General features: G+C 41.1%; 2 pseudogenes; one reads left to right on the top strand and one right to left on the bottom strand.

Moving 5' to 3' along the window:
- Nucleotides 1–17,392: 17,392 nt before the first annotated feature.
- On the bottom strand, nt 17,393–19,544 carry LOC127183609 (TATA-binding protein-associated factor 2N-like; annotated as a pseudogene).
- Nucleotides 19,545–34,614: 15,070 nt separating this feature from the next.
- Nucleotides 34,615–35,473, top strand: LOC127183610 (histone-lysine N-methyltransferase SETMAR-like; annotated as a pseudogene).
- The last annotated feature ends 36,616 nt before the right edge of the window (nt 35,474–72,089 follow it).

The raw sequence follows: 72,089 nt of genomic DNA on the forward strand, positions 1-72,089 counted from the left end.
GTGTGGAGTCAGAGCAAAGGGGGAGGGACACCTGCTGTTTACTTGACAGATTTATAAAGTCATTTCAGATGGGATATAACATTTTTCAAGGCCCCAAAGAATTTTATCTCATTTCTATTCCACAGCAAATAATGAAATAGCATGTGGCTATTCACCTGCATGTGTCAGTAACCTTGAGGGGTTTTTAAATTTTGCAGAAATTAAAAAAAAAAAAAAAAAAAAAGAATGAAATTGCCCTTTACACGAAGTTCTTTGAGGGGCACATTTCACCTTTCTTGCTGCCTTTATCAGCCTTCTTTATGGACCATAGATACCCTAAAAGAAGTTCAGAAGGACTGTGAGCTGAGTTCTGAGGAAAACCAATACCAAATATCCCACCCACTTAAAAATGTAGCCTCGGGGGCTGGAGAGATGGCTCAGCAGTTCAGAGCGCTGTCTGCTCTTCCAGAGGTCCTGAGTTCAATTCTCAGCAACCACATGGTGGCTCAGAGCCATCTATGTCCTCTAATGGCCTCTTCTGGCATGCAAGTGTACATGCAGATAGAGCACTCATAATAAAATAAATAAGTACAAATCTAAAAAAAGATGTCCTTGATTGCCTTGGTACATAAGTGCTTTCAAATGTAGTCATAAATTAGTACTCACTTGCATCTTGCTGTTGATGCCACCATTGTATCTTGTATGTCACATACTGACCATAGCAATCTTTCATGTGAGTCTCTTGGCATTGCATGGATCACACTAAACTCAGAGAGCGACTGAACAGCAGGCATTTGAGATTCTTGCTTCCTTGCCATTTTGCATTGAAAAATTGGGCATTAGTAAGATATTAAAACCTATTGACTTTTCACCAAAGACTTTTGAGGAGAATGTCAGGGAATGAACTAGAGAGACCCAGTGGGGTAAAAAGAAGGGGGCTTTGAGTTCTCTCATTTTCCTTGAATAGCACATACTATCTTGAATTTGTTCTTGAGTTCTGCTTCAGCAAATGAGCTTGCCAAATTCATACATGGCATCTCAAGTTTGCCATAAGGAGGCCAGTCATTTCCAACTTTTTCAAAAAAACAATAAGCTATAAATAACACCAACAATGACAGGATTGTATTGGTTTCGCTTGATGTACTCTGGCTAAGGGCTTTGCTCATAATCCTTAGGTGGAAAGCAGGAATTCTGTCTGAGTGATCCATGGCCTTTCCCAGGATTAGCTGAAAAGGCAGCTTGCAGGAAGCAGACGTCCTAGGCAGGCACTCCTTGCGGGGTTCTGAATTATTTACTGTGTAAAATGGCTCCTGGCTTTAAGCACAGGGAATGTAGTTTCCCAGGCCACAAGGCTTAAAAATAGATGCTAAGTTTTTTGTTTTTTGTTTTTTTTTTAATTCCCTTCACAGTATTTGTGTACAACCAATTTATCCTTCCCTTTTTCCCTTTCCTCTAGTGGCAAGGCATGGTACTGCTTAGTTTCTGATTAGTAGGAGTTGCTCTTAAGATGCCTCACTTCCCCCAGGGGAAGGCTTGTGCAATGCACAGTTCAGAGTCACATTCACAAACTCCCTGTGACTCATCCCAGTAGCGTTTCAAATGGTACCTCTCCTCCCCCTCCCCTGAAATTATTATTGCATTCAAGCAGAGCCACATAACTGGAAGACTGCATCTGAATAGGTGGCATGGCTCGTAGTATTTTCCATGCTCCCAAAGTATGCCATAATGATACATTAATTACTAGCTTTCATCTGAACCCACTGGCCCATCTTTAATTGCTAACACTGTACCCAGTCAAGTTAAGGATTCCTTGGGTATGATATGTTGTAGAAATCCTCACTGCCTGCACTTCCTTGATTCTGCTCAACCTGTATATTATCTGGATGTTGGTTTCTAGCACTTAGCATAAGTCATGGAAGGAAAAAACCATTATAGAACAGAAGCATTGGGAATTGCGTCGACCGCGTTTGCCTTGCACACGGCATGCTCGTGGCAAGCACTTTGATCTTTGCAGGAGCATTAAAAGGTAAAATGGTGTGAAAGGGTAGTTTCTCCCCTCCCCCTCAACACTTGTTTTAGAAAGGAAAAACTCATTTGCCAATAACTGAGGCAAAGGCCTATATCTTTGCATAACTGCAGTCTGGTCTGTTCAGGTAAATGTTCTCACGTACTTATGAAGCATCTATCACATGCCTTGCTGTGCACTGTGTTATAGGCTAGCAAGCAAAAGATGCCTTGAGAATCCCAAGGTCCTAATGTAGCTGGTCATAAATATAGACACTGCAAATATGCCATGTGTATTTCTAGGTGTGCCCCTAGAACTGCTGAAGTCATTGTCTGATCTTGTCCCCGAATAGGAACTTGTCAAGCAAAAACGAGTTTTTGCTACATGAGCTATTTGCTTTACTTCCACCACTCCTTAAGAGTAAAAGTTGAGTTAAATTTTTCACTATTCCATTGAATGTTTTCTTTGGGCACGGAGATCTGAAAGACAAAGTTCTTTAAAGGAAAGTATGTTTTCCTGACAGTTACAAGGTAGGTTCAGCATTAACTAAGAGCAGTGGCTCTCAACCTCCCCAGTGCTACAACCTTTTAATACAGTTCCTCATGTTGTGGTGACCCCCATCCGTAGAATGATTTGTGTTGCACCTTCATAACTACAACTTCATTACTCTTATGAATCATAATGTAAATAGTGTTTGCCAATGGTCTTAGATGACCCCTCGAAAGGGTTGTTCAATCCTCCAAAGAGATCTCAACCCACAGATTGAGGAACAGTGACAAAGAGGACGCGTTGTCTCCTGGGTGCCAGCAAGACTCTATCTAGCATACTGTCTTGGTACTCAAAGGTCAGCAACACTCTGCATCTGACTCTGATAAATTATTTAAGTTTCGAAGGCTGCATGGGCTCTGTGCTAATGACATAACTCGGCAGTGCTGGTTTAAAGCAACCAACTGCAGACACAATGTCAGTGTTCGTGGCTCTTATCTAGCAACATTTTATTAAAAAAAATAATAGGAAGAGAGCTGGATTTGGAGGTCAGGCCACACAGTTTGCTCATGTGACAGCAGCCAAGGGGCGGAGCTGATATTGCACATGGCTAAATGCAGTTTACATTTGTAATTGTCAGAACTTCAGAAGTTGAGCGGGGCTCCGACTCTTCTGATTGCACGTGTACTTTACATGAAAAGAGTGTGCAAAGGAGAGGGGAAGAACAGTGCTCTGGCTCATGCTTCACAAAGCCTACAGGGCACGTTCACATAGGGAGCAGAACAGGCTCCCAAGAGTGACTTGGCTTGCTTAGAAAGCAGTGAAGCCGAATGAACAGCTTTACATGTTTATGCCATTTTCTGAGCAGTGTCATTCCAAGGCTCACACTAATAGAGGACAGTTGCCCATCTTTCCTTGTTGCCTTCACCTAATACACACCGTACAACTGGCGTTTGTACAACAACGCATCTGGCATCTTTGAAAATAATTTGTCTTCATTACGTAAAATAATCTCACTTCTTTATTGGTCTTTCCTGCTTCCCATAATACTCACAGATAGGAAGACAAGGATTCTTTGCAGATAGAACTGCAGGAGTTGCTGGGAAAGCTCTTTTGTGATATTTGCACTCAAATTCAAATAATAAACGTACTAGCCCTGCCCAATCCAACAATCATTTGTAAATCTCACTCTTGTTGTCATCTCTTCAACATCTGATGGTGCTGCTAATCATTCTGGGGAAATTCTTTTGGGTAACTAAACTTAAGAGTTTTCTTCTGAATTGCAACAGGCCCAGTACTCCTACATTCCAGGCCCCTGGCTGTCTCTTTTAGCCCTTGCTTGTTCTTAGGACCTTAATATTTGATCCTCATTGAAGAAAGGGAGAAGGAAACAAACCGTCACCCTCCACTTAAAGTATGTTGCTAGCGATCTGGAGACAGAAAACACACATACTCTCCTCAAAGAATTCACAGTTCACTTGAGAGTGTGAAAGAAAAAGGAGAGGATAGAAGAAAAATAGTGAAAGAGAAGAAAAGGGAAGAGGGAGGAAGAGAGTAAACCCACACACCTATGGACACTTGACTATTTGACAAAGAAGCCAAAACCATACAATGGAAGAAAGATAGCATCTTCAACAAATGGTGCTGGTCTAACTGGATGTCTATATGTAGAAAAATGCAAACAAATCCATATTTATCACCATGCACAAAACTAAAGTCCAAATGGATTAATGTCCTCAACATCAAACCAGACACACTAAATCTGTTAGAAGGAAAGGTGGGGGAAGAGCCTAGAGCTCATTAGCACAGGAGACAACTTCCTGAACAGAATACCAACAGCCCAGGCTCTAAGGTCAACAATTAATAAATGGGAGGAAAATTGGAGACAACAGTGCTACTGTTCATAGATCAGTGGTTCCCAACCTGTGGGTCAAAGTATCTTGGGGGAGAGGGGTTGTCTGACAGCCTTTTCATAGGGTCTACTTATCAGATACCCTACATATCAGATATTTGCATTATGACTCGTGAAAGTAGCTAAATGGCATTGTGAAGTAGTAATGAAGTAATTTTATGGTTGGGGGGTCATCATAACATGAGGAACTGTAACAAAGGGTTGCAGCAGTAGGAAGGTGACTGCCTGATGCCCAAAGAGCGATAACTGTACAACATGTGGAGGCCTCAGTATGAATTGTCAAGATAAAGAAGGTAGATTTGAACTCTGACCCTCAGGACTATATCAGCTGATTCTCCACAGTTAGAGATCTGGTTACTCAAACTGGCTTATTGTTGTGCATTTCTCTGTTGTTACCCCGCCCCCAGAGCAGAAGGTTCTGGAAAGTGTCATTATTGACGACGCTGTTTCTGACACATGAGCAGTAATAGGGGTTTGGTAGTGCTTACTGAGGACAGACAGTTATCTACACATGACAACTGTGAAAACGAAGTCCAAAGATTGGAAACAAGTTTACTCCTGGGCAAATACATAATACTTGGAGATGAGGATTCTGAATCCTGGGTCTTGATAGATCCTTTGCTTGCTCAAGTTTATCTAGCAAAGTATCTCATGTTTTTATCAGCATGCCTGAGCCTCAGTCCCACATCTCCAGTGTCTCTTTACACACACTCCCTAACTGTGCTATGATAGGTTCAGCATGGTCGAGGATAGAATTATTCCTAAGTCAAGATGATTTCTCCATAATAACAATATTCAATTTCTCCTTGCACTCCAAGACTCCTGAATGCAGGGGATGATTGCATAAGAACATAGAAGGCAAAAATCAGCTATGTGGGTTATAGAGTTTTAGACAACTTTGCCATGCAGCATGACAATTAGGCCTTGTATTCAAATAAGCTTTATACATTAGTGTCACTCAATATGTATAAAATGTACAATGTAAATATAAGACACATCTCTGACTTTACGTACTAAGGAAGACATTTTAAGCAAGAAAAATGGTAAAGTTAATTTTAATTTTACATCAAACTTTATTTAATTTAATGTTCTTAGCATAATGTTTTAAAGCAATCATTCAAAATATACTTTTGAAACTCTGCATATTTTAGACTTTATGGCCTCTCTCTCCCTCCCTCCCTCCCTCCCTCTCCCTCCCTCCCTCCCTCTCTCTCTGTGCATCTGTGTATGGGGGTGTGTCTATCCCTTTGCATATATATGTGGAAGCCAGAAAAGGATGCTAGATCCCTGTCTCTATGGCTTCTCTGCCTTTTCACTTTGAGGCAGAGTCTCTCATTCAGTTTCTTGGCTGGTAAGTCCCAGTGAGCCGCCTATCTTCTCCTGTCCCCTAGTGTCAGGGTTACAGATGTTCAAAGCTGTGCCCAGCATTATACATGGATGCTGGGGATCTGAGCTCAGACTGGCATGCATGCATATAAGTGCTCTTAACCACTTCAGCCCCTCATACCAATGTCTTCTTTTTTTCCGTTTTGTTTTTCTGAGACAGGCCCTCTCTTTGTAGCTTTGGCTGTCCTACACTCACTTTGTAGACCAGGCTGGCCTCAAATGCACAGTGATCTACCTGCCTCTGCCTCCCGAGTGCTGGGATTAAAGGTGTGCACCAACACGCCCGGCCATATCAATGTCTTAATTGCAATTAGCCATATTCCCACTACCCGAGAGTGCCACAGGTCACAGAACTAGTATTTTGGAAAGTGCATCCAGAATGTCTCTTTAGCAATGGCTCTGTGTAAGGTATATAATAACACTGTGTTCTCAGGTCTCCTTTCACTGCTGGTTCTCTGTTCCCAGTTGGTTTTTAAGACTCACATGCAGGTGACTGGAAGGCACATGAAGGTTGGAGGGAGTGTCTGAAGAAAAGCTAAAGAGGAAAGCTTATCAGGAAAAAGTTCAGTGCCGAAACTCTAGCCCTTTGTTTACATACATTTTCCAAATTTATATTGATAGACATATTTACACAGGTGATCTATTTATAGACATGTTGTATTTACAGACCATAACACTGCATCTGACAGCAAGATCTGGAGAATATAGCATAGACCCTTCTATCTCAGGAGGGAATGGAAGTCAAGGTAAAGTATCTGGCCACTCAAACTCATTTTGCTAGAGGTGTTTTCTGTAGGTGGACTGAAGTGATGCCCAGAGTTGAACATTTCCTGCTTACTTGCATTTATTTCTTTCCCCACACAATGCTGCATGGCTGTTAATGAGATTGTTCATTAACAACCTGCTCATCCTTGCCGAGGTATTTCTGGTCTCCTACACAAGGAACCAGGATGCTTTTGATACCTTCTTCTCCTTGCTAACTGACCACCAAGTCCTGAATAGTCTTTATAGTCTTTACCCATAGAAGTGTTTGCAATCTCTAACTCTCTCTCTCTTATCTATCTATCTATCTATCTATCTATCTATCTATCTATCTATCTATCTATCTATCATCTATGTATCTATCTATCTTCTATTTATCTATTAACTGTCTCTATATCATCTCTATCTCTCTCTATCTCTACCTTTGTCTCTCTTTCTAACAACAACAGGTCTTACTATGTAGCTCAAGCTGGGTTGAATTTAAACTCTTATATCAGCTTCCCTGGTTCTGGGATTGTATGTGGATTATCAACATGCCCAGATTTTGTTTTATTCTTTTTTTTTTTTTATGAATATTTTTTTTATTAATTTATTCTTGTACAATCTCAATGTGTATCCCATCCCTTGTATCCTCCCATTCCCCCTCCCCATTTTCCCATTATTTCCCCTCCCCTAGTGACTGTTCCCTGAGGGGATTACGTCCCCCTATATAGTCTCATAGGGTAATCAAGTCTCTTCTTGGCTACTTGCTGGTCCTTCCTCTGAGTGCTACCAGGTCTCCCCCTCCAGGGGACATGTCAGTTTGACCAGTACAATGGTATCCCTGATGATCTCCCTCATTTTGAGATTCTTCAAGCTTTCCATCCACTTTTGCCATCATCTTTCCAAGGCATCACATTTTTACAGATCACCTTCACCTCCGATCCCCCTCACCTTATAAATAACAGCACTCACACTGGACAATAGTGAGAGCCACACTCTTTAAAAACTGGAGGCAGTGAGCTTAAACTGACACATCTTTGATTCATCGATGCTTTCTACTGTATACTCTGTCAGTAGAATAATGTCCAAACTTAAAAAAAAAAAAAAAACTTCTTTCTAGGCTCTGTCCTGTTTAAATTCCATCTGTCAGGTTAGCATTTGACTCTCATACTCAAACCTGACAACACACAGTCCCTTAAGGAGACATTCATCCAGTCATTGTGTAAACCGCAACGTATCCGTGTAGAACATTCTGTAAAGTTGCTGACTCTGACAGGCTGTGGGGGAATGGCTGGAGACTAGAGTGCCAAGAGGTGCTGAAACTCAGACTAAGAGTCTGAGACATCATAGCCTGATGTAGAGAAGAAGGAGGACAGGCAGATTTTGAGTAAGGGTGTCATGGCAAATGCAGCATAATGTGTAGAGCACATAAAACCATGTGGGGAGTGGATGCGATGGCTCAGAGCCAAGTTCAGGCCTCGGTATCTATTTGACACCCTCTCCTGGCCTCTGTGTGCCTTGTACTTACTACATTTGGATACGCAGCTGAGTGGAAGATGCAGTTTTAACTCAGAAACTCCTGAATTTTGTTGTTGTTGTTGTTGATTTGGTTTTTGAGACAGGGCTTCCCTGGGTAGCTCTGGCTGTCCTGGAACTCACTCTGTAGATTAGCCTGGCCTCAAACTCAAGAGATCCATCTGCCTCTCCCTCCAAGGTGCTAGCCTTAAAGATTTGAGCCACCACTGCCCAGCTGAGGTGTATATCTGATTCATTTTGTGCATTACCTCTAGAGCAATGCATCCTGAGACAACCCGGTGTTCAGCCCCAGCAATCTTATCAGTTGCCTTATTTCTCCCCTTTTTGGTCATCTGTGACTTAGCTGTGACTGTCACCTTAAATTTTCTTAAGGATTTTAATTCTTCAATTCATTGTATTGCTTAAATAAGCCTTAGAACCTTGCATACTAAAAAGCAAAACAAAACAAACAAACAAACAAACAAACAAAAAAACCCTTAGAAAATTCCTAAAACATGCTGTGTATTTTGGGTTACATACAAAGTAGCATTATGGACTTAATTAGGGATACCACTGAATCTATAATAGAACTTAGAAAGTGTCATGTATCCTTCCATCCATCTATCCATCCAACCACCCACTCACCCATCAGTCCCCCTCCCCATCCACCCATCTGTCCATGCAATCAGTTGGCCCATCTATCAATTTATACATTTATCCATTCAGCCCTTCCATCTACTCATTCACTCACTCATGCAATAGGCACAGGGCACATATCATTTCACATTAGGCTCTGGAATAGATGGGGACTTATGGGTATACAATGTGGATAAACATGCTTTTTGTTTTATGGATTTCCCACTGACAGAAGATAGACAAATGGTTGGCGTTAAATGCACCATCAGTTAATTTTAATGGTAAGTATTAAAAAAGAAAACAAGAAAAGATATGAAAAGATAAGAAGATTGTCTTGAAGCCAGGAGGTGAGATTTTTTTTTTTTTTTTTTTTTTTTTTTTTTTTATAAACACAATGGTCAGATCAGAGGTCTAGAAAACAGGACGTCGGGCTGATTAGAAGGAGCAATCAGATCCCAGGTGATAGCAGGCAACACAAGAGCCAGACAGCTGAGAGGAGAGGTAACTTCAGGCCTTCTTTCAGCTTCTATCAAGGAAAGGATTTCTCCAGGACCCTGGCCAACAGGCCACCGAGACCACCTCAGCCTGTGGAAAGACAACAGATCTGTAGGAAGGATTTTTCTCTCCAAATAACACAGAATTTGCCACATATTTGGCAGCTTCTCGTAATTTACTTAATTTCAAAGAAAGTCGTGGATCAAGGATCAGTTCTGATTATTGCACAAAAGCAAAAACAAATTCTTCCTCAGGGAAAGTCACAGCAGCGAAGCCCCTGACAAGTTCTTCCCTGAGTTACAGTCCTCAGCACAATGCTTAGGCATACGATTCAACTACAGCAACAAATTAGGGGTAATTAAATGTTTTCTACTCTCCTGCACACCTGAAACCAAAGCTGTGAAAAAAGGGCGTAGCTCAGGCAGTTAATTGGCAAGAAATATTTAATAATCTCGCCTCTGCTACATTAAACATGAGGCATGAGGCCTTCATTCCAACTTAATCATGAAGCTCCCTGAAGCCATGGGCAAGTTCCAGCAGCACACTAAAGGAAAAACCCCAAACTCAGAGCTTATTTAATTTGTAACTCTTGCCACTTCACCTCACATCTGAATTCTTTATCCTTTGGGCACACATAACATAACCGTGATGAACTGTAGTAACATCTACTCTATAGATGGAACTTTCATCTACCCACAGTTTCCTCTCCTTTGGAAAACCATTTGGCTGACTGTCTCGGAATGACAGCAACCCGTCTTCTCTCTTTGTAGCCTCTTTTAGTCAAGGACCATGCCAAATGCAGGAAAGATGTTATTTTATGCCATCATTTTGCTTTAATAACAGAGCAGAAACTCTCTTTAGTGTTAATATTCTCTAACAAAGGACATTGTTTTAAAGGTATGGATGATAGTTAACAGCGTGGACTTGCGTCCTAATGAACTCATCCTAGGTTGGAAATAGATGTATGCATTTCATACATTGGGCATTGCTTAACTTAGCTTATTATTGTTTTCCCTTTGCTGATACTGGGGTTGAACCTAGGGCTTCACAAATGCTAAGCACGGTCTCTATCACTGAGCTGTATCCCCAGCCCAAGAATTCTTTACTTTCCGTGTCCTCAGAACACTTACACTAGCTTATAGATGGGCAAAGGCATTCAACACAAAGTCCATCTTATAATAAAGTCTTGACTGTCTCATACAACGTATTGAATACGTTCAAAGTGGTAGTAGGGGATGTGGGGTTGCTTTTTATAGCATCATATACTTGAAGAAGCATTATCACAAGTAAGGCCACCGTAATGAGTCCTGTGTTACCTGGCAACTTGTACAATATGTACATATTTTACCAGTTTTCTCTCCTGGTCCCATTCTCTCTATAGAGCATACTTGCAATAGGCAGGATTGAGATAAAGTACATATTCTAATAAATATCTAAAAATGTAACAGTAAGGATGGAGGATAAATATCTAAAACCATGGCAGGATAGAAGGTAACCATCTATTGCCAAAGTTTGCAAAGGTAGATCTCATTGACTTTGAATTTTACACACTGGATGATGATGTAAAGGAGCCTGGTGTTTGCATCTAAGGAAGTGTTTACCACAGCATTGGGTTGGGCTATTGGTTCTGCTGGTCAAGCTTTTGACACAAAGGAGGCTGATGTAGACTTCTAAGGTTGGGGAAAATGTTAAAGATTGGCTATGGCTGTTCTGCCTAACAGCAGACTATTTCAGACTGGGGAGTAAGCATACGGTGTCCAGGGCAAAAGATGGTCATTATTTAAAAGTTCAATGAAGCCTACACGGAAAGAGACATGTGGAGAGCTACTTCTGCTTGCCATTGAGATTTGAGCTATTTTTGAACTCATGGCTTCTCCAAAGAATCTCCATGCATAGGGGCAGAGGGGCAGACTCCCTGGAGACGCTAATGGTTCTCAGTGCTTACAGTGTGAAATCTGCAGTCTTGCATTATTAAGCTCAGCAACAATCATGCTGGGTTTAATTCTACCTTGAGCTGGCTCCTTTGAGGTTACTAACCCCAAAATGCTGAGTGCTTCATTAATTGCCTGGGGATTTCTTCAAAAGCAAAGGATCCTTGCTCTGCTTCCAGAAATTTCAATGGATGTGGGAGGTTTGGAATATGGCACTCAAATTAATATTTACAGACAGACAGACAGACAAACAAACAAAAAACAACCCCAAAACAAAATGGAAACCACCAGGTGACTGTAATTCTTTGTACTGCCAGGTTGCTGAAGCTGTCACTCTTGTTTCACTAACCAGCTTACTTTGGAGGTGCACCCTGACCTCATTAGTACCACACATTGGATACTGCCGCTAACTGGTTCCGTTTGGGAATATATGACCTTGCCTCTGATCTTGCTAGAGGGCACCGATGTAAGAAAATAGCCACTAACACTATTGGGAGCACAGCTTGATGTGCGATTTTAATATAGTCTTTTAGTTCCCCCTATACAATTTCAAAAAGTACTCTAATCTTCAAGAGAATATCTACATTTGAGTAAAGAACAAAGGAAAACCTTGTGTGGGTCTCTCTGTGTGTGCATTCAGTCCTCTGACCATCTCCCTAAATCTTCCTTCCAGTAAGAATGGTTTCACACCTTTTAATGACCCTTTTAAAATATGAATTTAAATCATCTGTCCAAGCAGGAACCTTTTAATGAATTAGCATAACTGCTAAAAAAAGAAGCGTAACTTTTAATTTTTAATTTCCCCCAGCTTAGTATGAAGGCTAATGGCTTCTAAACAAAGGCTCTCTCTCTCTCTCTCTCTCTCTCTCTCTCTCTCTCTCTCTCTCTCTCTCTCTCTCTCTCTCTCTCTCTCTCTCTCTCTCTCTCTCTCTCTCTCTGTGTGTGTGTGTGTGTGTGTGTTTGTGTGTATGTGTGAAAATGAAGTTATTAAACACTCTTCCCCTGCCCTCTGCACAAGGCAGGTTTCACAGAATGGAGAGACATCTCACTGTTTTTACAATAATGTTTATTCTGTGCATCAGGCTTGCTTTAATATCTCTTATGAGTACTTGAAATGGAGGAGAAAAAAGACAAATAGCAAAAATGAGTTTGTATCAACATAATGCTGGAGAAAGAGTATAAGGATCAAGAAAAAAAAAAAAAAGCAAAACCTAAAACCCTGTTTCTTTTTCTTTTTTTAAAAAAATATTTTATTAATTTATTCATATTACATCTCAATTGTTATCCCATCCCTTGTATCTTCCCATTCCTCCCTCCCTCCCATTTCCCCCTTATTCCCCTCCCCTAAGACTGGGACTGAGGGGGACCTCCTCCCCCTGTATATGCTCATAAGGTATCAAGTCTCTTCTTGGTAGCCTACTATCCTTCCTCTGAGTGCCACCAGGCCTCCCCATCCAGGGGACGTGATCAAATATGGGGCACCAGAGTTCGTGTGAAAGTCAGACCCCACTCTCCACCTAACTGTGAATAGCGTCCTATCCATTGGCTAGATCTGGGTAGGGGTTTGAAGTTTAGTGCACGTATTGTCCTTGGCTGGTGCCGTAGTTTGCGCCGGACACCTGGGCCCAGATCTGCCCATCTTAATGTTCTTCTTATAGGCTCCTAGAACCCTCTGGATCCTTCTCTTTCCCCGTTCTCCCATGCTTCTCAGCTATAAAAAACAAGGAATTCCCGAAATTTGTGGACAAATGGATTGAACTAGAAATGATCATAATGAGTGAGTTAACACAGAAGCAGAAAGACTCAAATGGTATATACTCACTTATATCTGGACACTAGCCCAAGGGGCATGTCCCATGAAGTATTCACTCACCAGGAAAGTGGGTCAGAGAAGAGGATATCCTATTTGGTCTCTAGGTGAGAACCCTGTTTCTTAAAGAGGCAATTTTAAGAGCTAGTTGAGTTACTTCAGTAGGCTAGGACACCATAACCAAATGCTGTGCTGAGTAAACTCTCCAGGAGGACTGAGGTGGGTGGGAGTGGGGATAGTGAAAAGAATGTGGGAGCTCAGGAAAGCTTTCTGTTTGGTGACACTGAGAACAGCCCTGAGCTGCAGATGGAAGCAATGCAAGCTGATTAGAGTTGGCTCTGAAGAGGTATGCAAATGCTCTTAGGTTTGTGCCACAGTCTGGGCCACCAGTTCACAAGTGATGATGTACACAGGACACCCATAATAATATTACAACGCATGTCCCTAGACACCATCTACAAGATCCCAGTTCATCGGACCTGAAAACAAAGGAGAGGAAGTAAGGATTTTTATTAGCCAATCTTGTGACTTAGATCACATCTTGAACTATTCTAGATAATTCACTTGGTTTGTTTTTTGAGATGGGGTTTCTCTGTGTATTCCTTGCCTGTCCTGGGCTCTCTTTGTAGGCCAGGCTGGCCTCAAACTCGCAGAGATATGCCTGCCTCTGCCACCTGAGTGCTGGAATTACAGCCATACGCCACCATGCCTGGCTCAATGGTTTCTTTCTTACCATAATGAAATTTCTTTCCAAAATTATTGTAAGTCAATTTTTATTTGGAAAATTCCCATCTTATCACACCTTCTCCACACCTATACTGTTTTTATTTTATTGCAATTTTTATAACCAAGAATTATGTCCTTATTTTTCTTTGCTTAGTATTTGAACTGAACATAGCCTTTCTTTCTAGTGGCTTTTTTAGAGTTATTATATCGGCCATAAAGTACTACTGGTTATATCTTGAATCAAATCAAGATTAAAAATAAGTGGCACATACTATGGAAAGCATGTATACTTAGGAGTCATAAGAATAAAGCTGTTTGGTTTTCTCTAATGCTAGTTCTCAGCTGTTGCTCAAACTACAATTGCTTAATCTGACTTTGCCTCGATATAAAATCAATAAATTAGGAGTATGTATGTCACAAAGTCAAGATGAGCTAATCAATTCCAACATGTTTGATAGAATGGAAATGACATAAAAATATAGGTTTTGCCTCATTACAAACAATTTGACTATAAGAAATACCATATACCGATTTTACATATCATTTGATCACCATATTAATTTTACCAGCAACTATATTTATTGATACTATGTGCTAGTGACATGGAGGTTATGAAAGTTAAAAAGTTAGGTCAGGAGCCCAGAACTTGAAAATATCTGTGTCTAAGAGGGAAAAGATACACAAATGTAAAAGTAAGTGACATAGATATACTTCAAAGTACATGTGTTCACACACTAGTAAATGGAATGTGTGTTGTCATAAGAATCTATTTTAAAGATTGATTGATTGAGTGAGTGATTGATTGTATGAGTGTCCTATGTGCATGTACACCTGCATGCCAGAAGGGGGCAACAGATCCCTTTAGAGATGGTCATGAGCCACCATGTGGTTTCTGGGAATTGAACTCACAACCTCTGGAAGAACAGAGAATGCTCTTAACCACTGAGCCATCTCTCTAACTCCAGTGTTGGCATAAGAATTTGTGAAAATGCAGGCGAAGGAAGAGCAGGTGGGAAGGGTTGCTACAAGTTGGATATTTATGCTGAAGTGTGACGAGACAGGAAGGGGTGGGAATTACAACAGGGAACTGAGATGTGTTCCACACGAATAATGACAGGCTAGAGAGACTGGAGGAGGTAGGACTTCTATGAAAGGGCAGAGGTGAAGAAGGCATAGATATCACTACAAACGTTTTTGTACACCCTTTGTCAGAATTCTATCTAACCACAGTCAAAAATCTGTCTTAATGATTAATACTTCAAATAGTCATTACTTACAGGCAGATGTTGACCAAGACATAGGTACTCCTTTTACAATGTAATTAGTATGATTTGGCTTTTTTTCTTTTCAAGTTAGAGAATCAAGAAGAAAGTACTTTTAGTCACGGTCTCTGCTTAAGATGGGAAGCAATTACTGATGATCATTGGCTCAAGTGTCCTTTCAACATGCACATATCAGTCATTGCAGACAGAGTGAGACGCCTATGGCTTCTTAGTGATTACATCCTAGAGCAAGAGTTAATGGGTAGAGAAGGAAACAGGCCAATATGAACAGACTTGTAAAACAACAGTAAGTTTCATGGAAGAAATAGAAATAAGTGGCTTTCGTTCACATGGATTTTTAATGCCTGTGTACTTCTGGCAATTTATTTATACACAAAACAGCTAAGGTCCATGGGCTCTAGGTCAGGTCAAGTTGACAGTTAAAGCTAACCAGGACAAAAGAAGACAAGGATGCTTCCCACTACCACTTTAGATTTGGAATGCATCTAGGTAGCCTTGTGGGGAATCACAAATAATGAGAAGGCTACAGTTGGTACTCACCAGAGACTTTGCATCTGGAAGAGTAAACCTGGGGGGGCGGTCCTCAGCTTTTCTGCCTAATTTAAGCTTTGGGGAGTTGCTAGTCCAGAATAGTTTTGGTCAATAGGGAAGAGATGGTGAATGGAGAAATGAGGAGAGCACAGAGAAAATCCCAGAGTTATTCAAACACTTAATTAGAACTGAAGTCAACAAACTGTAAAGAACATGTAGAGACACAAGATGGGAACCATGGGTGTCACATAAACTATGATGTGTGAGAGTGTATGTGCTCTTGCCTTAGAGGCTGAATATATTTTATTACATGTTTATCAGTGTAGTTCATGGAAGACCTGACTCCAACACTCCCCACTTATAGGTTGGCACAGGATAAACCAGCCTACCTCTATCTCAGGCTTAAGATCCATCTTATAGTAAAGGCAAAGTAGATTAACTCCTGCTTATGATTAAACCTGTTTCTCATGGATTGGCCTATGCCCCACCTGTAACCTTAACTACAGATGATTCTTTTGCCTGTTCCATGAAATAGCAGCCATATCTTTGTTTCAAAAAAATAATAACCGTCTTGCATCCCTATCTTTGTTTCAAAAGGTTGTTATGACTACCTGTTGTTATGATTACCTTATGACTACATTGCAGTCATGTCTTTGTTTCAGGAGGTCCTGCTGACGAATGCGCAGTGTTTATGTTCTGCTCCTGTAATCCTGGCTAATTTTTTTCCACTGATTTCTCCATTTGCAAACCTCTTAACCATTAACTATAAAAACCCCGTCTTCCTCACATTCAAGGCTGACCTCTTGAACCGCACCTAAAGGGGAGGCAACCTTTGTACATGAATTTTAAAAACAGCTTGATTTAATTAACTGTTTGCTTTAATTAATTCGGACATGATGATTTGAGTCAATGGCCTTTCTCCTCCCATCTTTGGGATTGATGCATTCCAGACTTATTTCTATATGTTTTGCTAAAACACATAAAAAAGAGGCATGAGTTTCTTACTATGATGGTTGATGTGGATCTAAATCCTCCAATCTCCTTCTTAGTATGGAAAACATGCCTTTCTAACTGATAAATAGATTTCTGATAGGATTGTTCATCCTCTAAAGCGTGCGGTGCCATAAGCAAATATCATTTTTCAAACTTCCTAGATAAGAGCTAATACATTCCTTTTATGCTTGCACAACCTAATTTGAGTGTGTTCCTATGGCTTGCAACCAGAGAGACGTCACAGCCATAGATGCCTAGGGAGTTCAAGAAGGGTGGAGTGGCCAGTTGTTCCAAAAATCCTTTGAGAAGTTAGGGAAGAAAAGAGTTGTCCATTGGCATCAGTCCTTGATGCTCGGTGAAAGAGGAGTCAACACAGTAGAGAGACAGACACTGAGTTGGAGGTGGTTGGGTGGAGACACTGAAGGTAGTGGCTGAGGAAGATTTTCTTTGTATAAAACTACAGAAAGGGAAGGAACTGGAAGACCAAAAGGAAATCAGAAGACTATTTGATATCAGTCCCAGCTCTTCATCTTCCAGAAGTGTATTAAATGATAAATAACTAGCTTAAGCTATCTGAACCCCTAGAACAATCGAAAATAAATCTACAGTCCTAACCAAGCATAGTGGTAATAAGCTTTTCTTTTTTCTTTCTTTTTTTTTTCCATAAAATACAAGCAGCTTTTATTGCAGTATTATAAAAACACTTTCTATTTGGCAATATTTTACAATGCACTTAGCTTTAAGGGTTGGGGAGGAGAAGGTGGGAAACTAAAAGGGAAAATTTCAATGGACCTTTCTAAAAGGAAAGTTGTCCCCAGCCCTCCCATCCAAATAAAAACCCCAATGTCAATTTCACTACTCAGAGGCCATGAGGAAAGCAGCAGGCAAACTCTGACAGCTCCACTACAGACCGTGTGAGAGACAGAGTTTTCAAAACAGTCATTAGTACGATAGGTTATGCTAATGATCATCTCTGTAGTCGTTTCTTCCTCTTTTTTTGCCTCCATAACTCCCACTTTGGTCTCCTCCCTAGCCTCCACTCAGTCTCCACCATAGCTTCCACTTCCGCCACCTCCACCATAGTCTCCTCAGTCCCGCTTTCCCCACCCCTGCTTTGATCTCCTCAGTATCCTCCTCTATCGCCTCTGAGGCCTCCTTTATCACTTCCATAGCTGCCTCGATCTCCTCCATAGCTACCCCCACAATCTCCACCATAACTGCCTCCATCTCCACCATAGCTGCCTCCTCCTCTGTGTCCACCACAACCACCCCCACTTCTATCTCTGTCGGGTCTCTTACCCGGCAGGGAGGGCTGGTAAGGGAGAGGAGCTGTTTCCTCTTCCTGAAGGCTGAGCAAGATAGTGAGCATCAATGACCCAGCCTCCTCATAATGATGGAGGGAGGAAAAATACAGAGTCTGGAGACTCGTTGGAGTGAGGTCTCAGCTTTATTGTGGGGGGTTTCTCTTATATAGAGTATAGGGAGTGGGTAGGGCATAAGGCGTCAGGAGATATGACGTCTCCCAGGACGTAAACTGGCCTGATATTGTGGAACCAATTGGTTTGTGTTACATGGCTGTTGGCAGGCAGGGCACACACCAGGATGGACCATGCTGAGTCATTCCTATGTGGAAGTATTTACCAGAGACTGTTGTTGAAACTCGAGACAGGCTCTGTTCTTTCCTCAAGGCCTCAGAGGGCTGACAGATTCAGCCATAGGGCCCAACATATCTCCACCATAGCCAACCCCACTTTTGTCTCCATTGTAGCTACCTCGGTCTCCACCTCTGCCCCCACGACCTCTGTAGCCCCTTTTTCCACCATAGCCTTTCCCCCAGAAATCACTCCCTGAGTGACAAGAGTCTTCTTGTCTAGGCTCATTGCACTGATTGCAGGAATTCCTTCAAGCAAAGTTCATATTTCCCCAAGATGAATTAGGGCAAACCGAATCCCCATCCTTGGGGTCTCCACCTTGACCCTGAAAACTTCCACAGCCTCTATATCCTCCATGGCCTTGTCGTCCACCTCCCCCTCCCCCACCTCTCATGAACTTAGGCTTTCTCATGGCAAACGACACTTTAATGATGTTTCCATGGAAATCTTTTCCATCAAACCAACTAATGGCCACCTTAGCTGAGGGAGGGTCATCAAATGACAATGTTGCTTCCCCTTTTGGATTCCCAGTGTCTTTGTCTGTGTAAAGACTTACCATTGGTTTTCCAGTCCTTTTGTTAGTCTTGATAATTTCTATTTGCTTAAAGAACTCTCCCACTTGATCTGTAGACATACCCTCCCCAAGTCCTTGCACGAAGATTGTGTTGTCATCTGAATTATCAGACTCTGAATCAACCTCTGGTCTGGGTCCATAATCCCTGTGACCACCAAAATTTTTGAACCCACCACGGTCACTACCACTACTCATAGCACGATGGTCATCCTGCGTGTGGTGGCTGTAGTTTTCCCTTTGTGAGTGGTAAGACTGCTGGTTTTGATTATAGGAACCATGTTGCTGATAATTTGACTGCTCATCATAGTGGAGGCTTGATGCTGACCATAGACTGACTACTGGTCATGAGAATCTCGCTGACCGTAGTCTGACTGGCCATATGAAGGTGCTCTTTTACCTTGGCCTCCTGATGATTCTGTGTCTTGTTGTCCCTGGTTATTGTATGATTGCTGGCCATATGAGCTCTGCCTTTAGTTCTCATAACTACCATAGGGCTGCGAATAACCTGATTGATTCTATCTGTAACTGGAGTAGCCACCATAGTTTTGTCCATATGAAGAAACAATCAGTCGTTTGCCCATAGCAAGAATAGCTTTGGGATATTTGTCCACAGCCTTGACTGCCTTGATTTCCATAGGAAGAATAACTATGCTGCTCACCCCCAAAACTGATTGTAACTTCCAGAATCCGATATGACTAACAGCCCCCATGGCTTGCGGAGAACAAGGAAAAGAAAAGAAGGCAGGCAGAGCGGCTGCTGGAGCTGTTCTGAGGGCAGAGTAGAGGCCGATAAAAAAACTTCTAAATGAAATGGAACAACATGTTCCTGTGGAAGGGAAAATGTAATCAAAATATCATCACCACTCTCTGACTCGGTTCGTATCATACTTCCGTACACACTGAGATAGGTCTTCCTTTCAAAAAAAGAGCAATTCCTGAAGAACAATTTCGAGACACTTGCATCATCTTTAATCATTGGTTTTCTCTGGTAACAAATGGTGACAGAGTTACAATGTATCAATAAAAGAACAGTAGCAAAAAACCCGATGTTTGTCATATACCAGATACTTAGCAAGATGGAAGCTGCAAGGCCATATATAAAAAAACTACAACTTTCTTCTCCAAGAAACCAAATCTAGAGTTGGGATAGATCTAAAGACAACATGGAGGACAGCATGGGCTAACACATATGCACACACAATACACACAGTGTATACATACACCATACATATTCACACTTGCACACACATATTGCATACATACACACTGCACACGTACACACACTCACACACCCCACATCACATACACACAAAACCATATACTACATACATACTGTTATATACATACAGATACCACAAGCATACACATCACATGCAAAATACACGCCACACACATACCACATGTACACACACGCACCATACATGTATACCACACATTACATACATACACACAACACACACATAGATCACATAATTCACCCATACACACACATCACACAGAAACCATATAAACATATCATACATAACACACACAACCATACAGATACTTTACACATACCACACACATTTCTTTCAGGAAAGAGAAGAATATAACAAAACCAATCAATCTCATAAGTTTGTTATGTGCTACTTTTTTTTTTTTCATTTGTAAAAGTCTCACTTTCTTTTTTAAAATGTAAAAAAATTTAGTCTTCTCTAATACAGTACCTTTGGACCGTAGCCTTCCCTCCTCCCTCCACTCCTCCAGCAGCCCTTCCTATCTGGCTTCTCCTCAGACCCACTGCTTCTTCAGTGGCTTCCTTCGGAAAAGGACAGGAAAGGCCTCACTGTCTTTTTTTTTAGATTTTTTTATTAATTTATTCATATTACATCTCGATTGTTAGTCCTTCCCCTGTTTCCTCCCATTCTTCCCTCCCTCCCATTTCTCCCCTTCTCCCCTCCCCTATGTCCGTGACCTAGGGAGACCTCCTCCCCCTATATATGCTCTCAGAATATCAAGTCTCTTCTTGGTAACTAGCTATCCTTCCTCTGAGTGCCACCAGGTCTCCCCATCTGGGGGACATGGTCAGAAAAGGGGCACCAGAGTTCCTGTGAGAGTCAGATCTCACTCTCCACTCAATGGTGGAGAGTATCATGTTCATCGGCTAGGTCTTGGTAGGGGTTTGAAGCTTACTGCCTATATTCTCCTTGGCTGGTGCCTTAGTTTGAGGAGGACCCCAGGATCCAGATCTGCCTGTCATAAAGTTCTTCTTGTAGGTTTCCAGACACTGTCTTAACGCTGGCTTACTTGAGTAAGTCATGCCGCTTAGGCCTTCTGAATCGCTGATTCATTCCTTCAGTGGGTTCACTGCCATCAAAAGCTATGTAAACGACCGTGGCTTCCATAAAATTGGAAATTTCATGTCAATTTACAAACCAACTGTGTTTGAGAACAATGTCCTTCAATTACAGACACAGATGTGTCCGGGGAAACTTTGTGCCAATGTTCGAATTCTGAATCAAAACAAATTGGGCTGGTAGCTAATGAAAGTAATTTACATTGTCTTAGAATCTGATATATAATCATATATATATGTGTGTGTATATTTTTCACATTTGTGCATTCTACTTTTAAAGCCATTTAAAAAATAGGTTATACAACAAATGAGTTTTAGAGCTTGATGTCATTACGTATATTATAATTACGTAGTGGCTGGATAGTCTCTGCTTTGTTTACATGCTCACCATGGAAATCTCTCATTCATATATAATGAAACCTTATGGTTTTTTTTACATTGATTGACTGAATATGTGTACGTCAATCATCTTCTTCTATCCCATGCATGCTGAAATTGATCTCAGGTCGTCAGATTTTGTGACAAGCGCCCTTACCTGCTTAGCCATCTCACTGGCTCTTAATTTTCTAACTTTACACATAAAACATTTGAAAAATACTGATCATGCATCATATTTGGCATTTGAGAAACAACGATGAATTCTCCTTCCCAACGCAGAGACTTGACAAACTGGTAGTATGAGGTGGAGAGGTGTGAAAAAATAATTATAATATGTAAGATAAGTGCAAAGGCAGAAATGACAGGTCAGTATGAGGGAAAAAGAAAATGTCCTTCAGAGCCACAGGGAACACATGCTCCATTCTTCACAATTATGAGGTGTGTAAAACCAGACTCTTCACAAAAGCCCTTTGGAACCGAGATGGCTTGTCAGTAACGCCGAGATTACTGCACCTGCGTTATTGGGTTGCGTGTGTATAGGGAATAGGGATAGTGTGCATAAAGCTATCATTACAGTTTCAGAGCAAAATAAATGCTCAGCAGAGGGGGTGTGGCTTATCACATGATAATTATTGGGAGAATTATGGCAACCCCAAATATACCTTAATGTAGCGTAATGTGATACACCTTGGCAAACTTGTTTCCAAAGAAGTGATGATTGAAGGGGAGATATACACAGTTAAAGCCAAGGCCAGGATGAGCACGTGAGAGAGTAGTTGGGCATGCAGTGTGCAGCGGTGGGGAGAACATGGCTAGAAGTGTGTGTGAGCAGGGGACTGAGAAGGGTCTCCTGCTACGGCGCTGTGCTGGGATGCTTTCAAACATGAACTTCCATAAATACAACAGTGCACCTGCCTTTCATACCCTTCTCCCAGGCTGCCGCCCATCATATGCGAGCACAGTCTTTTACCCTATTCCTCAAGAGAATGATTGCTATTGTTATTCCTGTCCTCGCCCCTGCATCCCTGCTCCTCTCTCCCTGTTCCTGACTCTTTCCTAACATCCATCCCCTGCTCCCCTCGCTCTGAAAGCCTCTGGCCTCTCATCGCCTGCCCATTTGAGACATGTGTCCTGACTTCTCTACTTTGGCCTGAGGTTTCTATTTCCTGAACACTCTTTTTATGGATTTATCATTAAGCAATTGTTTTTATTTTGGACATATCGCTTCTCCCTTGAAAGTGTTTTATATAATACCTTACGGCTTTCTCTTTTAAATTCTTCAGGGTTCCTTCCCTATGTGGTCATTCCTTCAGCATATCCAGTTAGAGAACTCATCTTTTCTTCAGCAAAACTTTACATTCCTTTGATTCCTTAGCATGGGCAGTTGGGATTTGAACTTGCTCTTCATGGACTGTTTTCTTGCTTTGAATTCTGAACATATGTAAAAATTCATCGAATTGTAAAACAATTAAGTAGCTTTCCGCTTTTGTCCCTCTTCCTCCCCTAGCAGCTGACAGAAGGGACTCTTAGTCTTTTCCTGCTGTTTCATGAACCACAGGTACTGTCCACATCAGGGTGTCTGTCTTGCCTCTCTGATTTCTATATAGTCAGCAAGGAGGAGGAGGTCAGCCACAGAGTGAGAGTGGTACTAGCCAGGTCCTCCCATTGATTTTCTCTATTGTTATTTTAATTTCTTTCCCATCTATTTAACTTTAGTTGCAAAGGCAATTATAACAATTATTGTTCTTGGTTACTGGAATTGGGGATTAAAACCAAGGTCTTGTTCACTGTTGGCCACGTCCAGCTTTCTCCGTGGCTTTGGGGTTCTGAATTTATACTCTCATGCTTGAAAAAGGGCCAAGCGTCTTACCTAGTAAGCCAGTGACATCTCTGTGTTCTCTTACACTTGCCTTGGCTTAAATGTGCTTTTCTTGCCCTAGATTCTCAAAGGACCGACAGAGATAGTTTAATTTTACTCACACACACAAATTTAGTTTTACATATTGTACCATGAGTTTTATTTAAACTTCATAAAGGTGTAATATGTTTTCTCTCACCACTTCTCATTTTCTTTCTTTCCTCCTCCCTCCCTTTCTCCCTCCCTCCCTCCCTCCCTACCTTCCTTTCTTTATTCCCTCCCTCCCTCCTTCCCTCCCTCCCTCTATCCCTTATTTTTCTTCTTCTTTCTTTTCTCCCAGACAGGCTTTTACGATGTAGCCCAGGCTGAGCTCAAATTTCTGATCCTGCTGCCTCTTCCTTACAGGTGCTATGATTATAGGCATAAGCCACCATTCCTTTTTATTTTTTGTTTTTAATGTTTTGATTTGTCCCACGCTTTCTTCTTTGACACAAATATGTACATGTTTATAAATATTTTCTACAATATTTGCATAAATCTAGGCAATTTATAGATTTTCTTGGGTTTGACTCTTCATCTCATGTTATTATGGGAATAGAAGAGACTAAATTATTTCAATGTTTTAGATGCATGGTCTACGTGTACTGAAAAACATGTGTTATGGCTAGTGTAGGCTGGAGTAGCCTATAGTTTCAATTGGGTCAGTCTTGTAAAAAACATCATTGAGGACTTTGACAACTTGATGTTTCCTTCTGTGAGCTGCTGAAGGAATGGTGTTGAACTCACCAGCACTGATTGCTACTGTGTCCACTCCTCCTTTATCTTTGCTTTATTTATTCTGAAGCTTTGTTAGCAAATGGGTACAGTCTTACAGCTCTTGTAACCGCTGGGTCCGGAGAGTTCAATGGCTCCATAAGATAACCTCTTACCTGTACGCTCTTACCTGTCGCTGTAAAGAAACTGCCAAAATCGTCACTTCATTATTGGGGCATGGGAGTTATTGTTAGTAAGAGAGAGAAAATATCAAGAGGCATCTGGAAGAACCCGGAGCAGAGAGAGAGAGAGAGAGAGAGAGAGAGAGAGAGAGAGAGAGAGAGAGAGAGAGAGAGAGACACTAGGAGTGCAGGGAGTATAAAGAAGGCAGGATCTGAGGTGAGAAGAGACAGTATGGGGGGTTTTCAAAGCATCACATGTACTTGTGAATAGGGACTGGGGGAGCCTGGGAGCTAGTGGGTATGGACCTTGATTTGCATTTAGCTGATACAGGTACATGCCAATGAAGAGTCATAAACCAGAGGCAAGGAAAATGATTCCCTTTTGGGGTGGGGAACCTGTTTCCCATGTCCCTAAGGAATGCTGGCTTTTAGCTAACCACTGAAAATCCTATATTCCAGCCCAAACTAAGACAAGCCTGCCATTTCTGGACATATGGACTGTTTTGAGACCTATTATCACCTCTTCTAGAATTACTTGTTATACTCTGAATTATATCCACAGCTATGTCATTTTGCTTCTTATTAGTATTTGAATGGCACGACCATTAAAATGTATTTTTATAAATACATCTTTTTACGATATTAATTTCTTTTTCTCAGTTACATTTGAGAAAATGCCTCTATAAGATAAGGCTGTGAGGCATTTTCTTAATTACTGATTGTTGAGGGAGGGCCCAGCCCACTGTGCTGGCAGTCCTGGGTTCTATAAAAAATTGCGCTGAACAAGCTATGAGGAGCAAGCCAGTAAGCAACACCATGTCATGACCTGTGCATCATCAACTCCTGCCACTAGGTTCCTGCCCTGCTTGAATTCCTGTCCTGACTTCTTTCAGTGATGAACAGCAATGTGGAATTATAAGCCAAATAACCCTTTTTCTCCCCAACTTGTCTTTTGGTCATGGTTTTGTCACATCAACAGTAACCCTAAAACAAAATCCTTCTGAATTAAACTTCTTTTTATGTGATGGTGCTGGAAGGGTTGCCCTTTAGGGGGCTAGCTAATCCCTAGAGACAGTAAACACTACTGGAAGAGTGCCTTTCTTATGTGCAAATCAACCAGCTCAGAGCCCATATCTTAACACTGCCTTCATGGGATTCTTATATTCTGTCCTAGCCACTCTAGTGTCAAGTAACACAACTAGAGCAAGCTCCTAATGCCCTAGGTACCCATAAAAGTCTTCATACTAACCAACCCTGGGTCAGTATGTGGTGCCTGGTGCATTATGAAATATGGAAGCCATTTCATGCATATATGTTCTTTCCACTGCCCACTGGCTCTCCCCATCAGGACCCTGGTGCTTCCCGGTGGGCCCGCTGCACATTGTAGGAGCTCATTCTACATAGGAAGTGTAGATAACAAACTCTTTCGGCAGCAATGCTGACCTCTTCATAGTAAGTCACAATGACATTTGCGGTTTTGAAACACCACACGTTTCAGGGTATAAAAGACAAACACCCTAGAGACCCTCTTGTATTTAAACTTTACACATGTCATAAATTCAGCATATTTGTGTTTACTTAATGTAAAGTCTTTAAATGTTGGGCAAATAACAATCATTGAACAGATAGCTATTCATGCCTTAACTTGATCTCAGCATTGGCTTCCTTTTGACTTTAACTACGGATCCCATTTTCATTGTTTTATTTAATGCTCCAACTCTCCTCCGACCTGCCATCTCCACTGTCATTCTCACACTCAACTAGAAATCTTTGCCTTATAATTCAATGATGTTCCTTAAAGATCTGTGTTACAGGCTTTGGCATATGATGAGAAGCTGGCAGAATCTTTATGAGATGAGACCCAGAAAAGGAGTTAGGTTATGGGATGTGTGCCCATGAAAATGTATGGCCACCTTGGTCTATCTGTGTCTCCTTTCATGTCTCCTGGAAGCCATGAAGAGCTATACATTCCTACCATGATGTTCTACCTGGCCTCAGGTTCACAAGCAACATAATCAATAGACAATGGATTGAAAACCCCAAAGCTGTTACCCAAATTAAACCTTTTTCTTTTTTAAAATTTATTTACTTTTATTGGTGTTTTGTCTGTATGTCCATATGACAATGTTGGATCCTAGAGTTACCATGTAGGAGCTGGGAATTGAACTAGGGTCCTCTGAATGAGCAGTCAGTGCTCTTAACTGCTGAGCCATCTCTCCAGCCACCGCCCCCCCCCATTTTTATTATAAGTTGGTCATCACCAAGATCTTGCCACACTCTTTTTTACTGTATCTATCCTTTCTTTTGACCCTCCATCCCTCCCATCCTTCTTTTCTTCCTTTGCTTTTGTAGTTGTCTTAGTCACCGTTCTATTACTGTGAAGTGACACCATGTCCAAGATAACTTACAAAGGCAAGTGTTTAATTGGGGACTTACTTATGGTTTTAGAGGGTGAATGTATGGCCACGAGGGCAAGCATCAAGGCATCAGGCAAGCAGGCATGGCACTGGAGAAGTATTGGGAGCTTACATCTGAGCTACAACCAGGAGATGGACAGGGAGAGCCTGGGCCTTGTGTTGCCTTGAAACTTCAAAGCCCATTGTCAGTGAACAGCATCTCCAACAAAGTCACACATCTTAATCTTTTCCAAACCAATTGTAGACCAAACATTTAGATATATGAGTCCATGTGGGCCATTTTTATTTAAACCTCCTTAGTAGTGCTGTGTGTTAAAATAGCATCTTGTACATATTGGGCAAACCTTACACGACTGAGCTATGTTGTCAGTGTTTCTTCTTTTCTTTTCTTTCTTTCTTTCTTTTCTTTTTTTCTTTCCTTTCTCTTTGTTTCTTTCATTCCTTATTTTTGAAATAAGATATCACTAAATTTCCCAGGCAGGCTTGGAGTTTATTCTATAACTCATACATGCCTAAAACTTGTTTGTGATCTTCCTGCTTCAGCCACCCAGATATTTGGTATTACAGGCCTGTCCTGGCTTGTCCTCTACATATTGAAATTGAAACCATTTGAGCATTTAAACTATTATTAGGAATTTTAAAGTTTCAGTATGTGCTTTTGTCAAATCTCTTGCTGTTAGTTTGATCATCTTTCTTTCTGAGCACAATTTCTCACTGTGACCATTGGAATCTCCTCCAAGCTTCGGCTTTACTGTACTGATGCTATCAAAACTTCTTATATATTCTTGGGTGACAAAACATATTCACAAATGCAATAATTCTCTTTCCTGAATTTCTTTAAGACTTACTTCCTACAAACTCTATTTTTTTTAGAAAAGTTATTATAAATGAAAGAATAGATTATCATAGTATTTCATCTTCCTTTTATTCTATACTTTGAGGAGTTCTCTCTTTTATCGTATTATCCTTTAATTGTCTAATCAAACTAATTAGTTAAGTATCTTTTTTACAGCTTAAGTAGGTTGTAACAAAACTGAGAACTTACAGTAATTTCTAAGATATTAATTGTGTTAAAATAATAAAAAATAATCTGTACTCTCAGAGTGAAGATAACTCTACCAATAAACACACAACCTTTGACAAAGGCTGTCTAGAGTTTTATAGGCTGCCTGCTTTACTGTATAGAAGCATAAACTGTAAACACCTAGACCAGTGGTCTTCAATCTTCCTAATACTATGACCTTTTAATACAGCTCCTCATGTTGTGGTGACCCCCCAACCATAACATTATTACATTATGCTTCACAACCGTAAATTTGCTACTGATTATAATGTAAATATCTGATATGCAGGATCTTAGATATGTGATTCCTGTTCGGGTCGTGACCCCTGACCTAGAGAAACTCGTGTATTTAAATTTAACAAGTGTTTTAATTAATTATTAATTAATTAATGTATTTATTTATTTTTAAGTGGAGTATTGTCTGAAGAACAGAACTTATTTTTCGAACTCCAATTAACTTATTTGTGGAGGTCAGGGTAGGTGATATTATATAAAGTGGGCACCGGGTCTCAGAATTCTCTTAGTTTTACTTTGGTGAGGAGATGCAAGTAGTCTGAGAATGACAGCTATTTGGATCTTTAGGGAGTAATAGAAAAACTAAAAGATATTATTATCGCAGAATGGATTTTGTGTCATCTTCAGTTCTCACTGCAAAGAAAGATGTGAAAATGTGTTCTGCTAACTTTAGCTCTCCTTAGCATGACACAGTCTATGCTTTAATCCCCAGAGAGGCTTTTCCTAGTTATTGTACAAGGTTTGAAGGATAAATGATTGCCAGATGAAAAATGTATTTTTACTTTGTTGCTCTGTTACAACCAGATTCCTAGGGGAAAAAAATCCACCAGCATACCCCTATGGTAAGTCCCTGAATCCAAAAGGCAGTTTCAGTTGTTGCTGAGTGACATCATTTTTATAAATAAATTTTATGTTATGACTGACAGAATATTTTAGCAGTATTTGATTGATAGATCTTTTCTTTTAAACACACTTTGCCTAAAAATTAACCTACATTAGAATCGATAGCTCTATCTTCATTTTTTTTTTTTTAAAGTGGCATGAGTAAGTTTTCAAAAGCCATTATATTTTTCTCAGCACCACATGACCGTCTTCCCTAAGCTCAGTAACAGGAACATACCTTTTACCTCAGAGACACAGAATCCTGCCTGTGTTCTTACATCAAAGAGTGCACACTTGAGGCAGCCTTTGACTGGGCGTGTTCAGTAGAAAAGATCCTAGAGCAATAAAAAAGTTTATGTTCTGTTTCTGTCTACAGCCCTGATTAGTGGGCAAACAAGCCAGAATCTAGTGAACACAATTTGATTGCAACCTTTTATTTCACAGCAAGCAAGGCAGTTCAGAATACTACAGTGGAAATCCCCAGAGACTGGGGTGAGAGCATCATATGAGTAAATTAGTCCCATGCCAACTCGTAGAGCAAGCCAGAGTAAAAAACATGGATGCCATGTCCCCTGGAGGGGGAGACCTGGTGGCACTCAGAGGAAGGACAGCAGGTTGCCAAGAAGAGACTTGATACCCTATGAGCATATACAGGGGGAGGTAATCCCCCTCAGTTACAGTCATAGGGGAGGGGAGTAAGGGGAAAATGGGAGGGAGGGAAGAATGGGAGGATACAAGGGATGGGATAACCATTGAGATGTAACAAGAATAAATTAATAAAAAAAAAAAACATGGATGCCTAGCTATATGAGGCAGTGTAGTGGCCATTGATGTCGTTCTTGTTAGAACTGCCCTGCCCAGCTTGGGTGAAGCAGAGAGGGAGCCCGACAAGCACTGTAAGAGACAAAGGTGGACAAGGGTGCTGGTTCATATTTTATTTATCTTTTCATTGCCACAGCCTTTCCTGAGCCCGGCACATTAACATTCGGTGCAGGCATTGGCGTGACTTAATTTCTAGTCCGTATCTGCCGTGTGTACTATGCTGAGTCAGCCTTGAGCAGCTGTTTAAGTGTATTGAGAACTATTTTTATCACATGTGAAATAGAAATACCTACCTTCACAGGTAGTTTTTTGTTGTTGTTGTTGTTGTTTGTTTGTTTGTTTTGTTTGTTTGTTTCTTCGAGACAGGGTTTCTGTGTGTAACAGGCCTGGGTCTCCTGGAATCACTTTGTAGATCAGGCTGGCCTTGAACTCACAGAGATCTGCCTGCTTCTGTCTCACCAGTGTTGCTCTAATGCATTTACATGAATATATGTTTCCAATAGCACTCAAGCAGATTACTTTTATTTTGTTAAAAAATGTATCTTTAAAACATCTTAGTTCTGAAATTTGAGTGATAATTAAAAATGTAAACATGGACAATCTAATTTTCTAAGTGGGCCTCTAAAAATGTTTCCTTGCCATTTGTATCACTCTTTTCTTTTTTACGTAACTGTGTTTACAAATGTGTCCTCTCTGTACCTCATAGAGGCCTCATAATAGAACGCTAAGATGTCTTAGGTCCCAAAGGCACAGCAGCGTGAAAGATGGAGCAAGTGGTGATCAGTCCCAATAGTGCTCTGATAAAAGAAGTGGTCACAGTCCATCAGCAACTGTCCCTGTGTGCTCCTTTGCATCGTCATGGAGTGAGAAACAGACAATGACCTTCCTTAGACTTGTGCATCTTGGGAGATATCTGTGATTTTTGGGTGTGGCATGCATGTTTTGGACACGTAGGGGTGTTGGCATACTTTTAAACAACTGTTTTTCTTTTGGGTTCCATAAATCTCGGTCTCCCTATTCCATGCCGATTCCTTCCAACACCCCAACACCAAGTAGGGGAGAAAGAAGGTTAGTGGGCAGAGGGGGCGTAGTTTTCCTTAACTGCTTCCTGCTGTTTAGAGTTGTTGGGTTCCTTGGGACAAATTCAATCTTCATTTCAGGACATCTCTGATTTCTCACACTGCATCAACAGCAACCAGGAGCAGCAGGGAGAAGCATCAGCAGCCTTCTTCTTTCTTTGAGTGCGCCCCCCGCCCCAAGTCTCTCTTTGGATTGGCTTTTATCCCTAGACAAAGACCACGCCCCTGAATGAGGTAGTTCCTAGCCCTCTTGAAAGGCGGTGTTATCAGCTGTGGACAAACTGGAGTAGCCCTTATATCCCACACCTGGGATTAAAACAAAAACATGTTTACTTATAAACCAGAACTCCACACCATAGGAGTAACATTTGAATTAATCTTTAGTGTACGTAGTACCCGTCAGCCTTGAGAAATATTCCTGGCACCTTTTGTAATGCTCTCTTCCATATAACTGAGAACAAAATATATGACAGAAACGTCTTAGAGGAAGTCAGGTTTATTCTGGTTTACGGTTTCATAAGATTTTAGTCTGTCCTATCAGAGAAGGTATGGCCGAGTTCCTGGCAACTGTGGTGTGGCCCGAGGCTCCCCATGCCATGCTGGGCCAAGAAGACTCCTTCCAATAGCTGGAGAATAGTGTGTCTAAAAGACACACTTGATGGTGCTGCCCTCTTCTCTAGCTGCCTTCTCTTCCCTTTGAGGTTAAATCGTTTCATACTCTGTTGGCCCAACACTACTGCCCAAATTTCTTGGCAGAGAATTAAAAGAAACTAATTACTCAACGTCTTCCTCCTTGCTGTTTCTAGACTTCAGTGGGTCTACAACACATGCATTATGCTATATTCCTAAGGAAAGCGTTCTTCCCTTTCCTCATATACCCACTCACATATTCTTCCAATCTATTCTTCCTGGCAACACTTACTCTTCCTGTAGTGCATGTGTGCATGCGTGTGTGTGTGTGTGTGTGTGTGTGTGTGTGTGTGTGTGTGTGTTTGCCAAAACCCCTTCCTGACTTGATAGGATTAGGTTGAGTATACTTTTTTTGTATTGTTTTATCACATAATATCTATTGTATTATATCATCACAGTTTATCCTAATTCATGGAATGTATCCATTCACTTGCTTTTCTCCTCCTCTGAGTGTCTCCTTAAAGACTATGTTCTATTTGCCATTGAGACTTAGTTAATGGTCACTACTTCATCCGTATTGAGCAAGGGCTGGATGGATAAATGCACCATTCATTTTACGCATGAGTTTACAATTGTAACTTTGTGTTTATATGTCAGGAAAAGAGGGGTTCAAAGCTTGATAACTTCCTGACACATTATAGATTATATAGGAGCTATAATTATGCTTTATTTTAAAGTGATTTAATGTTTAGGCAATACAAACAATTGTGGATCTTTGTACCTAAGCATTCTATGAACACATTCCAACCCCATAAATGTCAAAACAGTAATGATCACATCCCAGTTGAAGAGCATAAAAATTACCTTGCCAAGCACTTTAACAGTCAAGAGTGCTGAACATTTTGCTGAACTAGAAATAAGCATGAAGTGTTGCAAAATAGAATTAAATATAAGTGTGTTTAATAAGAACCTTCCCTCCTTCAGTTCTTTTTACAGAGTTAAAGGCTTTATTATGAATATCGACTATTGGGTTTTTGCAATAATTTATGAAACTCTAATAAATATTGTTGCTCAGAAGAAATTATGGCTGATACTTCAATATGTTTGAAATGGGTTAAATATTTAAGAAAGTGTGATTTTTATGAGTAAGCATTAGTAGAACTGAAGAGGACGCAGTTTGCTTAGTGAAAATCATTCAACTTGATCTTTATTGTGTAAGACAGCTGTAAATCCTCAAGAAATGATAGATTACAAGTGTAGCACACATTGTGAGCCAAAAAAGTGCTGCCCAGATGATTCACTATTAATCAGGAACACCATTTAGAGGCCAAGAATGTAATGAACTTATTTAGTGACAAAATTAGATTTTGATCTTGATTAGAGGAGAAAATAATTACTCAAGTTTGGCTTATTCCTCTAGTTGTTGTTTGAATGCATGGGAATTAGAGCTCAGCTCCATGTTACCATGGTAATGGTTACATATGGAGGCTGTTCCTTTGGACAGTTCCGGTTCATCCTAGTAACTGCTGTAAGTTAGAGACACATCAGCCATTCTTTAAGAGGAAGAGCCGCAGCACTGCAGCTGATGGGCAAGTTCTCTCCTATGTGAATTGTCTGCTATTACCTTCATTATACTGTTCCTTTCTGTTTCCAATTTATGAAATAATTGCTTCAGAAAGCAACCCAGTATTCTGAATTTTCCTGACTATTGTGCTTTGAAAAGGTCTATCAACTCACAAGATGAGCTTGAGGTTATTCTTCAAAAGATCACACTGCAAGATGATAAAAAGTGGGTAAGGGTCACCTGGTAATTGCCTTTAGTTGGTCCTGATCTATTGAGGCACATCAAGGTTGACATGTACAGAAAGCAATAGTGGTTCCAGCAAAATGGCTTAGTGGGTAAGGGTGCTTGCGGCCAAGCCTGGTGATCTCAGTTTGATCACAAGGACCCACATGTAAGAAGGATAGAATGGACCTCTAACCTTGACACTCATACTGTGGCATGCATTCATGTACATACATACACACACACACACACACACACACACACACACACACACATCTGCCTGCATGTACATATGCACACATAAAGTAAAATGTTCTTTTAAAAAAAGAATCCAATAGATGGTTTGGGGTGCATCACAGTGCATACTACGTATCTCACATTCACTAGGCCCTGAGTTCAATCCTCAACATTGTTCCCACCAGTATGTGTGTGTGTGTGTGTGTGTGTGTGTGTGTGTGTAATTTAATAGTTATAAACTGAAAATTCAAATGATTACAGCAGGCAATGTTATGAATCAGATAAATACCTTATTTTTTCAGTGCCCATGCTTTATTGTGCGTTCACATTGAATTCATTGGCAATTTAACAAGCTCAACAATAGCAGGCTTAGGAGTTACTTATGGCCCACAACTAGTATTCCCCTTGCTCCCAATGGATTATCCTATCATTTTCTTTCCAAATAATTTTTTTCTAGTTTTATGGAAACTGGTAAAGTTCACCATTTTTTGAGGTGGGTAAATTCAGGTTTACACTAGTCTGGAACTGAACTCCATCCCCGACTTTGACAGTGATGGGTGGCTTAGGCAAAGTCTCTCTCCCTTTTTTTTTTCTATATCTTCATCCATCGGGAGTGAATTAGCCCATCTCATTGGAAAGCTTAGTCCAGTGGTAGCTTTTGGGTCGTGTCAGAGTGCTCAAAACATTATGCCAAAGACTCTTCTGGTTCCTAGAGATGATGATGATGATGATGATGATGATGTGTGTGCGTGCACTACTGTAGAGTAGAGCAGATAGACATGGTGTTTGGAATTCCAGAGCACAGACATAGCTAGAACATGGCATCACAAGATAGGATGTTCCTATGCATGCCAATCCCATATGAAAATGCTAGGGTAAAACAAAAAGGACCATTGGGGGACAAGGAAAGTCAAAATGTTAAACAAAACAAAATTCTTTTCTGGTTTAAGTCCTGAGGCCAAGAACAGAAACTAGGACTGAGCATAGATTTCATCAATTATAAGTACCTGATAATATTGGTCCTAACAGTCATTTGAGCTTTGTTTTTCCAACCACTGTGTTAAGTGATACAAACATTGTCTCATATAATTCTCGCAATGGGTTTATGAATTGTTCAAATGAAAATAAAAAATGAAGTGAATTTAAGGAAGTTTGGAAAGGTGTCCAAGTTCACAAAGCTGACAGGGTGACACAGACTTCTAGGAACATCACAAACATGTGCTGGTCATAAACAGTGAGTTCTGTTCTTGTATGAAAGAGAGATCTTGGAAGAAGAAAGAGTAAATGTAGCTACCAGACCTGTTATTCTTACTGACTGTGTATTAGGAATCCAGTAGGGTTGTGGCAACGTTCATTGAAAGAATACTCAACTCCCAGGGTTTTAACCCAAATGAAAAAAAATCCCTTCAAATAATAGATATGTAATAACATCTTAAGATAACCATAAAATTACTTTCTAAAGATGATTCTGTCTTAGGAGGCTCAAGATGGTCAGGCTAGTTGGCAGAGTTGGACCGTAATGGCTTCAGGAGCTGAGAGGAGACGTTCCTTTGGGGAAGCAGCTTTTGAGGCAGAATCTGTGGCCCCGGAGAACTTGCCTGTGAGACTGTGGCCTCTGGGGGCTGGTCCCAGGCCTAAGCTTTCCAGCATGCTCCTGATCATGTAGCTGGGCCTGGAGCAGACATCCACTCCCCACAAATGACCTTTCCCCTATGTGCTTGCACCAAAACTCCACATGCTCCTGGCATTTGTTCCTGTCTCCGCTATGAGAATAACTACGATGACAATTTATGCCTTAGGGAAGCAAAGGATGCCAAGTCAGTATTTGGATGCAGTGCCCTGTGCCAGTGTGGTGAACACTGTAAAAACAGGGTGGTCCAAAGTGGTCTGCAGTTCCTTCTCCAGGTGTTCCAGACAGATAACAAAGGCTGGGAACTTTGGACTTGGAATCTATACCCAAGGGAAGATTTGTCTATTACTATGCTGTGGAGGTTTTAGGATTCTCTGAAGCATAGAGAAGAATTCATCTACAAACAACACAGGACCCAAATTACATCAGGGAGCACATTTACAATGGACAGGCCATAGAAACTTTTGTTGACCTTACCTACATAGGAAATATTGGGATGTTCCTGAATCATTCTTGTGAACCAAATCTGTTGATGATTCCTATCTGAATTGACTCAACGGTACCTAAGCCGGCACTTTTTGCAGCCAAAAGTATTTTTCTAGAAGAACCCTCTTATGACTATTCAGGAAGATTCCTTAATCAAATAAACAGTAAAGACAAAGAAAGGATAGATCGTGAACAACCAAGAAAGCATTGTTACTGTGGTGCCCCGTCATGTGCCACTTTTCTGCCCTATACTGCCCCTTAGAAAATCCAGGCAGATGGATTTTCTAGATGGAGATCCTACCTGCTGGCCTTCCTGTGGAAAGAAATCAGAGGGAATCAGGCATTAAGAGACTCAGCAGCATCTGGTCATCTCCTGCAAGCAACCTACCCTCAAGGGAGGTATACCTTGTAGTCCGCATCTTGCTCATGTCTGTAAGAAAGACCAGGGCTTGCCAAGACCTGCCTCTGCCAGATTGCCTAAATTCAACTCAACAATGCAGCCCAGACTGCAAAATGTCCAATAATACATTTTCTTCCAGAATATTTGCTTTTGTAGCTAAATGTGCGTAAACGACTGTGTTCAAACTAGCAGGATGCAAGCCAAAATGGTGACTCCTTGGGTATCATCTTTGCATTTCTTCTTGGAACTCAGAGTTCATATTTGATGGCTGGAGTTGGAGCAGCCATCCTAAATCCAGAATGATCCCGAGTCAAGGCCATGCAAAGCAATATCAACAAGATTTCTGCGACTTAGAAAATGATGCCAGTATTGACCTGATGCCTCTGCACTTGTAAGGGAAAAGCCTACACTGTTAAGCCACTGTTGGCCTTGCATTTGAGCAAACCTTACCATGATTCAAGAAGACCTCAGCCTTGTTTCCCAGCTAGTTTTGTCAGTGATAAAGCTGTTTGGTTTTCTGTCATTTTGAAAAAAAAAAAAGAGAGATTATTTTATCTTTTCCTACTCCTTACAAATTACTTTTTATGGTTGTACACATGGCTCCTTTATTTTTTTATTTCCTTCCTCTCTTCCTCTCTCCTTCACTCCCTTCTTCTTTTGCTTCTTATTGCTGTGTTCAGACACTGTTGCACCCCTCAGAGTCTGTGCCCAACACCCTCTTAGTCTCTAAGCATTAAGTGATGATCACATATTATGACACTCAATGTGTAGACTGTTGACACAATAGAAAGAAACAATGAAAAGTAAACTCCACAACCTCCATGGTTAGGAAGCATTTTGTAAAGGTCAAGGTTCACTGAATGGTTCTGTTCTTCTGACATTGCTGCTCAGCCGTAACCTTCTTCTTATCTTGTGTCCAATGAGATGGTTACAGCCCACACTCTTGCACATACAGGTGCTTTTCACATCTTCTCACTACCTCACAGGAAGCTGCTTCTCAGTTATGTCATGCTTCCTTCCTGCCCTTTGGAATGACTTTTAAAAGAATCATTTCCAGGGGATGAAAGACACAGCTCATGTCTCCAAAGGGATGAAAGGCCTGGGCTCAAGTCATGGTACGAAAATAGTTCATTAGCATGGGCTTTCCCTTAGTTACATCACAATGAATCAGTCTCTTTTTCAGACTGCATAGATAACTCTACCCTACTCACCCCCCCAACCTTGGTCAATTTCAGTTCCCCTGCAAAGGCATTAGGAGGGGACTAAGGAAATCCTATAGGAGAACAATCACAGGAAATTGACATAGTCATTAAGAAGTCTGGAAAAATTACCTTAGAAGAAAGCAGAGCTCGGCCTATTGCCAACTTTGGGATAAGGAAGGAATGGCAGGCTTTGGAGAAATAAATATAAAGCTCACTGAAATAAGGGTAAATAAATTGAGAAATAAGGATAATAGAAATTTTGTTTTTATGAACAGAACATATGGACCAATGTAAATCAGAGCTTTGATTTTTTTTTTTTTCTCTTAAGACAAGGCTTTCCCTGGGCTTGAGGTCAGTGGCGTCCTAGTTTCCCAGCGTTGATCCACTGACCTGGGAAGTCAGGAAAGGAAGGGCTTGTTTGCTTTGACATCTGTAAGGAAATAGACTGTAAAATATTTAGAGGCTTCCAGAGCAGTTTACAATCACAAGTCCTGGATAAATAAATGAAAATGTGTGATTTGGGAAAAAATGACCTCATTTAGGGTGTGGCAGGGCAGGGAATTTTTTCCCCCATTTATTTTAAAGGAAATTCATCAATGGTTAGTTTGACCCCATCAGCATGCATCAGAGACCCATACTGAAAGTCACTTAAGGAAACGAGCAGCACATGGAGGAACAGAGCCTACCCAGGTTTATTCTTTTTTAAATTTTCTTTTAAAAATTTTGCTTATTGGTTTTCCCATGATTTTCTTTCCACGTAAAACACACTATATGAAGTAAAGCTTTCTTTCATCAAAGAGTCACTTAGTACAGTAAGTAATGAAGCTTGTTTTTTTTTTTTTTTTTTTTTTTTTTTTTTTTTTGTTTTTTTTTTCACAGTTGGAAGAGACTGTAGGACAATTCAACAATTCTTTCGTCGCACTTTAAGGACAAAGGGGAGGACATCCTATTGAGACTCTAAGTGAGAGAAGTATGGGAGAATGGGGAAATAGAAGGATCCAGAGGGTCCTAGAAACCTACAAGGAGAACATTATGATGGGCAGATCTGGGCCCAGGGGTCCTGCTCAAACTATAGCACCAGCCAAGGACAATACGTGCAGTAAACTTTAAACCCCTACCCAGATCTAGCCAATGGACAGGACACTCTTCACAGTTGAGTGGAGAGTGGGGCCTGACTTTCACACGAACTCTGGTGCTCCATATTTGACCACGTCCCCTGGATGGGGAGGCCTGGTGGCACTCAGAGAAAGGATAGCAGGCTACCAAGAAGAGACTTGATACCCTATGAGCATATACAGGGGGAGTAGGTCCCCCTCAGTCACAGTCATAGGGGAGGGGAGTAAGGGGAAAATGGGAGGGAGGGAGGATTGGGAGGATACAAGGGATGGGATAACAATTGAGATGTAATATGAATAAATTAATAAAATATATTTTAAAAAAGAAGGTGGGAGCAGAGCAAGGGCATGCCTTATCACTATCACAAACTTCTTGGATAAACAGGCATATGTGCACGCGTGCAACCGTGTGTGTGTGTGTGTGTGTGTGTGTGTGTGTGTGTGGTGTGCTTTCATGATCATCAATTCAGTGCTACCACAGAAGACTTAATATTTACCTTTACTGCTGAAGCTTGAACATTATACAAATAATATCAGCCACATGGTCTATCATTTAGGAACCTCAAAGTTTCAGCAGAACTCTATGCTTCACATTAAGTAGATAAGCACTAACTGTCCCTATACAGAAAATAAAGGTTTTCTGCAAGAGCTCCACTTTAAATATTTGCCATGGGCAGTTGGCCAACTGGATGAATTATGATGATGGTATCTATCAGGTAGAACCAAAGGGCTTTGGACAGTCAACTATAGTTATTTGATCCTGGTCAGCTAGACTTTATCAAGATCTCAACACAAATGACACAGACAGATTGGAAAGCTGAAACTGAAGCTAAACAAAGGAAGCGGTAGTGCATTAGGTTCAATCATTGGCCCCATACAGGAAGACAGCAAAGCTTAGAGAAATGGAAAGGGGACACCGCAAAGAAGAGCAAGCAGCACATTGCTCCTGCCGTGCTCCACAGTAGGGGGAAGATAATCAACAGCCTAGTCCAATATGTATGGTACGTGGGCCTGGTAAGGAGATTGAGTATCAAAAGCACTGGAAAAGCCAATGTTTCTTGGCAACATCAGCTCTAGTTGTGGGGCTGTGTGAGGTTGATTCTTTCAGTGAGGTGGGCCAGCCCTGCAGAGGACATCTATTCAGTTATTCTCTATGTTTTCGAGGGTTACTCTGGGAACCGAAGAATAAGAAACAGACTGGGGTCAACCTGTCACAGCCCTGCGGTGGAAGTCATTTCTAGGAAATATGGGAGGGGAAGAAATACTCAAATGGCATGGAGGAAAACTTGTGTGGTAGGAGGTTCAGTAGCTAGGAGTGGAGCTCGTTATCCAAGGGCAACTGCAGAGTCTAATATGGCGGATCCTGAGGTCAGCAGGTGGTCCAAAGTCTGGAGCCATATATCAGCTGTCATGTCTGTCTGGCTGGCCTGAGAACTTGGAGGCTTGAAGTGCTAATAAGGTACTTGGCTTCCAGATCCCTGTTCTTCCAATTGCTGTCTGGCTGGGTTTGTAAGCATAGAGACATCTCTACCTGTACATTACCTCAGTGCTGTTTACTTTCCTTACTATGTTAATGAGAGACACACCACAGGATACTAACCACCTCAGCATGTACAGGTACTGGGAAGTCTCAGGACTGAGGAAGAACCTGCCTTGCCTAAAGATCACAAAATGTGGCCAGCAGAGGTTCCTGGTATACAAAAAAAAAAAAAAAAAAAAAAAAAAAAAAAAAAAAAGAAGAAGTTCTTAGAAGGAACACAGCTTGGATTGACATCTGACCCTTGATTGTTTGAGTTAGTTCAACACTAGACTAAATGTAGGAGACCAAGTTTTTCAACTTCATCTCTACTGGGGAAGACTCTAATTTTAAAGGCCCTAGAAGGATGTGGTTTTAATACTCCTCCTTTCTCACTTTCTTCTTTTTACTATGATTTAGATAACAGAGACATGAGCAAGAGACAATACCATGGAATACATAAGATAGAAGAAGTAGCTGAGATTAAAAAGAGAAAGAAAAATCACACAGAAACTTATTTGATGAGATCATAGTAGAAGACTATGAAGTATATATAATGGTTTGTAGAGTAGTACTATATAGCAGTAGCAAAAAATGAGACAAGAGACCTTTAGAACCCCAAATAGATATGAACAGATATTCCAAACGTTGCAGTCAAAGGTCAAGACTATACAAACATATTAAAAAACTGCAATAGAAAAATGCCAACTCACCACAAAAAAAGAAAGAGAAAAATACCAACTCATTTTCAAAGACAAATCCATCAGAGTAATATCAGACCTCTTGGCAGAAACCCCGAAGCCAGCAAAGCACAGAATGTTATACTTCAAATACTGAAATAAGTAGCTGTCAACAAGGCAACTGCACCCAGAAAAGCTATATTTCAAAAGTGGTAGAAAAATGAAAATATTCCAAGACAGTGAAACATCCCACAGACTAATGCAATTCATGACCATCCAGCCAGAAATAGTGAAGAAAATTAAAAAAACAGAGAGGGAGGCAGAGACAGAGGCACAAAGACACAGAGACAGAGACAGAGAGATATAGAAAAAGATAGGATCAATCTCAAACATGAAAGCATAAGAAAGAATCAACATTTTCAATAAAGTGTTAGGACAGAAGGAGAAGGAGGAGGAGAAGGAGAAGAAAAACCAACAAACAAAAATACATTATTTTTCTACATAAATAATGAGGTTTCTGAGAGGGAAGTGAGAGGAATGACCCTATTCACCATGTCAACAAAAACAAACAAGCAAGATAACACTTAAGAATTAAATTAACCCAGGAGGTGATGAGCCTCTGCAATGAGACTTGATACTCCATGAGCATATACAGGGGGAGGAGGTCCCCCTCAGTCACAGTCATAGGAGAGGGGAGTAAGGGGAAATGGGAGGGAGGGAGGAATGGGAGGATACAAGGGATGAGATAACAATTGAGATGCAATATGAATAAATTAATAAAAAAATAAAAGTAAAAAACCCAAAACAAACAAACAAAAGAAAACACTGTCAAAAGTCACTGAAGACACTAGAATGTAGAAAGACCTATCGTGCATATGGAGAGGCAGGACCAATATTATGAAGATGGCTCTGTTACCAAAAGCAATCTACAGATTTAATGCAATATCCATCATATTCTAATGGCAGCACAGATGTGACAGCATATACCGTTAATCCCAGAATTGAGGAGGTAGAGACAGAATGGAAAGAATGTGGCTTTCTCATAATTCAAGGAAGACAGAAGATGATGAGAATATTACTTACACATTATTATACATATATAGTCCATGATATACGTTTATTGACCAACATGGTTTCTGACCAAACCTGGATAACAGGAAACATGAGATTGAATTCTTCACATGTCCTGAAAATAATTATTCTTAACTATTAAAATAAGTGACTGCGCTTTCAGAAAGTACTAGGCATGCATTTTATAAAGTTATGTATCTTGTTATAAATATTAAAAGCAGTTGCAATTTTATGCAAATTACAAGGTGACTTTCATAGATGGGATAGAGGCAGGTCATGTGGAAGAAGAGCTTCCTGAAACCTCATGAATTTCAAATGACCATTCATTTGAAACACCAGAGGTCCTAGGCACTGAGCAATAATATCTAATGAGGTTTCTGCAGAAATATCATTTGAGGCTTATTTACTTTCTTTAAAAAGTATTTTCTTCATATGCCCATGAAATTTGAGCCTCCAAGAACAAGGTATGGGTATGAATGTTTAAAGCCCAATGTTCCTAGGAGATTGTGACACAAATCTTCCGGGAAAGCTCTGGCCTCAAAGGTCAAAGAGGCCTAAGAGGACATGGGGGAAGGAGTAATGTTGTGTATAGTTTGTCTAAAATATTTTGTTTGGAGGAGAACAGGATTTATATAGTTCTAAACTTGGATTACTTGCAAAATGTACCAAATGACATTTTCCACGGAAGGAGTTTTCTATTGAAAGTTATCATCATCATCACCATGCCCATCACCATCATCATCAACATCACCACCACCACCACCACCACCACCACCATCATCATCATCATCCACCTCCTCCTTCCATAAAAGGGAACACATGTCACAGTGGCTTTGGTGCACATTTGTACTGGTTATTTTTATCTATCTATCTATCTATCTATCTATCTATCTATCTATCTATCTAACCTGACACAAGCTAGGATCATCTGGGAAGAGAAAATCTCAGCTGAGAACATACATCCATCATACTGACCTGTAGGTGAACCTGTGGGATTTTTTTTTTTTCGTTGATGACAGATGTAGGAGAATCTAGGCCGCTCTGGACAGGGCCACCCCTGGGTTGTCCTGGATTGTATAAGAAAGCTGGATGACCAAGCCACGAGGAACAAGGCAGTAAGCAGCATTCCTCTATTGCCTGTCCTTCAGTTTCTGCCTCAAGGTTCCTTCCTTGAGTTTCTTCCCTGACTTATTAGACTAATAAAATCTAAAAAGGAAATGTTCATGACAAGGAAGCACTTTGCTCCCATCCCCTCCATCCAGCAAACTTACACATAAGCAAAACAACACAGTTAAAGTCATCCAAACATGACAGTCATCAAATCTGTCCTTCTGTGTCAAGTGAATTAGTAAATGTGCCTTCGCCTCGAATTCTACTGTTCCAGTATTGCTCTTGGAATGTATCTCTTATGTTATAAAAATTGCCTTATACCAAAGAGTGTTCGTGGAAAAATAGTCATCATAGCACACTGGGACATCACCGTTTAACAGTGAGGAAAGATACTAAACAAGGAAAAGGCACAACCAGTCATAGGCTGTTTTAAGTAGAATCATTTGAAGACAAGTGTTTGTGTTGCTGAAAGAGGTGAGATCGAGAGCTTCTGGATTGTAGAACTAGTTAGCAGATAATCAAGACAAGTCTACTTAGTGTTTTCTGGAGCCAGGTCTTGTGGCATAAGCCTTGAAACTTAGCTACGCAGGAGCTGAGGAGGGAGGATAACGATTTCAGGAAGAGTTTGGGCAATGTGGTGAGACCCTTCCTCACAAGAAGACATGAAAAGGAAACTGGGGATAGGGCTGAGTGGTGTGGACTATTTGTCCAGCTTGAGTGACACAGGGTCAACCCTCAATACTGGAGGCTGGGGGACACTCAAATGAATCTATAGACAAACACACACACACACAGAGTCAGTCAAAACACACACTCACAAAGACATAGTCACACACATATACACACTCAAACACACACAGTCAAATATACAAATATATATACATGCACACACATAAGTACACACACACACACACTTACACACAAACACACAGTCAAACACATATGCACATGACATACACACACAGTCACATACACACATACATACAAACATGTACACACATAGGCACACACCACACACTCACACACACAAACACACAGACACAGACAGACACACATTTTCATGTGCATAAAGACATACTCATTCATACAGGCACACACAAAAAACACAATCACACATAAACACACACATGCACATATGTACACACTCACTCACAAACACACACATACATGCATGCATACATAGGCATACAAACTCATACACTTACTCGCATATATACACACATTCTGACACACATACACACATGCATGCATGTACATACACACACAAATGTATTCATGTGTAACACTTCTGTCTAGACTTTCTCTTAATCATGGCTTATGTTTACTCTCATTATTGGACACATGAAGGCAATAAAACCAAGGAAGGAAGCAGGAGCAGAAAGAGTCATTTGTTATGAAGAAGAAAGTCTTCCAGAAAAGCTGAACAGGTGAATTTTTTAAATGAAACTTTAATTTGGGGATAAATTTATTTTTACAGATAATTCTCACCTATTTTCTGCTCATGCTGACTAACATCGTATAGTGCAATGCACATGGCAAAATTGAAATTGACATTAGTATATCATTTTATTGAGCTTTTGTTTTAGTCTGTTTTTGTTCTTTTTTTTTTTTTTTTTTACTTGTTTCTTGAATGTCCCTTTTCTGCTCCAGGTTCTAATGTAAGACCTCACATCATATTTATTTGAAAGAGACTTTTAAGATGCATAATAATCAGACATACCAAGAGAAGTAGAGGCTCTCAGTGGTGAGAGTAGCTACAAGGCAGTGTAACTGGAGGCGCTGAACAGGATAGGTGCAAGGGTAGGAAGATGAGAAGAACTCATGTGACAGAGAGAAATCACAAGGCCTAGAAACTTACCTTAGTCAAGTAGAGAAGTCACACTGTATGGGTGGTATGGGAAGAGAGAGACGGGAGCAAGGGTGTTTAAAGAAGGTGGAGCAATAACATGGATTTCTAGCTGTTTCCACTCAGATCTGGGCCCAGAGTGAGAGATTTCCAGTAGGAGATTAATAGCCAGGAAATCTACCAGGCAAAAGGCTACATTGCCCTTCCTGCACTGAATCCTGTTGAGCCTTTGGCAATGACAATACAATTTGCTTATATATTGTGATCCATTTTATATGATAGGTACAGTTCTTTTGTGCCTGTATCTCTCTCTGATTCTGAAGGTGGTGTGTGTGCACATGTACACACACACACACACACACACACACACACACACACACACACACACACACACATCCTTACGCTACATTGTCTAATTCAGCAACCTTTTAGTTAGGTGTCCATTTCAGGAAAGGAACCTGAGGGTTACAGAAATCACATAATTTTCATAAGGTTGAAGTCTACAATTAAGGGATGACGTTCGAAATCTAACCAAGTTCAAGCTTGCACTTTCCTGTTTCCCCCAGCCAAAATGACTTTAAATTGTACTTATCAGAGAGCATAGTGTGATTCTCTTTCTTGTTCAAGCAGATTGCTAAGTGCTAGAGTGTTGCATTTTATTAGCAACTTTCTAAAGGAATGAATCCACTTGGGACTTTGGTGTCCTGAACTGGCCCTGCCAGGCTGGGGCTGGTCTCTGTTCTGTCATGAGTAGTGGTTACACAATAAGCATCCTGGAAGGGGCTCAGCCATTTGAGTAATGGGGTCAGTTTATCCTTGATGAGTAATTATGTATTTCCAAAGTGCAACTTGCTTAGGAGGTGTGACTGAACCTATACTGCTGCACTGAACTTCTCCCACATTGTAAACTGGAACCTGAGCTAAGGGATACACACACACACACACACACACACACACACACACACACACACACACACACACACACACCACACACCCTCAACCCTCACAAAGTACATCAAACACATTACACCACACACACCCACACCACATACCCACATTCACACAAACCACACCAAACACATTACATACACTACAACATACACACATACACACACACACACATACTCACACACACACATACCACACACACAATTATAGAATAGGGAAGAAGGGACTGGCAGTGGCATCAGGAGCTTTCTTTCTTTGTTTCTTCCTTTGTTTTTTCTTTCTTTCCTTCTATTTTAATTTAATGTGCTTAGTGTTTTGCCTGCATGTGTCTGTGTGAGGGTGTCAGATCCCCTAGAACTGGAGTTACAGACAGTTGTTAGTTGCTATGTGGGTGCTAGGAATTGAACTTGGGTCTTCTGGAAGAGTAGCCGGTGCTCTTTAAGCACTGAGCCATCTCTCCATCCCCCAAGTCAGGACTTTTCAACAAGTAACTCAGGTGAAAAGGAAGCTCCATCAATGATTTTCCAGCTTCAGTTCCTTGGAATATTGGTAACTCTGAGAGGGAAACATTTGAAATCATCTACACAGAATCTCCCCTGTGACATTCCCTACCTTTACTCTTCCATCTTTCTCTGTACGGGTACTGTCCAGAATTCCAGGCTTCCTGCACTACTTTTTGAATTAAATAATTATTCATCAGGAAAATTTTGCCTCAACTTGGCCAAGTTATTAAAAACTCATGCATTGGCTCCATCACAATATTTGCCTTCAGGACAGATAAGCTGGAGCTGCCGTGGCTTGCTGTTGGGCTGGCACTCAACATTTTCATCAGTTGATCTAACTTTGAAGCATAATTGCCTTTTTAGATGGTTTGATTTTTCCTGCTATCTCAATACTCCAGTTTCTGCTCACTGAACTCTGCAGTTGACACCATTTCTTGCAATTGGCGAATGTTAGGGCCCCCATCTCTTCATGCTTTTTGACTATAATCTTGCTTCAGATAAATACATCAGACCCATGGTACTAAAATCTACTTATATGCCACTAACCAGCCAATCTATGTTTTCACCCCAAACTGTTCTCCCAGCTTTGACCGTGTATCTATTTGACATATTTGTTGAAGATCTAGTAGTTAACACCACTCTACCAAGTTTGGATCAAAGATATTTGAAGTCCCTAACTTTTTCCTTCCAACATTTTCCCATCACACTAAGGTACAGTTTCAGGAATTGTCATTGGTTTCTGGAGTTCTCTCATTCTCTATTTTAATCCATAATTAAGTTCTATTGCTTCTACTTAAACCTGGCCACTTCTCTTCTCTACCTTAATATAAATCCCAACCCTGTTTATTCTCGACTACCTCAATACTTTGTAACTAGCTTCCTTGCCAACTAACCACATAGGCACATAGTAGGTACTTTTATTTTGGTTTAAAATTTCTCCCTTTTCACTCATCTCTATCCCCCACCCCCACCCCTATAGGTATGAATGTTTATATGTGTGAGTATGGACATTCATGTACCACTGCATCTATGGAAAGTCTGAAAACAATTTCACCTGTTGATTTTTCCTTCCATCCTTCTCAAGGCAGAATCTTTTGTTGTTCAGTGCTATATGTGTCAGGCTAGCTGGTCCACAAGTCTCCAAGGAGTCTCCATATCCATCTCCCATCTCCTTGCTGCCTCTTACATGGGCTGGTGCAATCAGCCATTCTTATATTTCAAATCTACTATAGACTTCTCAATCCCATGCACTCCACTGTCCCCGCTTACCTCTCGAGCATCTTATGCCGCCACTGTCTCCTTCGTGTGCTTCCTTCAACAGGTTAAGATTATTCTCCACCATAACATTTGCATAGTTGCTGTTTCCTGTCTGATTCACTGTCCCCTTCTCTATGCAGCACATGCCTTCTTGTGGTTGCGTGTCTGTTTAACTGAAACCTTGAACACGTTTTCTGTCGTTGCTCAGTCTGTACCCACCTTTTCCTTGTAAACAAAAGTCAAGTGAAGCTGAATGCTTTGTCCTCCCCTCAAGGATAAAAGTTTTGCAAGGACAAGCTTCTGCTTCAGCACGTGACTGGCTCTCACAGCCTCTCCGTTGTTTGAGTAGGCACTCACCACTTTTCCTTTGAATGTCTTGCCTAGTTCTTGATTTCTGTAAATGTCAAAGAGCACAAATGTTCATTTTCATCTGACATAGGAACCTTGATACTTTTAATGAACACAGACATAAAAATTTAGGTCTTCCAAGACATAATCTACTGTTAGAATACTTTGATAATCTGTTCTGGGAATTTTTTATAGCACAGGAAAGATATTAATAAAGATCTATCATCCTAAGCATGGAATTCTGCTTTTTGTCCTGACAGGTGATACAGATATGAAAGGGGCAGGTGGTTGGGGATGGCCCGGAGGGAGGCAAAGGGAACTTGTAGATCACTGAATGCCTATAACATGAAAGGCCACCTTGTTGGATTTCTTTTAAATCACTTTTCCCTTCTCCTAAGAACATGTAAGGTATGTTTTGTCCTTGTTGTTGATTTCATTTTACAATAAAGAATATGAAGTTTGCTGTCTAACATTTTTCTGAGGTGAGGTCAGATATATGCTTGTAGTGGCACATGGTGTCATTTATGTGCACTTCAAATACTATCTTTTTACTCTATTATCACACATATTACTAGAATTGTTTTGAATATTGAAATGTGTTATCCCTCTGTAATGACATGATTTTATTGTGCTGTGAAGTTTTAGGAGCAATTCCATTAGGAGTAGCTTCCTGCCTTATTTATGTACGTATTAAGCATAACTACTTTGATCTAGACTCACCAAGGTTTCTGCTGCCTGAGATGATGTCTTCATATTCTAAAAAGGCATATAAAACAAGATTCGTAGAGAAGGAAAAGAAACTATAACAGGCAGCAAAGATGAGGAAGAAAATGTATTCCCAAGTATATGCTTAAGTATGGTCTTCAAAGTAGCACCATCCAAATTATCCCTGCAATTAATTTCATAAATGTACTTCTACAAAGTGTCTAATAAATACTTGAGAGAAGGATAAAAGGAAACAGAGACAATTACACCAAGAACACTTTAAGGGTTAATGTTCCTTTGTTATCTATTATTTTCCTATTTTTCACGTTTAAGAGGATACTGATTTAGTAAGTAGGGAGATCATGCTAAAGCACCCAGTTCATGCTATTGGTGGTCATCGACGCATTCCAACTTCAGTGACAGCATTCATTGGCTTTACATATTACTACATACAATACTCTTTAAGTACAATATCAACTTTGTCTCCAAGGACCCTTGAGTTTACAAAGAGTAGAAGCAAGGATGATCTTTGATACTAGGGTATATATTTTTCTTTTATTTTTGATATTATAACATAAGTTACGTAAGTTCTCCCTTCCCCTTCCTTCATCCACATCCTTCCACATACCTCTCTTTGCTCTCTTTCAGATCCATGGCCTCCTTTTTCATAATTGTTACATACATACATACATACACACATACATACATACACACACACATGATACTCGTTTTATAAGTTTATAAGTCTTTCAAAAGTGAAATACAACTAACTTAATGCCTCTTACAATAGTTATCTGCTAGCTCTAATCAACACCTTAGATATTATAAGTGGGAATTATTGTAAGTGGAAATTATGGTTTCTCCCAATGATGTACATTTCAGTTCAATATGAGCTAATTGTCCTATCACTTCATAATAGAAATTAGGGCAAGACTCTGAAGCACTAGAATTAGTCACTCTGTGTGATATGACATTTTTATTCAATATGAAGTGGGGACCAAGGGAGAGGCTGGCCTGAGGGAATCTTCACGGCTTCCCCTGGTTCCTTCCCAACATGAGATTTCATTTCATGCCTCACTAATAGGTATTATATTTTTGTCATTCCCCAGTGGCTTTTATATACCTTATTATAGTAGATTTCCATTCGAAAGCATATTAATGACTTACAACTCCTTCGTAAAAACCTCATGATGATGACAATACAGGTGATATGTTGTAGATTAGAGATAACATTTAAGCAGTGTGCATAACATAACTTGATACTTTCTTTTTTACTTCTCAATTCCTAAACATTATTTTTGAGAACATAATGTAATTACATTATCTCCTCTTCCTTTTCCCATTGATACCATCTGTAACAAAGGAAGAAAGTAGGATGCAGAGATTCATTTATTTCCAAAGTTCATTAAGCCACTTGAGCACCCAGGATAGGACACCCAATAGACTATTGGAATTAACAAACATGAGCGTTTCAGTTGTGAGAAATTAAATAGAGGTCCTGTAATAAGAAACAGTCCAAACACACAACTGATGCTAAATACATGATATACCATTTAATGTATTCAAAAATATGGCTTTCGTTGATATTGTGTGTTGATAGTTACAAAATTCCTTAGATACGGTATCTGTGTGGGACAGATGAATGATGCAGCTAGTTCCATGCCAATGCTACTCTTAAGAATGCATCATTTACATAACAGTAAGGCTTTGAAAAGTATAAGACTTTAACAAAAAATCTCCACAGGTTCAATAAGCTTTACTTAAGATTTTTATTTTATTTTATTTTATTTTATTAATTTATTCTTGTTACATCTCAATGTTTATCCCATCCCTTGTATCCTCCCATTCCTCCCCCCCCATTTTCCCATTATTCCCCTCCCCTATGACTGTTCCTGAGGGGGATTACCTCCCCCTGTATATTCTCATAGGGTATCAAGTCTCTTCTTGGCTACCAGCTGTCCTTCCTCTGAGTGCCACCAAGTCTCCCCCTCCAGGGGACATGGTCAAATGTGAGGCACCAGAGTACGTGAGAAAGTCATATCACACTCTCCACTCAACTGTGGAGAATATTCTGACCATTGGCTAGATCTGGGAAGGGGTTTAAAGTTTACCACCTGTATTGTCTTTGGCTGGTGCCTTAGTTTGAGCGGGACCCCTGGGCCCAAATCTGCCTATCATCTTGTTTTAATATGTCATTCTAAAAATTAGAATTTATGATTGGGTCTGCTTTCCTGGTGTGTAAATTATCATTTTATTAGAATTATAAATGAGACTGCAAATCCTATTTTGAACTATCACAACCAGAGACAGTGCCAAACTTTGTGTAATTTACTGTTTTGGAGCAGGAAAAAAGTTTTAAAAGAACACAACAAGTAGCCTCTTCAAAGAAAGGAAGAGAAGTGTTCCCAGAAGAGAAACATGCCACATTTTCAAATTAATAATAAAAATGTGTGAAATATAACTCTGAGCTTCATTGGCAAGACAGGCATAAATGATTCAGAGATTAAAAGGGACAAATTGCTTATGAAAGATTCAAAGAATTAATAAGCATCAAAGAATTATTTGCTAAATAAAAATCCTGCCCACAAGCTTTCTTACAGCCTGATCTTATGAATGCACTAAAAAATTTGATGTTGCCTCCTTTCAGTTAATTCTAGGTTGTATCAGGATGACCTAAAACCAGCCAACATAGTTAGCAGTTTCGCACTTATGGGACATGATGCAGTGGAGCGTAACAGTTTCCTGAATTGTTTGGTTGCACTGTGACACTGTGATGCTTTATTGTTAACCACGGTTTAAACTGCAGAGAGTCAGAGTGTATGAAGGCATTTTTTGTGTACACGTTCATTTTGAAGTATATCACTGAGGTGGAAGTGAACGGGAGGATGGGGTGGGGTTGGCCGCTGAAGACAATAATTGTAGGAATTAACTAACTTTGGAGACTAAAATACTCTTTTGCCCAGAAAATAATGTCCACCTAATTTTAAACATCCCTAAATAAAAATGCTATAAGTCAAGGAGAATCTCTATTACATGATACTGTAGCATGTAGCAAATTAATAAAGCAACAGCTTTTCTTTAACCCCACTAACTCCCAAAATAATCGACACAGAGTTACTGTAATTTTATTTTATTAGCATGAAATGTTAGCTTTGGGCAGAATATCAACCCTCTAAGCTATTTTGCTATTTCCTAGCTACACATCCAAAGTTACTTGTCAATTGGTCACCTTGTCTGGGCAGGATCTGCTCCATCAGTTTGTCCTCATGGCTACTGTGCTCATGGTTCATTTTGGCCCATGGCGACTTCCTTCTCTATAGTGTCCTCTCCTCCTGCCACATATTCTGTTTTCTCTTTCTCTCTCTTCCTGCCTTGTGGTCTCTCACAGACCCCATGCCCAGGAGCTCCACCAACCTCTTTTCTGCCCAGCCCATGCTGTCAGCAACTTTATTAACCAACCATGGGTAATTGGGGAGTGAAGGTACATAGCATCATTTGGTGTACATGAGAATATGGTTGTCTGGGGTGTAACCAGATCTTGGTGGGGTGGGGTGTGTGCATCAGTAATTAACAATTAAACCCACAGCACCAGAATAATTCCCAACAGTGTCAGATTCTGCAACAGACACATCTCATCTCTCTGACTGCTAAAAGTCCTACTTACCTTGCTTTACAGGTGTTACCTGCCCAATACAAATACCCATTATCTTGTTCTATAGAACTCTCTGCTCCAATCAATGGGCGTCAGGGCCTAGGGAAATCTGTAGAGAGCTGAGAATGCAAAGGTAAGATAGCTAAGCCCTCTTATTCCTGCGCAGTTTTGTAATAATATCCAAGCTCTAGAGTCCCTTAGGAGATCAGGAGAGTAGATTATCCTCAACGCCTTCTTTTTTTGTCTCAGTAAATTCTCACCTTATTGCACGTATAGGTATTTTGTGAAAATGATTCCTAGAAATATGGCCTATGAAAATTACTGGCTCAAGCTTGGCTTCTACAGAAATTCTTTTTTTCTATTTTTTCATTCATATTTTTATTCTTTTTAAAAAATTATTTATATTTTTACATGTTTACACATTATAAAAACACATACAGTAAAAAGAAGTGCAAAACAATCCTGAATTATATCAATGTTACATTCATAATTCTCTGGCCACTTGTATTTGACAACCTCGAAGAAAATATATTTCCTATCTTGATGAGTCTAAAATTCCAAATGCAAAACAGTATCTATCATATCTCATCTTTATCAACCTAAAACATCCATCCAGACCTAAAAACATCTTAACCCCTAAAGCACCAAGCTTAATTGTAAAACTAAACTAACTGGTCTTTAACCCCATCAGAGACTTGAGAAGGAATAAAATTAATTACCAGAGTATACAGGGAGGCTATCCTGAGAGCTGTCCTGTTCTGATGAGGCACAGCAACTAAAGCACTTGGTGCTGGAATATGAAGGATTCAGGATGTCAGTGTCCAGCATGCTGAGAGGAATGAATCCTGTCAGGTCTGATCCAGCATCCGTGTCCAGTTCTTTTGTTCTAAAAACATATGATTTCTTATAAGCATTATACAGTTTAAATGTATAAGATGTGAGGGATGCACAGAACAACTAAGGTTGGTTCTCTGCTCTTAGCAGAAAAAAGACATCTGTAAATCTTCATTCATGCCATATGAAAAATGGCATCTAATAATAATTCACAGGGATTCTGTAGCCAGCAAGAAGCCTTGTCTATGCATAGACATTCATGTCTCAGAGCTATTCTCATGTAGTGGGATTAGCAATATAAGTTACCTGCTTGTTCTGCAGTTCGAATTCTTCACATCCTGATTGTATCCCCCTCCCTCAACACCTCCCGATCCCCCTCCCTCCCTCATACCCTCTCCCTTTCTCTCTCACCTAGTCCTCAGAAAGGGGAGCCCTTCTATCTCAACATCTGACCTCAGCCTATCAAGTCTCATCTTTTCTGCCTGTATCCTCTTCTTCTGTGGCCTGGCAAGTCCTCCCTGCCATGGCAAAGTGATCACAGTTGGGGGGCCAGAGTCCATATCAGATGTAGTTCCTACTCCTCATATGTGGAAACCACAAGAAGACTGTGCTGCCTATCTATTACATCTGAGCAGAGGGCCTAGGTCCACATAATATATGGTCCTTGGTGGGTGCATCAGTCTCTGTATTAGAGTGTAGTTATCCTGCATTGTGTTGCTATTATCTACATATGCGTGAGTATATACCATGTATGTCTTTCCGGGTCTAGATTACTTCATTCAGCATGATCTTTTCTAGTTCCCGCCACCTGCCTGCAAATTTCAAGATTTCCTTGTTTTTAACAGCTGAGTAGTATTCCATAGTGTAAGTGTACCACAGTTTCTCTATCCATTCTTCAGTTGAGGGACATCTAGGCTTTTTTCCAGGTTCTGCCTATTATGAATAAAGCTGCTATGAACATAATTGAACACATGCCCTTGTTGAATGGTGGAGCATCTTTCAGGTATATGCCCAGGAGTGGTATGGCTGGGTCTTGAGGTAGAACTATTCCCAATTTCCTGAGAAAGCACAAAATTGATTTCCAAAGTGGTTTTATAAGTTTGCACCCCCATCAGCAATGGAGGAGTGCTCCCCTTTCTCCACATCCTTGCCAGCATGTGTTGTCACTTGAGTTTTTGATCTTAGCCAATCAGATGGGTGTAAGATGGAATCTCAGAGATGATTTTGTATCCAGTCATTTTGCTGAGGCTGTTTATCAGCTGTAGGAGTTCCTTGTTAGAATTTTTGGGGTCACTTACGTATATTATCATATCATCCAGGAATAGTGATAGTTTGACGTCTTCCTTTCCCATTTGTATGCCCTTGATCTCCTTTAGTTGTCTTATTGCTTGAGCTAGGACTTCAAGTACTATGCTGAAGAGATAAGGAGAGAATGGACAGCCTTGTCTTGTCCCTGATTTCCATGGAGTGGATTTAAATTTCTCTCTGGTTAATCTGAGGTTGTCTACAGGCTTGCTGTATATTGCCTTTATTATGCTGAGGTATGTGCCTTGTATTTCTGCTCTCTCCAGGACTTTTAATGAGAGCTCCAAGCCAAAGGTTGGGCTCCATAGAGGCCTCCTGGGGATTGTGAACAGTGGGTGTTGGAGCCTGCACCCAGCTCAGCTCAGCTCAGCTAGGTTCCCTGTCTGTAACCCAGTTGGGTCAGGCAGGATAGGAGTAGGCTGATAAGAGTTCCAAGCCTAAAGCTGCTCAGGTTCCGTAAAGTTCTTTTTGAGATGGCAGGGTTCTTCCTATCTGCTCTGTGTTCCAGATGGGCTAAGCCAGTAAGCAGCTGGGGGTGCCTGTGAGAGATTCAAGCCTGAAGCTGCTTGGGTGTCCCACAGACCTTCTTGAGATGGCAGCAAATGTGAGTTGTAGCCCACGCCAGACTCAGCTCTGCCTATCTGCTCTGTGTTCCACATGAGTCAGGTAGGTAAGCTTCTGGGCGGTGAGGGGGATCTGAGACCAAAGCTGCTGGGATACTCCACAGGCCTTCTCAGGGCTCTGCTTATTTGCTCTGTGTCCTAGGTGGGCTAGGCTGGTAAGCAGCGGACGTGTGGAGAGAGATCTGAGCCCAGAGCTGCTCAAGGAATGGCAGCTAATATGGAGGCTCTGCTCTGCCTGTCTTCTCTATGTCACAGGTGGACCAGGCTGGTAAGCGCCTGGGGGGACTGAGTGAAATCCGAGTCCAAAGCTGTCCTGGTGTTCCACCTGGCATTTTCGAGGTGGCAGGGCTCTGTGACCTAGCTGGGCTAGGTCGATAACCAGCTGGTGGGCTGAGAGAGACCAAGCCTGAAGCTGCTCGCAGGATGGCAGCTAATGTAGAGTGTGGCCAGAGCCAGGACTCAGCTCTGCCTGTCTGCTCCATGTCCCAGAGACAATGAGTAGCAGTCGGGTGGAGAAAGCCCAAAGCTGCAGGAGTGTCTCACAGTCTTTCTCAAGACGGCGGGGGGTTGGTCCCCGAGGCTTTTCTGTGGATTAGCTGGGTGGCCAGGAGTTGGACCCACCCATGTGCCACACAGTGTGGATCCCTCTCAGCTGGCAATCAGCAGCACTGGTGTTTTGTAGCTCTCAGTTTGGTCTTTAGGTTGCTGTGCAGTCCTGGTTGTCCTGCTGATCAGAAGTGATGTGCGATTGGTGCCACCATCTTGGATCTCCCCAGAAATTCTTGTAAGGGTGGGCAGATCACTCAGTGGGTAAAGTGCTTGCCATGAAACCGTAAGGACTTGAGCTCAGATACTTAGTACCTATGTAAATATCTGTAGCCCCAGTGTTGGGACGTTAAAACAGTAGTATCTCTGGGGTTCAATGACTATCAGTCTAGCTGGAATGGGCCCAGATTCAGTGGGGAACTCTGTCTCCCAAAACATACAGTGGATAGTGATAAAGGGCAATCTCCATGTTCAAGATCTTGCCTCATATACACCTACAGAGGTTGGTATGCTACACTTTGTTGTACATACATGAGCATATACCACATACAGGGTGGGAAGTGAGAAACAGAAAAAGAACAACCTGGTCACAAGTGTCGCTGTCATACAATTTTCCTTTTGTGTACACACCAATTCAAACTTTTCAGTAGTAGTTCAGTTTTCTGAATCCGTCAATCTACCTTGGCATTATCAAATAGGCACCCACAGTTATTTGTTGCCACTTACTTGCTTTTTCCTTTGAATTTATTAATGTTATAGACTGCTTATCTGTATTTTATACCAACATGCTCATATAAGAAAAATCTGGAAGTGTTTATTTTTACTGTGGAAAAGGTATCCAAGTCCAGGAAATCACAAGATTTATGATAAAACACTTATCCACTAATCCTAAACCAATTATTGATTAAGTTCTGGCAAGATCACATGTTCTTTCAAACCTATATTCAATTTATCTAAGACTGGAATGATAGTTCGAATACACCTTCATTCTTATGAGTGCTAACATCACAATTGTGCAGATTTCAAACCTTGAATGAGTGCCGGGCACAGAGCAGCTGCTCCATGAATGGTATTTCCAGCAATAGGAAATGATGTGACTGCAGATATCAGCAAATCAGTTCATTAAGGATGAGTTTGTCATTCTGTGTCCATATTTTGCTTAGTTTCCCTTACAGAGTATGGATACTCACTTTCAAAGTAGTCAAATAAGATGTGTTTGACTTGGGAGGATCCAAGATGGCGGCGAGCAGTGTGGACCGCGTTTGGAGGCTCCAGTGAACAATTCAGGGAATTGCACAGATTCCTGAGCCAGGAACACCGAGGTCCGAACATCACGGCAGCGGGAGTGCTCCACGGTTCGGAGGGACCAGGGTGCGGAGGACCTGCGTGCCCCTGCACACGGGAGGAGCGTGGTTTTTCTCTGATCGGAGCGGCAGCGGTAGAGGCGGCAGCACCAGCGGCACCAGCAGCGGCGGCTGAGGTTTGCAGCTCATAGCCTTCCGGTGGAGGCGATTGGTGTGGTGGCTGGTGGGAATTGCTGCGGGAGAGGGGGACTCGGGGCAGGATTTGGGTCGCGTGGAGCCTTTGGACCCAGATTGGACTCGGCGGACAGTTCGGCCCCAGAGTCCCGGGTATTGGCCCGGCCCAGCAAACAATTCTGCCTGAGGCACTAACTCAGCGTGGCCATAGCTCCCCTGCTGTGGCGCAGGCGTAGTTGAGCACGCTGCTCCACACTAGGCACTACCTCAGCTCAGCGGCAGCTCCCCTGCGGTGACACAGTCTGGGCGGAGCACTTGGTTTCACCACAGGCGCTGACCCAGAGCAGCCGCAGTTCTCCTGCTGTGGCGCAGGCTTGGTGACGTGCTCGGTTCCATCCTAGGCACCACCTCAGCTCAGCGGCAGCTCCCCTGCGGGGACACAGTCTGGGCGGAGCACTTGTCCCACCACTGGCGCTAACTCAGAGCAGCCGCAGTTCTCCTGCTGTGGCGCAGGCTTGGTGACGTGCTCGGTTCCATCCTAGGCACCACCTCAGCTCAGCGGCAGCTCCCCTGCGGGGACACAGTCCGGGCGGAGCACTTGTTCCACCACTGGCGCTAACTCAGAGCAGCCGCAGTTCTCCTGCTGTGGCGCAGGCTTGGTGACGTGCTCGGTTCCATCCTAGGCACCACCTCAGCTCAGCGGCAGCTCCCCTGCGGGGACACAGTCCGGGCGGAGCACTTGTTCCAGCACTGGCGCTAACTCAGAGCAGCCACAGTTCTCCTGCTGTGGCGCAGGCTTGGTGACGTGCTCGGTTCCATCCTAGGCACCACCTCAGCTCAGCGGCAGCTCCCCTGCGGGGACACAGTCTGGGCGGAGCACTTGTCCCACCACTGGCGCTAACTCAGAGCAGCCGCAGTTCTCCTGCTGTGGCGCAGGCTTGGTGACGTGCTCGGTTCCATCCTAGGCACCACCTCAGCTCAGCGACAGCTCCCCTGCGGTGACACAGTCCGGGTGGAGCACTTGTTCCACTACTGGCGCTAACTCAGAGCAGCCGCAGTTCTCCTGCTGTGGCACAGGCTGGACAGAGCTCTCGGTTCCACCAGCTCTAAGACTCTGGTTGGACACAGTGTACAGTTTGAATCCAGAATTCCTGGCTGAGATTGGTGGTCAGTTCGGGCCCTGAGTCAATAACTGACCACAGCACGCACTTTGGGCCAAAAGGCCCTAGTGGAGCTTGGTGCGTAGTCCCAGCCCAAAAACTCTGGCTGGGCCCTGTGTGCATTTTGGGCCCAAAATCCCTAGCTGAGCTTGGCAGACGGTTCTGGCCCTGAGAATCTAGCTGAGTTCTGCCCGTGGTTCGGTCCCAGTGCTCCTGGCTGGACTTGGCAGGGAACACAGAAGGCTGTGGATACCTTGGCCTGACCCAACGCTCATTCAGAGACCCAGAACAATTGCAGGATCCACAGCAGAGAGGGACTGAGGATCACTGGCTGTGAGAGACCAGAACAACAGGGCTAACCTCCTAACATCCACACCAGTGAAGCTTTGAGCTCGCAGCCTAGGGAAATCGTAAGAAAACAAGTGAATCTATCATCAGACACCCTCCATTCAACTCTGGAAGCTACCCAACAAAAACAAAGACGGCAAGATGTCTAAAGGACAACGAAAAAGCATACGCAAAAAACCCCAAAACAACATGGCGTCTCCAGTTTCCAGCTATCCCAAAGAAAACCACCCAGAGAACTCAAATACAACGGAAATACAAGAAAATGACCTCAAATCCTTAGTAATGAGGATGATAATGGAGGAAACAAATAAAATTCGTAATCAAATGCAGGAAGACGCAGACAAACAGGTGAGAGACATAAAAGAAGCACATAGAGTGGAACTGGAAAAATTGCAGGAAAATGCAAACAACCAGATGAAAGAAATAGCTAAAACGGTTCAAGCTCTGAAGACCTATAAAGAGGCAATGGAAGAAACTCAGGAATATACAAAAAATCAGATGAAAGAAATCAAAAAATCAGTTCAAGATCTGAAAATGAAAATGGATTCAATGATAAACACACAGACAGAAGAAAAACGAGAACGTGAGACCTCAGAGAAGAAGGCGAGCAACACAGAGGTGAGCTTTTCTAACAGAATCCAAGAGATGGAAGAACGAATCTCAGGGCTAGAAGATACAATCACAGATATTGAATCAACCATTAAAGAAAATGCCAAATCTGGAAAACTCCTGACACAAAACATCCAAGAAATTAAGGACACCATGAAAAGAAGAAATTTGCGGATAATAGGCATTGAAGAAAGAGAAGACATCAGACTCCAGGGCCCAGAAACTATTCTCAACAAAATCATAGAAGAAAATTTCCCCAATCTAAAGAAAGAGATGCCTATAAACATACAAGAGGCCTACAGAACACCAAATAGAATTGACCAGAAAAGAAAAACTGCCCGCCACATAATAATCAAAACACAAAACATGCAGAACAAAGAAAAAATATTAAAAGCTGCAAGGGAAAAGGGCCAAATAACATTTAATGGTAAACCTATCAGAATTACACCTGACTTCTCAGCAGAGACCATAAAAGCCAGAAGGTCCTGGACAGAGATCCTGCAAACCCTAAGAGAACACAGATGCCAGGCCAGACTACTTTACCCAGCAAAATTATCAATAACCATTGATGGAGAAAACAAAATATTCCATGACAAAAACAAATTCAAACAGTACCTATCCACAAACCCAGCTTTACAGAAGGTACTAGAAGGAAAACTCCATCCCAAAGGGTCAAGCTACAACCAAAACTACCCAGGAAATAGATAACTATCCCATGGCAAAAACACAACTACACAAACGCTCGACTGGAAACAACATCAAAATTAAGACTCTTAACAGTCACTGGTCATTAATATCTCTCAACATCAATGGCCTCAATTCTCCAATAAAAAGACACAGACTAACCGAATGGGTACATAAACAAGACCCAACATTCTTCTGCATCCAAGAAACACATCTCACCCATAATGAAAGGCATTACCTCAGGGTAAAAGGTTGGAAAAAAATATTCCAAGCAAATGGTCACAAGAAGCAAGCAGGTGTAGCCATTTTAGTATCGAACAAAATAGACTTTCAACCAAAATTAATCAAAAGGGATGAGGAAGGACACTTCATACTTATCAAAGGTAAAGTCAACCAAGATGACATCACAATTCTGAACATCTATGCTCCCAATACAAGGGCACCCACATATGTAAAAGATCTCCTAAAAAAGCTTAAACCACACATCGATCCCCACACAATAATAGTGGGAGACTTCAACACCCCACTCTCACTGAAGGATAAGTCATTGAAACAGAAACTAAGCCGAGAAATAACATCATTAACCAATGCCATGGGTCAAATGGATCTAACAGATATCTATAGAACCTTTCACCCAAACAAGAAAGAATACACCTTCTTCTCTGCACCCCATGGAACCTTCTCCAAAATTGATCACATCGTAGGTCACAAAGCAAGCCTCAACAGATACAAGAGGATTGAAATAATACCTTGTATCCTATCAGATCACCATGCTCTTAGGCTGCAATTCAACAACAACAGAAATAACAAAAAGCCTACACGTTTGTGGAAACTAAACAACTCTCTGCTAAATGACACCTGGGTCAGGGAAGAAATAAAGAAAGAAATCAAGGAGTTTCTGAAATTCAATGAAAATGAAGAAACAACATACCCAAATTTGTGGGATACATTGAAAGCAGTGCTAAGAGGAAAATTCATAGCACTAAGTGCCTTTAAAAAGAAATTGGAAACATCGCACATAAGCATCTTAACAACACAACTGGAAGCCCTAGAAAAAAAAGAAGCAGAAACACCCAAGAGGAGTAGACGCCTGGAAATTATCAAACTCAGGGCTGAAAATAACAAATTAGAAACTAAGAAAACAGTCCAAAGAATCAACAAAACCAAAAGCTGGTTCTTTGAGAAAATCAACAAGATAGACAGACCATTAGCCAAACTAACTAAAAGGCAGAGAGACAGTATTGAAATCAACAAAATCAGAAATGAAAAGGGAGACATAACAACAGACACTGAAGAAATTCAAAGAATCATAAGATCCTACTTTGAAGGCATATACGCCACAAAATTTGAAAATCTAAGGGAAATGGACGATTTTCTTGATCAAGTTCACTTGCCAAAGTTGAGTGAAGAACAGATAAACAAGTTAAATAGTCCCATTTCCCCGACAGAAATAGAAGCAATCATCGATGGTCTCCCAACCAAAAAAAGCCCAGGGCCAGATGGTTTCAGTGCAGAATTCTACCAGACCTTTAAGGGCGAGCTAATACCGATACTCTTCAAGCTACTCCAAAAGATGGAAATGGATGGAAAATTACCAAATTCATTCTATGAGGCCATAGTCTCATTGATACCTAAACCTCACAAAGACTCAACAAAGAAAGAGAATTTCAGACCAATTTCTCTTATGAACATAGATGCAAAAATACTAAATAAAATACTTGCAAAACGAATACAGGAGCACATCAAAGATATCATTCATCATGACCAAGTAGGCTTCATTCCAGGCATGCAGGGATGGTTTAATATACGGAAATCCATCAATGTAATCCATCATATAAACAAACTGAAAATAAAAAACCACATGATTATCTCCTTGGATGCAGAGAAAGCATTTGATAAAATTCAACACCCATTCATGTTTAAAGTTTTAGAGAGATCGGGGATACAAGGCACTTTCCTCAACATAATAAAGGCTATATACAGCAAGCCAATAGCCAAAATCAAAGTAAATGGTGAGATACTCAAGGAAATTCCTCTCAACTCGGGAACAAGGCAAGGCTGCCCACTCTCTCCATATCTCTTCAATATAGTACTCGAAGTTCTAGCCAGAGCAATAAGACAACAAAAGGAGATCAAGGGGATCCAAATGGGAAAGGAGGAAGTCAAATTATCCCTCTTTGCAGATGATATGATAGTGTACATAAGTGACCCTCAAAACTCCACCAGAGAACTCCTAAAGCTGATAAACACCTTCAGCAAATTGGCTGGATACAAAATTAACTCAAAAAAGTCTGTAGCCTTCCTATACACAAATGACAAGCTTGCAGAGGAAGAAATTAGGAAAACCACACCCTTCACATTAGCCACAAGCAATATAAAATATCTAGGAGTTACCCTAACTAAGCAAGTGAAGGACTTGTATGAAAAAAATTTCAAAACTCTGAAGAAAGAGATTGAAGATGACCTGAGAAGATGGCGTGATCTTCCTTGCTCATGGATCGGGAGAATTAACATAGTAAAAATGGCCATCCTACCAAAAGCAATCTATAGATTCAATGCAATCCCTATCAAAATAACTACACAATTTTTTAAAGACATTGAAAGTTCAATTCTGAACTTCATATGGAAAAACAAAAAACCCAGAATAGCTAAAACAATCTTGTACAATAAAAGATGCTCCGGAGGAATCTCCATACCTGATCTCAAACTGTACTATAAAGCAATAGTACTTAAAACAGCATGGTACTGGCACAGCAACAGGCTGGTTGATCAGTGGAATCGAATCGAAGACCCAGATATGAATCCACACACATATGGTCACTTGATTTTTGACAAAGAAGCCAAATCCATTCAATGGAAAAAGGATAGCATCTTCAACAAATGGTGCTGGTCTAACTGGAGGTCTATGTGTAAAAAAATGAAACTGGACCCATATTTGTCACCTTGCACAAAACTCAAATCCAAGTGGATTAAAGACCTCAACATAAAACCAGAGACACTAACTCACTTAGAAGAAAAAGTGGGAAAGAGCCTGGAACATATTGGCACAGGAGACAACTTCCTGAACAGAACACCAACGGCCCAGGCCTTAATGTCAACCATTAATAAATGGGACCTCATGAGGCTGAGAAGCTTCTGTAAGGCAGGAGACACTGTCAAGAGAACAAAGCGACAGCCTACAGACTGGGAAAAAATCTTCACCAACCCTACATCTGACAAAGGTCTAATATCCAAAATATATAAAGAACTCAAGAAATTAAACACCACCAAACCGAATAACCCAATTGAGAAATGGGGCTTGGAACTAAACAGAGAATTCTCAACAGAGGAGTATCAAATGGCTGAGAAACACTTAAAGAAATGCTCAACCTCCTTAGTCATCAGGGAAATGCAAATCAAAACAACTCTGAGATTCCATCTTACACCCATCAGAATGGCTAAGATCAAAAATTCAAGCGACACCACATGCTGGCGAGGATGTGGGGAGAGAGGAACACTCCTTCATTGCTGGTGGGAATGCAAACTAGTACAGCCACTTTGGAAATCTATCTGGTGCTATCTCAGAAAAATGGGAATAGGGCTTCCTCAAGACCCAGCTATTCCACTCCTTGGAATATACCCAGAAGATGCTCCAGCACACAACAAGAAAATTTGCTCAACCATGTTCATAGCAGCCTTATTCATAATAGCCAGAACATGGAAACAGCCTAAGTGTCCCTCAGTAGAAGAGTGGATAAAGAAACTGTGGTACATATACACTATGGAATACTACTCAGCTATTAAAAACAAGGAATTCCCAAAATTTGTGGATAAATGGATTGAGCTAGAAATGATCATAATGAGTGAGTTAACCCAGAAGCAGAAAGAATCAAATGGTATATACTCACTTATATCTGCATACTAGCCCAAGGGGCATGTCCCACGAAAGCCTTCACTTACCAGGAAACTGGGACAGAGGGGAAGGCATCCTATTGGGACTCTAAATGAGAGACGCATGGGAGAACAGCAAAATAAAAGGATCCAGAGGGTCCTAGAAATCTACAAGTAGAACAATATGATAGGCAGATTTGGGCCCAGGGGTCCCGCTCAAACTAAGGCACCAGCCAAGGACAATACAGGAGGTAAACTTTAAACCCCTTCCCAGATCTAGCCAATGGTCAGAATATTCTCCACAGTTGAGTGGAGAGTGTGATACGACTTTCTCACATACTCTGGTGCCTCACATTTGACCATGTCCCCTGGAGGGGGAGACCTGGTGGCACTCAGAGGAAGGACAGCAAGTAGCCAAGAAGAGACTTGATACCCTATGAGAATATATAGGGGGACGTAATCCCCCTCAGGAACAGTCATAGGGGAGGGGAATAATGGGAAAATGGGGGGGGGAGGAATGGGAGGATACAAGGGATGGGATAAACATTGAGATGTAACAAGAATAAATTAATAAAAAAAAAAGATGTGTTTGACTTTTATTATTTATTTATTTAATTTCTTTACAGCCTGATCAAAGTCCTTCCCTTCCTTTCCTCCCAGTCCCACCTTCATGCCCCTCCCACTGCCCCATTCTTCCCTCTCCTTCTCAGAGAAAGGTGGCCCCCAAAAGGTACCAACCCACCCTGGCTCCTCAAGTTGCAGGAGGACTAAGCTCATCTTCTCCCGCTGGAGCCTGACAAGGCAGCCCATCTAGGGGAAAGGGATCCAGAGGCAGGCAACAGAGTTAGAGACAACTTCTACTCCCATTGTTAGGGACATCGCATGAAGACCAAGCTGCAGATCTGCTACCTATGTGTAGGAGGCCTATGTCTAGCCCATGCATGCTCTTTGGTTGGTGGTTCAGTCTCTGTGAGCCCCCATGGGCCAAGATTAGTTGACTCTATAGGTCTTCTTGTGACATCCTTGACACCTCTGGCTCCCCCAATCCTTTTTTCCACTCTTCCACAAAACTCGCTGCTCTTAGCCTATTGTTTAGCTGTGGGTCTCTGCATCTGTTTCCATCAGCTTCTGGATGAAGCCACTCAGAAGACAGTTATGCTAGGCTCCTGTCTGCAAACATAGCAGAATATCGTTAATGGTGACAGGGGTTGACTCTTTCCCATGGAGTGGGTCTCAAGTTGGGCCAGTCATTAGTTTGCCATTTCCTCTATATTTGCTTGAATTTTAAAAGGTCTATGGAGTAAACATGGGTCTGCTCACTGAAATCAAAGATTCAAGTGGCAGTGTAGGGGTCTCCCCAACTGTAGAAGCTCTACCTTCAAAGAATTTGTGTATTGACAACACACAGGAAATTCTGTCACTGAGAATATTTGGACCTACAAAACAAAAACGAAGACAACTCATAGAGTTGATCTATCACTAAATATTATAGAATCATACCTAAAATCTAGATCTGGCTTCCTTTGAAAGGGGACAGGCTATCATTGCTGTCAAGAGCACTAGGAGATGGTGCCTTCCAGTTATTTTGTTGGGATTAACCATATAATTTTTTGTGTGTGAAGCAGAGTTCGTTGAGAATCTAGGATGATGTCAATAATCGCATCACCAGGCCTGTCCTCTAGCACACTAAGAAGGAATGCTGCTGTAGCCAGAGTCCCTGGTACTCCCAATTGCTTCTCCATCAGCTAGAGCCTTCCACCTGTCAGTACCATGGGATTCTCTTCAAGAGCATCTGGTTCATTGAGTGATTCAGAGACTCAGTTAATTAATTTTTTGGGTTCAGGATTCTTGTAACTGAATTCCTATTAAGTAAAAGATACTTCTAATAAAGTCTGACTATTGTATCCCAAGATGATATACTGTATTCACCCAGTTATATTTTTTCTACAGTTTCTTTGAGGCCAAAATACATCATAATTTAAAATATACTTGATGCATAATTTAAAAATATATGTTTACAGACTTGGACATAAAGAAAGCAGTGAGGAAGAAATGGCATAATCCTCATATTACTGGGATGTCAATGGCTTCTGCCAAAGGTATACTTTCGATTTTTATTGAAGAGCATATTTAATATGTGTGGCACAGTGTCCTTGTCATGGAGCAGTTGGTGATGGGCAACTAGAGAAAATGATCCATGCAAGACAGAGTTGGCAATGAGCAGCTGAAGTGAGAAACAGTGCACGCGTATTTGGAATGGCCAGCAGGCTTTACAATCTGTTGCGCTGGAATTTTAGGGGCTTACCACAGACAATGTTTGTTATTGCAGAGAGTTTTGTTTCCCAGGAGGAAGGAAGATTAACCAAAAGAAATACAACAGTAAAAAGTACACAGATGATACAGCAAAATAAAATCCTGGACTATAAACCACTGATGGCCCAATATACTTGCTTGGGAATAGCTGGCAAGGCCCACTATCTAATGCTCCCATTCTAAGGATGTTTACTGAAAGAGAACATTGAGTAATGCTTGCACTGGCTTTTCAGCAAAGTCCCCATAGTAGCACCACCACCCCAACTCTTTGTGGTTTGCTAGCCTTCTATTATTTTTTGGGGGGGCATATTTGGCTTTTTGTTTTCTCAAATCTGGCTTGCCTGTGGAATGTGTGTCAAGTAGCAGGACTTATTTACTCATTGAGAAACTAACCACTAGTGAGACATTGAGCATGCCCAAGGGAAGAAAGATAGAGGGGCCACGTGCTCAGCCACCCATTGCATAGGACAACTGCTCTGGGTAATGAGCCATTTTGCTCTTTACATCAGAGTGGAAGCCACAAAGCAGGAAGATTGGCATCTTGAGACTGTGTGTGTGTGTGTCTCTCTCTCTCTCTGTGTGTGTGTGTGTGTGTGTGTGTGTGTGTGTGTTGTTTAATAGATTCTTGACCTAAAATATTCAGTGAGTTCCACAAATTCCTTCATCATAGTCAGAGATGTATAAAAAATCTCTCTCCCTTGAGGTAGTGGTCTCTAAGAATGTTTTCGAAACACTCATGTTCTTTATTTCAACCACAATTGAGAGGGTTAAGCTAAGACATAAATAATGTTTACTATGACACTTAGCCTACTTTTAATTTAGTAATTACATTCTTATAGGCTTCCTGGTACAGCAATCCTATGAGGGCAAGGTGAAATAAATAGCACTATTTCATGTGAGCAACGGTGTTTTACAGCAGAACAAGTTAGTAGCATTTCCCCTTCTGCTCCACATTGCGTGGCTCTGATCAGTGTGATGTTGAAAGCGAGAGGACACCTTCACACACCTATGATGGATAGTAGCTATTCTCTGGCTGGGATTTTCACTGGTTCCTCATCAAAGTCATAGTACTAGTGGTAATAACAAGAAACAAACTTTGCAGATGAAAAGAATAACATCAGAAAATATACATAGAAAATTAATAATCTCATATCAATTTATTATTGGACCTTATTATGTAATTGCTCAACCACTGTAGCAATGGTTGATCTTTGCTTTGCAGCCTCAATTAATATCAACGTGATCACAAACATTTTACATGTATTTTAACATTTTATTCATTTAATGGGCAATTGAATTAGTACTAGTGCTAATCTATTTATTTCAAATAGAAGTTTGCAGAATAGATGTATTTAATTGAAATCATATAACTTAGCAGTTGTGGCAAAAGAGGGATTACAATAGTCTTACTTTAAAGTCAAGATCTTCTAGAGAGGGATCCTCAACCTTCCTAACGCTGCAACCCTTTAATACAGTTCCCCATGTTGTAGCACCCCCCCCGCAACTATAGTTATATTGTTGCTATTTTATAACTCTAATTTTGCTACTGTTATGAGCCATACTATAAATATCTGCGTTTTCCAATGGTCTTAGATGACCCATGTTAAAGGTCATTTGATGCCATCCCCTTCAAAGGGGTCATGACCCACAAGTTAAGGACTGCTGGTTTAGATTTTTTTCAGCCTGTTGTGCTGCCTGTGCTGCTAGTGTGTGTGTGTGTGTGTGTGTGTGTGTGTGTGTGTGTGTGTGTGTGTGTGTTCAAGACAACATTACTTAAGCGTTTATTTGATTTGCAAGTTTAAATTCGACTAAAATATACTGAGTGCTTTTTATCACTCCTGGCATATGACCAAGATATTTGTTTACTTAGTGGTGTCTTTGATTTCTGATCTTCTTTCTCTTCAGTGGAAATAATACACATATACCTCAATCCTACCCTCTGAGAGGTTGAGGCAGGGAGATCTCTAGGTCATGCCTACCTTGAGCTACCTAAACATTATCTCAAAACCATATTGTGATGGCAGTATCTACATCACTACATCATTAGAAATGTTATAGTTATTTGAAAATAGGTATGGCTATTCCTGTTATCATTACACAGAGATAAATAAGTTCACGGTACAAAGTGGGTGGTTAATAAGCAAATGAATGAGCGAGTAAAAAGTGAGTGAGCGAGTGAATGAGACAGAGTCTTTCTAGAAATTAACAAGCTGGTCGTGTGAGCACCAATCTGGTGGGAGAAACACCTAGTTATCTGTGCTTCATTGACAGCGATTTCACATTAATGGAACATACAGGTTAGATGAAGAAAAGTGAATAAATAATCCTGGACAGCAATTGTAGGGCAGAGTATTCCTGGGAACTTTGTAGAAGAAAAAAAGGGAAGGAGAGAAACAAAAGGAAAGAAGAAAATGTCAGGATGATACAGAAACTAGAGAGAAGACCAGAACAATGTGAGCTCATCCTTAGAATGAGAGGTGGTAAAATGCGAGCTGGCAGTGATGGGAAGTGAAAAGAAAACAATGGGTCGCCTGAGCACACACCAGGGCACACTGGAGTCACAAGTCTAGCTGGCAATACAAACTGGGCTCAATAGTGGAAAAAAAAAAAAAAAGAAGTAACCTCAAAATTGGGTAGGGAAGGTGGGGAGCATCGTAAGTGGGGGAATTTAAAGAGATATATTCAAAGTGCACTGTATGATATTCTCAAAAAATTAATAAAAATTTTTAAGCCAAAAAAAAAAAAAAAAAAAAGAAAAAAGAAAAGAAAAGAAAAGAAAACAATGGATTCCAGAAGCGACTGAGAGCCTAACAAAGTCTTCCACCGATTCAGTCAAGGAGGTGGGGAGAACTGACCCAGATTCCTGGCTTTTGCACCAAACTGAATTACGATGGTGTGACAGATAAAAAATTTCATGCCCCAGAATGCAGTTCCCGGCAAATGATCACAGTCTTAATTTTCGTTATCCTTGAATGTAAACTGAAGATAGAAATAGTCCCAATCACATATAGCTGTGATGAGGATAAAGAACTATAATAGTGGCTGGAAGTTTGTTACAGCTTCCCTTACTCACAGCTTGCATGGCATTGGCAGGAGCGGGGAGACTGGCAAGGAGCAAATGTGCTTACTTGTAGGGTTGTAGGGACACGTAAGAGCCACCTTATTCAGAACTATTCTGACACCTTCTGAGGCATGGTGACAAGGTCAGTCATTCAGGAGTGATTGAGGAGGATGAGCTGCTGTTTCTAGCACAGGGTCCACTTTGGAAGGATCTCAGCATCATCTGAAAGTCTGTATCTTCCAAGGCAGACTGTGAGCGCTTGCTTCTGTAGCCCAGTGGCTAAAATTCAGGGCCGAAAAGTCGCCAAACTGCATGCAAAATGTAGAGAAGACAAATCTACTCCTGGTTCTAGACTTGATTTGGTATTATAGTTCAGCCTGTTGTTTCTCTGTGTGCATGCAGTGCCATTTAATCTGTGACCTTTTTTCTCTCTTTCTCTCTCATTTCCTGTATATATTTTTAGAGGTTTAAAATTACTTCTTACTGTAATGGCATTATAACATTTAAACTTTCTCATGGCAGTGCTTTTAAAAATAGCCTAAGATTTTTGGTCCTTGAGTTATAAAGTGTGGGACGAGGAGCATGCTCAGCATTTAGTACACTTGCTGTTCTTGAACAGAACTGGAATTTGGTTCCTATCACTCACCTCAGGTGACACACAGTCACCTGTAACTGTAGCTCCCGAGAATCATATGCTATCTTCTGGCCTTTGGTGGGCACACCTAACACACACACACACACACACACACATACAGACACACACACACACACACACTCCTTAATATTAGGGAAACATGTACAACAGGTTGTGGTGGTACATGACTCTAATCTCAGCATTCAGAAGGCAGATTCAGGTGGGTCTCTGAGTTCAAGGCCAGCCTGGTCTACAGAGCAAGTTCCACGACAGCCAGAGCTACACAGAGAAACCCCATCTCAAAAAATAAAATAAAATAAAATAAAGAAGGAAAGAAAACATATATAATCCTAGTACTATTTAAAAAGTAATCATATGCTAAGCTTTCTTTGTAGAACTTATCTTTTACTCCCATCAAGAACAGGGAGAGGAACGGAGTGATAAATCCTGGTATTTTATAGAAATACTAATGACTAAACGTAGTTTAAGAATAAGCATGTCATGTCAGGTCCAGTCAATTACTTAACACTTAACTTCAAGTGAAAAAAAGAGCTGATCATCATCCAAATCATCAACTATTGTGCTTTAAAATTTATAGGTCAGGTTATAAAAGCAGATATTTAACTTATTTCTTAAGGTAACCCAAACCCATGTAAAAGTATCCTTTAGAAACCATTCTGCAGACTACAGTGCCATTCCTCCAGGGGACAAAGTGAAGCATCATAATAGAGGTAATAGAGAGCCTCTGTGGAAAACAAAGCTGTGATATTTCAGCGGTACCAAAACGTTCAATAAACACAAAAAATAATTTGAAGAACACCCTTAGCTTTGGCATTCTGGGCAGCAGATTAATGGTACAGCTTGTTGAATCTTTGCCTGATATGTAATGTTTATGCAAAATATTGCCAGTAGACTCATATCTTAATTCACCCAATACCAAATGCAGCATAGACTGTTTACGGAACCTAAGAATGCACTCTGTAAGTGACCATGGCTCTTGGTTTTAACATCTACAAAGGACACCACTCAACTATTCACAGCAACCAAGCAAGTGAACATCTTAAAACTCTTCCTCTTATGTAGACTATACTGTAGTAGAGGTTCAAATGGCACTTGTAAGAAAAACAGCATCGTTGATGCTTTCCTATAGTCTATATAAGGCACAAGCTCAGACTTCTGATCAGACATCACACTCTGAATATGTTAGAGTTCAAACTCATTTCTATTCATCACAATATCAGTCCATTTGTTATGTTTCAAGGATACCATACCAGATATTTATCTTACAGCCTTCATCCTCTCTTCCTTCAATAAGCAAAAAGTCACCTTGCTGTTTTTAACAGTATAAAGTTCCTTATATCACCTTTTTCTGAATGTCTGGCAAGTGGTCTGGGTGAGAGAGTGTGTATATGGGCATGTACAGAAAAGAAGGAGAAATCATAAGATCTCTGCAGGAAATAGATTATTACCCCCATGGCAGTGTTCACACACACACACACACAGTTAGTGTGGAAGGAGTCTCTGTGTTCCAAGCATGGGAAAACGACACCTCCCTGATAGTCTGTGCAGACATAGCCCTGTGAAGGAAAGGGCAGAAGGGTTTCTCATTTTAATGGACCCTTAACACATTCTGATACTCTAGAAACTTTAGGTTTTGGAGGGTTGGGATGAAAACAGTTCAGAGAGCCAGCTTGAGGAGTTAGAACAGTCCCTAGGCTGGGTAGCTATGAGAAGAGGCTTGCTCCCGAGCCAGGATGCACTGAACACAGAAGTCATCTTAGATTCTAAGGCAGTTAGAAAGAAAGGCAGACTAGTCTCCTCTCTGACATATAGGGGTTAGGCTTCCAAGCTTTCATGCCCCTCTTGGACCATGGAGTGAACAGATAGTGTGTTAACCACTGATAAATCAGCTAAGGATTTGAGCTGGGCATACACACACACACACACACACATATATGTATATACATTTATACATATATGTATATGTATATATATACATACTGAAATTAGTGTAGATATTCACAACAATTTTTTGTCCCTACATGATTTCACTATGTTGCATTCTTTTGTAAGGTATTCACTACTCCCAGCAGGTACAGACAATGTACCTTTAGGGAGTTCTCATTAACTGCTTCATAGTATAGGCCATGGATGACTCAAGGTTACAGTGGACTATCAAGACAAACTGCTTATGCTTCTCAGGCATGGTGGCACATGCCTTTAATGCCAGCACCTGGGGCAGGGGCTGAACTAGGTGCATCACTGTGAATTCAAGGCCAGCCTGGGCTACATAACAAGTTACAGGCCAGTCGGGGCTACATAATGAGACCGTATCTCAGCACACACACACACACACACACACACACACACACACACACACACACACACACACACACACACTAAGCAGCATTGGGTGGGAAAGGGGTTGAGATTGCTATAAAAGAAGTAAAGCAAGGGACAGAAACTTAGGACATTATTTTGGATATCCTAAGTTTTGTTTTTACCTGAAGCTACGTCTTTATCTTGAAAAATTCAGCATGCTAAATGGCATGACATCTGCAGAGTGTCAAATAGCAGAGTGAAATAGAAGAAACTAATGGGCTGTGCTCTTGATATGATGGAAAGAGTTTGAGAAACAAGGCTGTAACTTCCACAACAGGACATTTCAAAGGATGAAAGTGTTTGAGCATATAGAACAGGTCATGCTGGTTAAACATCTTAAACACACCAGAAATATACTAAAATTATTAGGCCTGTTTATGTATGTGTATAGATGCATTCCCCTAAATGTCAGTCTAGCATTCTACTATTGAAAAAAACCCCAGAAAAGTCAAAGCCTGAGCAAGAAGAGATGTTAATTGAGGGAGAGGCAGAAATAGAGATTTGTCATTTCATCTACAGGTAAAAATGTAGAGATGTTAATGACAGCACTGTTCATAGTGGATTTTAAAAGGGCCCAGAAATTAGAAAGCATTTATAGTAGAAGAAATGCTAACTAGGTTTCTACACACCCATGCAATGTTAAATTGCTTGAAATAATGTCTTTGGAGGGACATGGCC

The sequence above is a fragment of the Acomys russatus genome, chromosome 31 (assembly GCF_903995435.1).
Source record: "Acomys russatus chromosome 31, mAcoRus1.1, whole genome shotgun sequence".
In the NCBI taxonomy this organism is placed as follows: Eukaryota; Metazoa; Chordata; class Mammalia; order Rodentia; family Muridae; genus Acomys; species Acomys russatus.